This window comes from Pelophylax lessonae (genome assembly GCF_965119305.1).
Source record: "Pelophylax lessonae genome assembly, chromosome: 6".
Classification (NCBI taxonomy): Eukaryota; Metazoa; Chordata; class Amphibia; order Anura; family Ranidae; genus Pelophylax; species Pelophylax lessonae.
Window position 1 is genome coordinate 17,988,048 of NC_138773.1, and position 72,089 is coordinate 18,060,136.

At 45.2% G+C, this 72,089-nt stretch overlaps 1 protein-coding gene across 1 annotated transcript; it reads left to right on the forward strand.

The window, feature by feature from the left end:
* The first annotated feature begins 1,162 nt into the window (after positions 1-1,162).
* On the forward strand, positions 1,163-51,491 carry LOC309558965 (uncharacterized protein). The gene is made up of 4 exons (XM_082262069.1): positions 1,163-1,517; positions 16,626-16,755; positions 39,256-39,329; positions 51,088-51,491. Exons 1-4 carry the CDS (start codon positions 1,187-1,189, stop codon positions 51,459-51,461), a joined length of 909 nt encoding a protein of 302 aa, XP_082118195.1. The 5' UTR covers positions 1,163-1,186; the 3' UTR covers positions 51,462-51,491.
* The last annotated feature ends 20,598 nt before the right edge of the window (positions 51,492-72,089 follow it).

Sequence of the window (72,089 nt, forward strand, 5' to 3'; positions counted from 1 at the left end):
TGCAGACCAATTTGATGCAGTGTACGGCTTATGGTCTGAGCACTGACAGGCTGATCCCCCACCCCTTCAACCTCTGCAGCAATGCTGGCAGCACTCATACATCTATTTCCCAAAGACAACCTCTGGATATGACGCTGAGCACAAGCACTCAACTTCTTTGGTCGACCATGGCGAGGCCTGTTCTGAGTGGAACCTGTCCTGTTGAACCTCTGTATGGTCTTGGCCACTGTGCTGCAGCTCAGTTTCAGGGTCTTGGCAATGTTCTTATAGCCTATGCCATCTATTTTTGCAGAGCAACAATTCTTTTTTTCAGATCCTTGGAGAGTTCTTTGCCATGAGGTGCCAAGTTGAACTTCCAGTGACCAACATGAGAAAGTGAGAGTGAAAACACCAAATTTAACACACCTGCTCTCCATTCACACCTGAGACCTTCTAACACTAATGAGTCAAATTACACCAGGGAGAGAGAATGGCAAGTTGGGCCCAGTTTGTACATTGTCACTTAGGGGTGTACTCACTTTTGTTGCCAGCGGCTTAGACATTAATGGCTGTGTGTTGAGTTATTTTGAGGGGACAGCAAATTTACACTGTTATACAAGCTGTACACTCACTACTTTACATTGTAGCAAAGTGTCATTTCTTCAGTGTTGTCACATGAAAAGATAGAATAAAATATTTACAAAAATGTGAGGGGTGTACTCACTTTTGTGAGATACTGTATATTAAGCCATATCCTTATGTAGCTACTGTATTACCAAGATAAATTGGACTAAGTCATGTTGAATTGCTTATATGTTTCTCTTTCAAAAAACCTTTAATAAAAATCTTGACACAAAAAAAATGGAAAAGTAGCACAAACAAAATTGCACAGTTTTGCAAAAGCTTCTGGAATCTGAATCATAAACGTGACACCACACAGTACCTTTGAAAAATTCAGCCTTGCTTTATCTCCTACAAAGGTAAGAAAGCATACAGTACATGTGCCAGGTAAAAAAGCAGAGCAAGTAATGTTAATTATCACTTATCAGATACCATGCGTCCTTTCACTTTCATTTTCTGCGTTTTTATAAGCAGAACTCCACTCATCCTGTGCCATTGGTGTGTTTGAGAGAGTAAAGACAAAGACTGACTCAGACAAAGACAAAGACTCAGACTAAAGACCGAGGAGAACTCTGTAGACTCAGCTATGGCTAATGATAGTGATAGTATGAGAAAATATATCCAGAATTTCAGCCTTGATAAATGTAAACTCGGTAATCAAGGCTATAACCGGGTCCTCCTGCAGCTATTTGGTTTTGCGGGTCATGGAAAATCCTCCTTCATCAACTCCTGTAAGTATGTTATAGATGATGGTCCATACCTGACCTACGCAGATACTGCTTCAGCTGTGAGCAGTGCCGGGGGAAAGACAATGAAAAGAAGTTCATACAAGCTGACCCAAACCATAACGCTGGTTGATAATCGGGGATGTTCCAAAATGAATAAGGATGAGACCGGAGAGATATACGCTCAGCTTGGTAAGTACAAGAGATGTCACTCTATTCTTTGCAATATATGTACTTTAATCTTTGAAAAGTTTCAAGATTATTGTGGTCAGTTCAGTATGTATATTAAAAAAAGGGGGGGGGGGTGCAGCTGTACCTATGTGGGATAATATATTATTATTATTATAATTAATTAAATCAATAGTGACATAACTTGGAATGATAAATGATTATTGACTGTTTTTGCTTATATCCTGCGATTTGATATAACCAGCATTGCTTGTTGTTTCTGTAAATTCTTCGTTATGTTATGTCTTGACACGTTGAATGCATTTCTTGTATCTGCTGTTTAACCACTTTACCACCGGAGGATTTTGCTGTCTTACGTCCAGGCCACTTTTTGCGATTTGGCGCTGTACGACTTTAACTCACAATTGCGCGGTCGTGCGACGCCGTACCCAAAGGAAATTTACGTCCTTTTTTTCCCACAAACAGAGCTTTCTTTTGGTGGTATTTAGGGTTGAGCGAACACCTAGATGTCCGTGTTCGACGGGTTCGGCCGAACTTTAAAAAAAAGTCCGGGTCCGTGTCCCGGACTTTTACCGAACTTTTCCCGGACACCGAACCCCATTGAAGTCAATGGGGACCCGAACTTTAAGGCACTAAAATGGCTCTAAAACACCAAAGGAAAGGGCTAGAGTGCTGCAAATGGCAGCAAAACGTAATTAAGAGCATGGCAAGTGCTCTGCAAACAAATGTGGATAGGGAAATAACTTAAAACAACAAAAAAAAACAGAAAAATAAAACAATGTTCTTCTTCATCTCTGAAGGACGAGGCCCATATGGAGTAGGAGGGAGGTTGAGGTGGTGGTGGATGTGGCGGTGACTAGACATATGCCGGTTTTCGGTAATTCGATATATCGCGGTATTGCATAGCCACGGTATTGTTATTGTGGCATTTTTAAAATACCGAGTTTCTCTGTCAAGTCTGCCTGACTTGTGAATTGATACATTTCAGTGAGCTGGATGACTCATTCACTCACTCAGCTAACACCTTTCAGCATTAAGTCTCCTAACTATAAACAAAAATGATTACATTTGTATCTTTTCCTTCCCTCTGCCAGGGAGAAAGGAAGTTTAACCTCTTAAAGACTGGATCTTTTTCTGACACTTGCAGCTTGCAAGTTAAAATCAGTTTTTTTTTTGCTAGAAAAGTACTTAGAACCCCCAAACATTTTATATATTTTTTTAGCAGAGACCCTACAGAATAAAATGGCGATTGTTGTAATATTTTATGTCACACTGTATTTGCGCAGCAGTCTTTCAAACGCAATGATTAGACTTTAATGAATAAAAAAAAAAAAAAAAACGTAACAGTAAAGTTATCCCAATTTTTTTTTTTTTTGTTACACAGAGAATCGTGAGAGAATCGTGATCTTTATTCCAAGCTAAAAAATCGTGATTCTCATTTTGGCCAGAATCGTGCAGCTCTAATAAATATATATATACACACACACACGCCTAGCAGCCCACATTACATTATTATATAGCCATCAAGCAGTGTCTGGCCTACCTGGTGATGACTGGTCCTGGCGCTCTGATCCGATGGCCTGGTCTTTAAAGGGGCAAATCCTTGCGATCCAGAAGTGGTTAAACCTGCAGGAGGACCGGTGTTTTTATCTATTAATGACTTTACTATTGCTTTAGGCCTGGTTCACATGTATGCGGGTTGGTGGTTCACATGTATGCGGGTTGGCGGTTCACATGTATGCGGGTTGGCGGCCCACATTTGCACAGGCATAGCAGCCCATTGATTTGAACGGGCTGCTATGCCCTCATTTTCCGCAGAAAAAAGGTGCATGCAGCATTTTTTTTAAATTCAGTGGCCTTGAAATCCATCCTGCTTTTGCACCATGCGACTAACCTGCAGTTCCTGCTCTGGCAAGCTTTCTGCATTTTTTGTATACGTGGGCACGGCATTTAAAAATAAACAGTTTGCGTGTGCAGCAACGGCAGGTAAGTCGCATGGTGCAAAAGAAGGATGGATTTCATGGCCACTGCATTTTTTTAAATTCTGCATGCACCTTTTTTCAGCTGAAAACGCAGGCATAGCAGCTCAAGCCCATTCACATCAATGGGCTGCTATGCCTGTGCAAATGTGGGCCCCCAACCCGCATACATGTGAACCAGGCCTAAAGCAATAGTAAAGTCATTAATAGATAAAAACACCGGTCCTCCTGCAGGTTTAACCAATTAATGACTTTACTATTGCTTTAGGCCTGGTTCACATGTATGCGGGTTGGGGGCCCACATTTGCACAGGCATAGCAGCCCATTGATGTGAATGGGCTTGAGCTGCTATGCCTGCGTTTTCAGCTGAAAAAAGGTGCATGCAGAATTTAAAAAAATGCAGTGGCCATGAAATCCATCCTTCTTTTGCACCATGCGACTTACCTGCCGTTGCTGCACACGCAAACTGTTTATTTTTAAATGCCGTGCCCACGTATACAAAAAATGCAGAAAGCTTGCCAGAGCAGGAACTGCAGGTTAGTCGCATGGTGCAAAAGCAGGATGGATTTCAAGGCCACTGAATTTTAAAAAAATGCTGCATGCACCTTTTTTCTGCGGAAAATGAGGGCATAGCAGCCCATTCAAATCAATGGGCTGCTATGCCTGTGCAAATGTGAACCACCAACCCGCATACATGTGAACCAGGCCTAAAGCAATAGTAAAGTAATTTATAAACAACACCTCCTTCAGGTTTAACCACTTCTTGACCACAAGGATTTGCCCTCTTAATGACCAGGCCATCGGATCGGAGCCGAGCGCCAGAACCAGTTATCACCAGTTAGGCCAGACACTGCTTGATGACCTATTTTAGGCCTGGTTCACAGAGTCTGTACTGACTGACTATATAATAATGTGCATAAGTGAACCAAAGCCCCTAAATTCAGCAATGAAATTGAAGTGAGGTGGAAATTTAATAATTTAAATTTAATAATAGAATACCGTGATAATACCGTATACCGTGGCAAAACCTTAATCAATTAATCGCAGCATGAAAATCTGATACCGTCACAAGCCTAGCGGTGACATAGGCGTGCGCACAGGGTGTGCTGGGTGTGCCTGGGCACACCCTAATCACCTAGGGCACATAGCATTGCCAGTGAGGAGATGGGAAAGATCTCCCTGGGACCTGCTCTGCTCTATTTCTCCTTGCCTACAGGTACATGGCCCCGATACATTACTCTCCCTGCTGGCAAACACATGCATGTGTATTTCAACTTTGGGGTGCACACCTTAATGCAATAGGCTGCGCACACCTATGGGCGGTGTAGGTGGAAGCGGCGGTGGAGGAGGACCAGGGCCGGATTAACAGCATCATGGGCTTGGTGCTGAGGATTTTGAAGGGCCTTAAGGGCCGTGCCTTGCCATGCACCCAGAGGAGGAAGGGTGCAGCCATGCATGCCTAATTCAACATGGGATGCTGTCTCTGAAGCCCATAAACACATCCATGCATCGCCAACTGTCCCTCCTTGTCCGGCCTTCACGCTGTGTGGGGAGGTTCTGAGGGTGCTGCCTGGGGAAGCGAGCATAGAAGCCAGACTTCTGTGTTTACAAGTGACAGAAGAGCGGTAACAGTGAATATGGCCAACCCGGGGCCTATATAAAAGGTAGGGGCCTGGAGCTGCAGCTCCAATAGCCCCTACATTAATCTGGCCCTGAGGAGGAGGACGAGGTAGCCAACACTGCTTCTTTTCAAAAATTTTAAATGAGGGTACACCCCAAAAGAGTGAGAAAGAGCAAAAATGGAACAATGGGTGGGTAAGGTCGGTATCCATTGCTATTCTGCATAAGGTACGGAAAAGTCCCGTGGGATCCATGCCTGGTTCATTTTAATGAACGTGAGCTTGTCCACATTGTCTCTGGACAGGCGGCTGCGCTTGTCTGTTATAACGCCCCCAGCCGTGCTAAATACCCGTTCAGATAATACACTGGCTGCAGGGCACGCCAGCACCTCCAAGGCGTAAAGGGCAAGCTCAAGCCATGTGCCCAATTTGGAGACCCAGAAGTTGAAGGGGGCAGACCCGTCATTCACTACATGTAGGCGTGTGCACACATACTGCTCCACCATGTTGGTAAAATGCTGCCTCCTGCTAAGACGTTCCATCTGAGCTGCTGGTGCTGCTGTTTGTTGTGGCGTGCTGACAAAGCTTTTCCACATTTCGGCCATGCTAACCCTGCCTTCTGAGGTGCTGGCGGTGCCCTGGTTGCGTTGGCGACCTCCTCCTCCTCCTCCTCTGCCTTGTGCTTCCACTGTGGCCCCGCTGTCAGATGGGAATGCCAGCAGCATGGCGTCTACCAGCGTGCGCTTGTACTCGCGCATCTTGCGATCGCGCTCCAGTGAGTGAATTAAGGACGGTACGTTGTCCTTGTAACGGGGATCCAGCAGCGTGGCCACCCAGTAATCAGCACAAGTTAGAATGTGGGCAACTCGGCGGTCGTTGTGGAGACACTGCAGCATGTAATCGCTCATGTGTGCCAGGCTGCCCAGAGGCAACGAAAGGCTGTCCTCTGTGGGAGGTGTATCGTCCGTGTCCTCTGTATCCCCCCAGCCACGCACCAGTGATGGCCATGAGCTGGCCTGGGTGCCACCCTGCTGTGAACATGGTTCCATCTCCTCCTCCAGCTCCTCCTCCTCCTCATCCTCCTCATCCTCCAGAACTGTGCCCCTGCTGGACAATTGCGTCCCTGGCGTTTGCGTGTGCAGGAACCCACCCTCGGAGCCCCTTGCGAATGACTGCCCTGAAAGCCTTGGAAATGTTACCTCTTCATCCTCCTCCTCCTCCTCATCCTGTGCCACATCCTCTTCCATCATCGCCCGAATTGTTTTTTCAAGGAGGCATGGAAGTGGGATAGTTAAGCTGAGAACGGCGTCATTGCCACTGGCCATGTTGGTGGAGTACTCAAAACAGCGCAACAAGGCACACAGGTCTCGCATGGAGGCCCAGTTAAATTAAATAGCGGAATAGAAAATATGATCCAAAAAAAGTGTATGTATATCACACGTACACAACCACACTGGGCCCCAATTACTATTGTTTGTACCCCTAAAAGGCTAGATGAGGAGTAGGGGGAGTATGGAACAGGCAGCACCCTCAAACCTTCAGAAGTATGAGATGAACCCCAACAACTTGGAAAGGTGGATCTCTCTCACACGTACCGACACAGACTATCCCGCAATTCAATTGATCCTCAAAGGTTTTTATTGAATAGCGGAATAGGAAATATGATCAAAAAAAGTGTATGTATCTCGCACGTACACAACCACACTAGGCCCCAATTACTATTGTTTGTACCCCTAAAAGGCTAGATGAGGAGTAGGGGGGGTATGGAACAGGCAGCACCCTCAAACCTTCAGAAGTATGAGATGAACCCCAACAACTTGGAAAGGTGGATCTCTCTCACACGTACCGACACAGACTATCCCCCAATTTAACTGATCCCCAAAGGTTTTTGATTAAATAGCGGAATAGAAAATATGATCCAAAAAAAGTGTATGTATATCACACGTACACAACCACACTAGGCCCCAATTACTATTGTTTGTACCCCTAAAAGGCTAGATGAGGAGTAGGGGGGGTATGGAACAGGCAGCACCCTCAAACCTTCAGAAGTATGAGATGAACCCCAACAACTTGGAAAGGTGGATCTCTCTCACACGTACCGACACAGACTATCCCCCAATTTAACTGATCCCCAAAGGTTTTTGATTAAATAGCGGAATAGAAAATATGATCCCAAAAAAGTGTATGTATATCACACGTACACAACCACACTGGGCCCCAATTACTATTGTTTGTACCCCTAAAAGGCTAGATGAGGAGTAGGGGGAGTATGGAACAGGCAGCACCCTCAAACCTTCAGAAGTATGAGATGAACCCCAACAACTTGGAAAGGTGGATCTCTCTCAAACGTACCAACACAGACTATCCCCCAATTTAACTGATCCCCAAAGGTTTTTGATTAAATAGCGGAATAGAAAATATGATCCAAAAAAAGTGTATGTATATCACACGTACACAACCACACTAGGCCCCAATTACTATTGTTTGTACCCCTAAAAGGCTAGGAGTAGGGGGAGTATGGAACAGGCAGCACCCTCAAACCTTCAGAAGTATGAGATGAACCCCAACAACTTGGAAAGGTGGATCTCTCTCACACGTACCAACACAGACTATCCCCCAATTTAACTGATCCCCAGAGGTTTTTGATTAAATAGCGGAATAGAAAATATGATCCCAAAAAAGTGTATGTATATCACACGTACACAACCACACTAGGCCCCAATTACTATTGTTTGTACCCCTAAAAGGCTAGGAGTAGGGGGAGTATGGAACAGGCAGCACCCTCAAACCTTCAGAAGTATGAGATGAACCCCAACAACTTGGAAAGGTGGATCTCTCTCACACGTACCAACACAGACTATCCCCCAATTTAACTGATCCCCAAAGGTTTTTGATTAAATAGCGGAATAGAAAATATGATCCCAAAAAAGTGTATGTATATCACACGTACACAACCACACTAGGCCCCAATTACTATTGTTTGTACCCCTAAAAGGCTAGATGAGGAGTAGGGGGAGTATGGAACAGGCAGCACCCTCAAACCTTCAGTATGAGATTGTGTTCACTGTACCCCACAAAGATTGAGTTCACTGCACCCCACAATGATTGTGTTCACTGCACCCCACAAAGATTGTGTTCACTGCACCTCACAAAGATTGTGTTCACTGTACCCCCCAAAGATTGTGTTCACTGCACCCCACAAAGATTCTGTTCACTGTACCCCACAAAGATTGTGTTCACTGCACCCCAAAAAGATTGTGTTCACTGCACCCCAAAAAGGATGTTGTTCACTGCACCCCAAAAAGGATGTTGTTCACTCCACCCCAAAAAGATTGTGTTCACTGCACCCCACAAAGATTGTGTTCACTGCACCCCAAAAAGATTGTGTTCACTGCACCCCAAAAATGATTTTGTTCACTGCACCCCAAAAAGGATTTTGTTCACTGCACCCCAAAAAGGATGTTGTTCACTCCACCCCAAAAAGATTGTGTTCACTGCACCCCAAAAAGATTGTGTTCACTGCACCCCACAAAGGATTTTGTTCACTGCACCCCAAAAAGATTGTGTTCACTGCACCCCAAAAAGGATGTTGTTCACTGCACCCCAAAAAGGATTTTGTTCACTGCACCCCAAAAAGATTGTGTTCACTGCACCCCACAAAGGATTTTGTTCACTGCACCCCACAAAGATTGTGTTCACTGCACACCAAAAAGGATTGTGTTCACTGCACCCCAAAAAGATTTTGTTCACTGCACCCCAAAAAGATTGTGTTCACTGCAGCCCAAAAAGATTGTGTTCACTGCAGCCCAAAAAGATTGTGTTCACTGCAGCCCAAAAAGATTGTGTTCACTGCACCCCACAAAGGATTTTGTTCACTGCACCCCAAAAAGATTGTGTTCACTGCACCCCAAAAAGGATGTTGTTCACTGCACCCCAAAAAGGATTTTGTTCACTGCACCCCAAAAAGATTGTGTTCACTGCACCCCACAAAGGATTTTGTTCACTGCACCCCACAAAGATTGTGTTCACTGCACACCAAAAAGGATTGTGTTCACTGCACCCCAAAAAGATTTTGTTCACTGCACCCCAAAAAGATTGTGTTCACTGCAGCCCAAAAAGATTGTGTTCACTGCAGCCCAAAAAGATTGTGTTCACTGCAGCCCAAAAAGATTGTGTTCACTGCAGCCCAAAAAGATTGTGTTCACTGCAGCTCACACACAGAAAAATGGATGTGGATCACTGACACCTGCCTATCTCCAATCCCACACCACACAGCAATATCGATTGTAGTTTGTAGAACACAGTTTCCCTAAAATTCAGCAGACTCTGTCCCTAACAGGATTGAGAAGAGATCGTAGATCAGGATTGAGTGCAGACCCCACCCCCCACACAGCAATATCGATTGTAGTTTGTAGAAGACACTGACCCTATATAATTCAGCAGACTCTATCCCTAAAATGCCTACAACTCGCCCTGCCTAAACACTCCGACCTGTCCCTCAATTCTATCCGGACACAAATGGTTTTTTCCTGCCTATCTTTCCCTAATCAGCAGCCAGCACGTTGATGTGTGCTCTCTGTCCCTGAATCTAAGCAGCATAATGACGCCGCTGCGGCTGCCTCGAACTTATAAAGACTTGGTCACATGCTTCAGACGGCCAATCACAGCTACTGAGACATTTGCAGGCATGGCTGGGATGGCTTAAGGCACACCAGTTAAACGATTGTTGATTGGCTGTTGAAAGCCCGCCATGAAAAGAGCGCCAAAGCATGCAAAACCCGGAAATAAAACGACCGAACACGGATTTTTACCCGAACATACAGTAAAGTGTCCGTGTCCGTGTTCGGGTACAAAAAATCCAATTATTCGGTACGAACACGAATAATACAGTCCGTGTTCGCTCAACACTAGTGGTATTTGATCACCTGTGCAATCTTTACTTTTTGCGCTATAAACAAAAAAAAGCGTAAATTTTGAAAAAACAACAATATTTTTCACATTTTTTTATATGAAATTCCCCCCCAAAAAAATGTAAAAATCAAAATTTTTTAAAATTTTTGGCCAATTTGTTTTCTGCTACCTATGTTTGGTAAAAAAAATTCACAATAAGCGTATTTTAAATGGTTTGCGCAAAAGTTATTGCGTTTACTAACTAAGGGAAAGATTTCTGTCATTTTTGGTGTTTTTTTTTTTTAACGCGTAATGGCGGCGATCTGCGATTTTTTTTTTTTGCGGGACTGTGACATTGCGGCGGACAGATCGGACCCTTGACTGGCATTTTGTACACTTTTGGGGGTACCAGTGACATTACTGCAGTAATCAGTGCTATATATATGCACTGTTACTGTAAAAATTACACTGGCAGGGAAGGGGTTAATTTTATTGGAGAGTGAGGGGTTAATGTATGCCTGGTGCTTACTGACCTGTGTGGGGGGAGGGGACTGAGTGACACAGGGACAGATTCAGGGTTCAGCTATGCTGAATCCTGCAATCCGACCCTGCCTGTCACTTGGGAGATCCGCCCGCTTGTGTTTACACAAGCAGGCGGATCTCCACACTAGATCCCCGACGATCGGGGAAGAGCAGCGGCGATCGCCGCTGCTCCTCCCCTGGCTCGACTCCCGCTGTGACTGAATACTGCGGGAGCGAGCCTCCGGCGGCGCGCGCGCGCCACCGAGAAAGGGGAGTGTCTGACGACGTAGTACTACGTCGTCAGACGATAACGAGCCACTTTGTGGTTAAAACCAATAAAAATGTATTTGGGAAAAAAAAATAGTGACATACACCTGTGATAAATATCTCAATAATAACCTAGTAGGTTGGATATACAAAATATATGAACAAAAACCGTGTGCAAAAAAAAAAAAAATTGTAGCTTCCCTGGTACTTTTCATCCCATACTGCAAGGAATGGACCCAGGAAGAGTGCCGGCTATTGTGGCCACCATTTAAGGATCCATGCACACTAGCATTTTGTAACCTCCTGGAAGCTGTTATTAACATTTTTTCTGCTCCTAGAAGTTAACCAGTTATCCTATGTTATCCTATGTGTCCCATGCACACTACATTAGGCTATTAGCATTTTTTAAGCTTCAGCATCTAGGAGCAGAAAAAAAAATGTTTTTGTAGAGTTTTTTTAGAGCATTTTACCAGCAGAAACGCTCCTAAACGCTGCTCAGCGCTATTAAACGCTACTGATAGCATTGTTTGAGCTTAGTTTTATTTTTATTTTTTTTAAGAAACTGCAAAAGTGCTATGAAATGCCAACGCTCCTAAATGCTCTTAAACGCTCCTAAAACTATACTATTACAAAAGCTCTTACCAGCGTTTTTTATCCATCATTTTTTTTTGTTTAAAAAACACACCAGTTGAGCCCTCGTTGACCACCTGACTCCCTTCTCTCTTTCCCTTCTTTTATTCTCTGCTCCCCTTCTCTTTGCTCACTCCTTCCCTTTTTTGTTTTTGTTTTTGTCCTTTTTTCTCCCCGTTTTATCATTCTTACTCATTACAGTGCACAGCCGGAGAGTCGGTGCCCCCCCTCAGTATGGGGTGGGGGGCTGAGGCCGGGGGTCGGGGACCACCTCCCTCCTAGGGCGCAGTATGTTCCCTTGTGGGGCTCCGGGGGGGGCTCGGGCCCGCTGGCCAACCTGGCGGTCAATTCGGGGTTCTGCTTTGACCCTGACTTGGGCTGCCATTCCAAGAATTATTCTGTTTATGATGAGTTTCTTACACTGGCTATGTCTGTGTCAGTTGTGCTTCGATTTACATTTTGAGGATGTTATGCTATCTCTGTTGTATATGACCAAGCCTTATGGGCACACTTTGCACTGTTGTACATTTTGTATACTTTTTGCAAAACTTTAATAAAAAATATTGGAAAATAACTAAAAAACACACCAGTGTGCATGGAGCTGTAAGGTGTATCCCATAGAGAAAGACAGTCATGTCTAAGGCACCCCAGATGTAATTTTACCTCAACTTCCTGCAGAAAATGCGCAGACACCGTTGTTGGAGTAAAATTGGCCGAAACGGCCATTTATTAACCAGTAACAAAATATATACAGTATATAACACATTCCTTAGAACAGGAACCAAAATAATATAATAAAAGATAAACATCTTGCCGATCTTTGGAGGCCCCAAATATCAAATACCATTTTGTATCTGCGTAATTCTTAACGGTCCCCAGCCGCACCACACCGACTCGGGGACGACCTCAACACACAGCAGATACCTCCCAATTTAAACTACCAGTTAACCCATCTATTAACCGGCATTCCCCAGGTGACTCCATACCTTAGATGGGTCCCTAAGCTGATAAGCACAGCAGGTTTTACCAAAACACCTCCAAAGACCCCAACCGTCAAATCTGAAAACAATCGCAGTATAAAGAAATTCCAATGTAAGGGCAGGCGGGCGGGAACGGTCCTTCACCCACGCTTTTCTAATGCCTGGGAACTGCAGGTCCAGCAGAACTCCCCCCCCTATTCAGCCCCTTCCACAGCAACTAATAGGGGCCAATAGGGAAGAACCCCAACGGAGCTTACTCATTTTTTAATCCCTACTCTGTCAATTCCCCTGACGGCCCAGTCATGCTCGCCCTGCGCCTATTTTTTATTTTTTTTTTATTTTGCTCCGGGCTGTACTTTACAGTCATTACCTATGTTAGTCCCAAACTAAAGGGAAAAAGCACATTAGTCCTTTGGGTATTTAGGTCCACATGTGAAGGTGAGTTGCTAATGGAACCAGTGGAGGATTTGGTGAATTGAAAATCACATTTCTTGTCATTGCACAGAATTGTAGAGTACATTTTAAGGAGAACTGCATTTAAAAGGACATTTGATGTGTATATATGGAAGTAGTAAAGAAGCTACAAAGAACTGCACATTGAAACTTTGACTGTTTATTCAGAGACTTTCACTAAAGCAAATTTGGCTTTTTTTTTTTGAATGAGAGGGTGACTGTTTTATTGCTTAACAGTTATCTATGTTGTAAATAAGGATGGGCTGAACACCCCTCTGTTCGCTTTCCTCAGAGGTGAGAATTACATGGTCGCCAAACAGTGGGTGTGATTGAGGCTTAGAACTGCTTATCGAAGAAGGCGCAAGATTCAGAAGAGTGAAGCACACATTACCCCCCTCCCATTACACACAGCCCCCTCCCAGTACACATTACCCCCCCCTCCCATTACACACAGCCCCCTCCCTGTACACAATACCCCCCCTCCCATTACACACAGCCCCCTCCCAGTACACATTACCCCCCCTCCCATTACATACAGCCCCCTCCCTGTACACATTACCCCCTCCCTGTACACATTTCCCCCCACCCTGTGCATACAGCCCCATCCCTGTGCACATTACCACCCTCCCTGTACATACAGCCCCCTCCCTGTACACATTACCCCCCTCCCTGTACATACAGCCCCTCCCTGTACACATTACCCCTTCCCTGTACATACAGCCCCCTCCCTGTACACATTACCCCTTCCCTGTACATAAAGCCCCCCCCCCCCCCATACATACAGCCCCCTCCTTGTCAGTGCTGTATCTTGGCCTAGGCCAACAAGGCCCAGGCCTAGGGCAGCACTTTGCAGGGGGGCAGCAAAAAAGCTGCAACCCGCACGAAAAAAAAAATAGCCTCCTCCCAGCTCCCACACGAAAAGGGTCCCCGCCGGCTTATAAGATATTTGGATATACTTGTACTTGGATATACTTGTGTTTGCTGCCACTGATTATTTCACTTATTTGTATGACTATGGACGTCCTATTCATTATACAAATAAGTGAAATAATCCTATGATTACAAATCAGTGGCAGCAAACACAAATCCAAATATCCCAAAAGAAAGGAGTAATCCTTACTAATCCAGTGACATAAGGCTGAACTAATGGGCACCGATAAGGCTGCACTGATGAGGTGACACTGATAAGCTGCACTAATAAGGCAGCACTGATAAGCTGCACTGATGGGCACTGATATGCTGCACTGATGGGCAACTGATATGCTGCACTGATGGGCAACCAATGTGCTGCACTGATGGGTAACTGATGTGCTGCACTGATTGGCACGAGGTGGCACTGATGGGCAACTGATATGCTGCACTGATGGGCACAAGGCCGCACTGATATGCTGTCCTGATGGGCACTGATATTTTGCATTGGTGGCCACTGATGGAAACTAATGAGGCTGCACTGATGGGCACTGATGAGGCTGTATTGAAGGGCACTGATAGACTGTCGTTATGGTCTGTGATTTACAGATGACAGGGCGGGTAACAGGAAGGGGTGTGGCCTTTACAGGAAGGGGTGGGTCATATGTAAATTAGGGGGTGCCCAAGCATAGTTAGGCCTAGGGCAGCACAAAACCTAAATACACCACTGCTCCTTGTACACATTCCCCTTTCCCTGTACATACAGCCCCCTCCCTGTACACATTACCCCTTCCCTGTACATAAAGCCCCCCCGTACATACAGCCCCCTCTCTGTACACATTACCCCCTCCCATTACATACAGCCCCCTCATTGTACACATTACCCCTTCTCTGTACATACAGCCCCCTCCCTTTACACATTACCCCCTCCCTGTACATACAGTCCCCTCTCTGTACACACAGCCCCCTTCCTGTACACACAGCCCCCTTCCTTTACACATTACCCCCCCCCCCTGTATATACAGCCCCTTCCCTGTACACATTAATCCCCCTCCCTGTAAACACTGCCCCCTCTTGCACACATTACCCCCCCTCCCTGTACACATTACTCCTCCCCATATTGGTTATACACCATTCCCCCTCTTTTACATATTACTTTCTCCCTGTATATACTTACCCTCCTTCATTCATTACCCCTATACACATTGGCCCCCATCCGACTCCACATTATGCCACTTCTTCACAAAATCCCCCCCCCCCCATTCTCCTTTACAATGCCCAATCCCCTTCACTGATTATTTTTTAGCCCAGCAAGGGTCAAAGCTGATGCCGGCAGGGTGCTTTCTCCACTCGGCTCAGCACTGGGGATTCTCACTTTCAGAAAGCTGTAAATCACCAACACTGACAGTCTGCTCACATTCCTGACATCAAGGGCCGACCTGCTGACCTGTCCAGCTTCAACTTCCGAAGTACACTAATAAAAAAAAAACTTTACCACTCGGAGTGTATTCCCACCCCAACCCATACCCACCCTATGCCCTCCCCTACCACATGCCCAAAAAACCCACCTCACTCCAAATTCCCCTCCACCCTAGGTTTCACCACCCCCACACACCTTCCTTCTCCCCAACTAACCCTGTCCCCCCTCCCACTACATGGGGTCTCTAGTTATAATGGAAACCTAGATGGTATGATGAGGAATAAACCAATTGCTGCTTAACTGTACTGCATGGTCTGCCAATCTGTATTAATCTCTCTGTTGTGGTATTGGAGCTGTATGCTGTATAAATCAGTTTCCAATATCCCGAGGGTGGACACACAATTAGATAGCCGAACGATCCCCAATCTCAGCTCAAATACCCCAACAGATGTTCATCAGCTGCTAAGTGCCCAAGAGGCTGTAACTGCATGACAGATTGGACACCTCATAGTTGAGTGGGAGCAGCAACAGGAGACAGGCAAGATATCCATAAATCAGATACGCTATATTTAGCAACATCGTTGCAACAAGTAACATCTGGGGATTTCTACAATCTGGCATTATTCACAATAGTGCAGTTGAGTGACTTCACTCGAGTATACAGGATTATTAGCTCACAAACTTTGCAATGGTCATACCGATCACACCGCTACTTGTACTTGTAGCCCCACAGCCGCTCCAGGTATTCATGATTATAGTTCTGGAGGAGTGGGCTGGACACAGTGGGATTAGCAGGTGTACGGATCAGCAGACCATATAGTCCATTTAAGCAGCAATTGGTTTACGCCTCATCGTACCATATAGGTTTCCACTATAATTAGGAATCCAATGAAGACTGGACTCGCCATCTATGGGGGGGGGGGGTGTGGCAGGGTTAGGTGGGGAGAAGGAAGGTGTGTGGGGGTGATGGAACCTAGGGGGAGGGGAATTTTGAGGGTGGCTGAGTGGGGTGGGTTCTCTGGGCATGTGGTGGGGGAGGGCGGGGAGAGCATAGGGTGGGCGGGGGTTTTGGAGAAAATACACTCCGAGTGGTAACTTTTTTTTCTTTTGGGGTGGAGGGTATGCCCTGCTTTTTTTATTTTTAACAATTAATGACCAATACATTGATTATTTTTCCAATTTGGTAGCCTGTGTAGATGCTTTTGTTCCTTTTTGGTGTTTTTTGTATGGTAGAATTTTGGAAGCATCTCCCCTAATCAGGGTCTGGGCACCACTTGGAATACCACTCCCAGGATTCATATATGTGGGGTGTTTAACATGATTAATTACCAGCACCTGTTAATCTACATAATTACATAATATGCTACCCCTGCAAAGCTGAAGCTAATATAACTACATTTTTATCATCACTTTTCTGCAATTCTGTTCTTTTCTTGTTCCAGGAAACTTTTTACCACTTGATACTGAAGTTATCTGGCAGAATAGTGGGTTTGGTGCCTCTTTACAAAAGCTGCTGAATGCGGAGAGAGAAGACCATTCTGCTGATTTTATTGTGCCCCTGCTTGTCTACAGGTAATGCTTCAAATGCCTTCAAGGTGCAAAGTGACATGTACAGTATACAGTATATATCATTCAGATCAAGGACACTAACTTCATACCTGAAGTCAAGCTGTCTCTGAGATCCACTTCATAGCCTTGACTATAAGACCCCCATTCACACTAGCACATTTTCTCATGCAGTTGCTGTCCACTGCATGACAATGGAATTCTCTATGGTGTCCGTTCACATCAATGCAGCACAGCTGCAGGGCATTTTTTGGAAATGTGCAGGTCCTTGTCCTGCTACAGGATGATCTGGAAGTGCCCTGATCGTGAGTGGCTTTTGTATACAAATTTCCAGATTTAAAAAAAAATCAAAGCTTCAACCTGCCCCAGTACATCCTACAATACTGTGTAGGGACCTGCCAGCCTGCTGTGAGATGTCCTGCATATACTGTGGAACAACTTAAAGGACAGATATTCGTAAAATAAAAAGTGGAACAATGATGTTGCCTCCAGGATTCATTCATTAGATTTTTTTTTTTTTAAGGCTTTGATGCACCAAACCAAAACATTGGAACAGTCTTACAGTTGGTTTTCTCTAGCCACTTGCCGACTGCAATACATAAATATATGTTGCGGCTTTGAAGTGGTTTACCAGGGTTATGGCTGAAGTTATCAGCCATAACCCTGTTTTTTTTTTTTTTTTTTCAGCCAGCAATTCTGTTTCTCATAAAAGCCATTTAAGCGGTTCATTAGCTGCTGGATCACTTTAATAGCAGCGGAAGGGGACCCCCCCCCCCCCTACCTCGGTTACCGATGTTTCTCGGGCTTACTGCTCTTACTGTCGAAACCGGGAAATTATACAACCGTCCGCGTGGCTGGCCATAGAGGTGAACAGAGACCAGATCATCGCTGATCATCTCTATGACTTGGGAGGACTAAAGCAATGTCACAATGTTTCTTACAGTCTAGGGCCCAAGTATACATTTTTTTTTAAGCAAAAGATCACACTTTTTTTGATCATTTGCTTTCAAAAAGGTAGAGGAGAGATTTGGAGAGATCTCTCCGTAAAGAGGACCTGTCATCCTTATTCTTATTACAAGGGATGTTTACATTCCTTGTAATTGGAATAAAAGTGATAAAAAATATATATATATAAAATAAAGGGACAGTGTAAATAAATAAATAAGGAAAAAAATGTAAAGTGCTCCCATCCCTCCGTACTTGCGCACAAAAGCAAACTCATATGTAAGTTACGCACACATACTGTATGTAAACAGTGTTCGCATCACACATGTGAAGTTTTGCTGCAAACGTTAGAGCGAGAGCAATAATTCTAGCCCAAAACCTCCTCTGTAACTCTAAACAGGTAAACTGTAAAAAAATTTTAAGTATCATAGTTTGACTCTATTCCATGGGTGTGCACTCCTTTAAAGCATGACATGTTAGGTATCTATTTACTCGGCATAACATCATCTTTTAGTTTCAATAATTTTTAATAATTTCAATAACAAGCATTGACAGCAACAAAACTTTAGCTGAGTAATTCACATAAAGGTATACATTCAAAAATAGGTGCGGTGACCAAAAGGAACCAACCAGCAGAAACATATGACTACAATATAAGTATAGTTTCGTATAAAGGGACGAGGTACCGCCCCACCCCAGGCACCCCAGAGGGATCGAACTGTGCCCAGGGGGGGGGGGACCCCCATGTAATGAAGAAAACAGTAAATATTCAACATATGGTCAGCTCCTGGGGGCATAGTCCCAGATATGAGATAAGGGAGCTAAAGGTGAAACACACACAAGGGGGGAGGGAACACATAGAGTGGGAGGAAGAGTAGGGGGTAAAACAAAGTGGTAGCTCAACAAGTATATCCACAATTAAGAGTATTCAAGCAAATATTAAACAACATCAGATGGTAATAGTGCATTTGCGATGCAGTAACCAAGCATCCCATTTCCTGCGAAAGGAGTTTACGGTTAAGTAGGTGCGCGCTAGAGTGTGCTCTAGTTCGCATTGTTGATTCAGAGTGAGAATAGTTTCACTCAATGAAGGGGAGTCTGTGGATTTCCAGAGTCTCCTAATTGTAAGTTTAGGCGCTAGAGGGAGATGGACAACTATTGATCTATATTTAGGTAAAAAGGTGAGTATATGGAGATGAAGAAGAGCAAGGGTAGGTTCTGGCACTACAGGATAAGTGCAGATGTCCGAAATTAGTGAAAATATTTGGTTCCAAAAGGATCTAAGTGACATACAAGACCATATTGTGTGGTACAGGGTGCCTTGTTCGCCGCATTTCCGCCAGCACAGGGCTGAAAGAGACAGGTACATTTTGGAGAGTTTAAAAGGGATTAGGTACCAGGGGTGGGTCGTTTTGAGATATTGTTCCAAGTGGTTGACACATTTAGTGGCGGAGTATGTAGAGGAAAAGGCTTTCTGCCAGGATGACCCCGGGAAGGACGCCTGCAGAGTGTTTTCCCATTTTGTAATCATAGTCGTTTCGGTGCTCTGGTGAGTACCGGCTTGATATAACAGAGTAATACCTCTATAGGGGCTACAGGAGTCTTGAAAAAACTTTGCGGTAGGTAAGTCTCGCGGTAGGTATTTCAAGATGTGTGGGTAAAGGGCGTGCATGGAGGAAGGAACATATTTGGAGGTAAGTGTGAAGTGTTTTGAGAGGTAGGTCGAATTTACTGACCTGGTCGTCAAAGGAGGTCAACGATTGGCCCTGGTAGAGGTCATGGATGTAGATATGTGGGCAGGAGGAGTGTCTAGGTGTCCAAAGTCCAGGTTGGGAATTAAATATGTCAGGAGAGTCAGTGGAAGAGGAATCTTGTGACCCAGGTCATCAGAAGACAACTGCAATGGGAATTCCATCCACATCTTGGTGGATATTTTTGTAGGAGAAAGAGATAGCGGGGGTTTAGCTCCCAATTTAACGGCGATAAGGGCGTCTTGTAGGTTTTTGTGGGGGGCCATGTTAGCCTCAATGTTGGTCCAGAGTTTATGAGGGGTGTTTAAGTTGGTCAAGGATACATGCTTTGTAGTAAGACCTAATATCAGGCACCCCATGCTGCCCAGATTTCTATGTCTAGTCATGATGTAAAAAGGAGCATCTCGAGGCCTTTTGGTTCCAGATGAACTTGGTGATGACCTTTTGAATTGACATGAAAAAAAGACCCAGGTAAGGGCATTATCAGGGTGCAAAAGAAATATAACATTTTAGGGAGGATTAGCATTTTGAAGGTGGCTATCCTGCCTGCGATGGAAAGTTCCTGGGACTTCAGGGAAGCTAGTAGGTGGGGTAGGGAATCTAGTAGGGGTTTAAAGTTGTGGGTGTATAAGTGCGATATGTGCAGAGTCAATACCTAGATAACTCAAAGATTGCTGGGCCTTTGTAAAGGGGAACTGTTTGGATAGAGTATGTTGGAGAGTAGGAGATAAATGTAGTGCAAGAATTTGGGATTTGCTGGCATTCAATTTATAATATGAAACCTCACTGAATTCCTGCAGCAGGGCGTAGGTTGCCACAAGGGACAAAGCGGGTTGGGACAAAAGGAGCAGAACATTGTACTTGAAGAGGCCGATTTTATGCTCCAGGCCATTAATGCATATACCTCTGAAATGGGGGTTGGAGCAGACTTTTTGGGCTAGAGGTTCCATGAGGAGGGTAAAAATGATGGGCGAGGGGAGCGTGGTCTGGACGCGCTGGAAGATGGCCACTTAGGATAGGAGCTCCCGCTGCCACGAGCCGCTTCATAGCACACAAGGAGACATCCAGCACTGCCCAGTCCTGGTAAGGATGGCGTCCTCCGCCCGCTCATCATCCGCCACCCACTCCCTGAGGGACACAGGCTCCAAGATCAGCCCCAGCATCCCGGAGCTGTTCCGTACACAGGCCTCAAATATGGCCCTGACAGGCCGCAAAACCACGCCCGCCACTAATCCCCCCCCCATCTCCCCGCTCCTATGCAGCAGTCACTTCAGGGGACTCTGAGCCTGACTCCCAGCCACCCGCACCCCACAAACAGCTCTGTAAGGACGACCTAAAGTACATTTCTGCAGATATAAAAGACACATTGGGGGCGGCAAAATCTGAGCTGAGGGCGGATATACACTCCCTCACTGGCAGAGTGCAAGAGGTAGAGAATATCACAACCCACCAGGAATCAGCCATCCGCGAGTTATACTGCAAAACTGACACCCAGACCTTGCAAATGAGGGACATGCAGTGCCATTTAGAGGATCTGGACAATCGTGGCAGGAGTCATAACCTCCGAATCAGGGGCTTGCCAAAAACAGTGGAAGGAGACCACCTAGCCCCCACTGTTATTGCCCTGTTTAATTCCCTCCTTGACAGACCACCACAATCCCCCATTGACTTAAAAGCGTATCCAAAGAGCTCTAAGAGCTAGGGGCAGGGAGGGGGATCCACCTAGGGATGTGGTATGCTGTATCGTTGACTACTGCCTGAAGGAGGACATACTGCGCAAGGCCAGGAACAGACAACAGATAGAATGGGAGGGCACCCGAGTGCAGTTATACCAAGACCTTTCAGGCATTACCCTACAACGCCACAGGGAGCTTAGACCATTACTTGATCTTCTTCGGGCCAAGGGCATTACCTACAAGTGGAAGTCCCCATTCTGCCTATCCGCAACTACACAAGACCGCACGGCCCTACTTAGGGTCCCTGAGGACATCTCCCACTTCTGCTCCACATTGGGAATTCCATTCATGGCCCTGCCTAATTGGTATGCGGAATTCAGAAGCATCAATGGCCATGGGGAAGCCCCCGAAGGTGAACAAATGGACGCCTAGGAAGCTCAGACCAGACGTTACCGATCGCCCTCCGGAAGCAGACAGCCACATGGGCCTTCAGACCCCCACGGTTTCCACAGCCCAACTAAACCTCCTCAACATCGCAGACCCAGAAGAGGCAACTAGTCTGACTCACTCTTTTTTATATAGATTCTGCATATTGCATTCTGATCCTTCTCCCTTGCTGCTCCTGCTGTCTTTACTGACTTTCTTACCAACTCAGCTGTGCCTCCTGGTTCCCCGTGAAGACATCATGATGCTGCCTGCCTCGACCCCCTGGACACATTCTGCTTCCCTGTCTGTCGCACTACATTTGGAGTGGTAAAGTACTTTGTAGCTCACTACTATGCCCGTCCCGTTGCTGACCTGCTTTGTTATCTATACACCCCCCTTTTTTTTTCTTTTTTTTTTTGTCTCCCGAATGTTCCCAAGTTTGTCCCCCACTGGGGGGGGGAACAATTAATATCACGGGTAGCATAATTGAAAGCTCTTAGTTTGTCCTAACAATATAGGGTTATGCTGTTTGTGTTTATGTACGAGGCCTCCTCCTGTTCATGATGGGGCTCTACTCCATCCCCTTCTTTTGCCTTTCCCAATACTATACTCAGGAGATGTGTTTACTAAGTGCATGACCCCGAACGCTGTGCCAGCTTAGACTTATCCCCCCCTACGTTTGGATGCACAGTAGCAAAAGACTCCTAGAGTGGATACGGTTCCCTCCCATTGGCGGTAATCTCCTCAGGCGTGCAGCTATTGCATCTACCCCTGTAACACCTTGCCACAGAACTATACCCAACTTCATTGTTTGCTTCCCCTCACTCATCCTTGCAGTTTAATAGCATACTACCCAATATGTCATCTAGTCTCCTACAACTTTTGCAAGCTCCTTTAGGCTCGTGGCCGTTCTCCCTAGTCCGCTGGCTAGTCCTAGTTTCCTCTTCCGGTTCAACCTACTCCAACCCCCTATTAGTGGTACCCTTATCCCCTTGTGAAAGCACCCCTCTAATCACCTATCTATACCACTATTCCCACAAGTTCCTCTAAACCGAATTACTCAGGTCCGGCCAGCCAGACTTAGTGGTGGTTTACCCCAACACCCTACTCCCTTCCTCTTTTCCTGCACCCTTTACCTCATCCCCCTTTCCTCCCCACTTACCCTTACCCCTTCTATCCCTCCCTTATCCTCTATCCTTCCTCTCTTCACCCCCCCCCCTCTTAGAGGCTCCTAGGCTCCCGTCCTTATGCTCCCTACACTTAAATTGTACCCTCTCAATGTGAGAGGTCTAAATGTCCCCGAAAAACGCTCTAAGCTCTTTATCACCCTCCGTAAGCCAAAGGCAGATATCGTTTTTCTTCAAGAAACTCACTTTCGGACCGATAGCAGTCAAAAACTGCAAACAAAGCAATTCCCTACTGCATATCACGCAACTTCTGCCAACTCTAAATCCAAAGGAGTATCCATTCTCCTTTCCAATCATTGCCCCTTTCTTGGCTGACAAAAATGTCAGGTTTCTATTCCTCAAAGGTACACTTCACGGCCAACCACTCACGTTGGCCAACATCTACGCTCCAAACAAGCATCTCGTCCCCTTTTTCCGGTCCACACTTCGACAACTGACGGAATTCCTCTCGGGACAGCTCATTCTAGGAGGGGACTTCAACGTGGTTTTATCCCCGCTTCTAGATACGTCCGAGGGTTCTTCGTCCCTCCAATATGCTGCTCTCCATCAAGACCATGCTGACGACCCTTCTTCTACACGACTCTTGGCGCACTTTCTTTCCCAGTACCAAAGATTTTACCTTCTATTCCTCCCCTCACGGTCGCTACTCTCGCATTGACTTATTCTTTCTCTCCCAAGACCTTCTACCGACACTCTCGTCAGCTTCCATAGAGCCGATGTTCCTCTCTGACCATCACCCCATAAGCGTAACCTTCTCCCTTACGGCACATTCACACACCTCGCGCTCATGGCGGTTAGACAATTCTCTCCTATCTGACCCTGCACATGTTGCTTCCCTCACCGACCGTCTCTCCCACTATTTTGTGGAAAATGCCTCCCCAGACACCAATTACGTCACATTATGGGCAGCGCACAAGTGTGTGATTCACGGAGAACTCATAGCATTGGCATCTGAACGCAAAAAAAAAGCCCACTTAGTGCATATAGAGGAACTCACACGAAAGATAAGTGTCCTGGAATGTTCCCACAAATGGTCCCTAGCAGAGGGTACTCTCACGAAACTTACCTCAGCTCGCCAAGAACTGTTAGAGGAATTGGGAAAATCTGTTCGCCGTAAATTTGTCTTTTCCCATAGCTTGTTTTACGAACATGCCAAGAAATCCGGCAGATTGCTAGCTAGGGCTCTACAAAAGAAAAGGGCAGCGAACACAATACATACCATTACTGACCCAACGGGAAAGGCGTTTCCCTCCACACCGTATATAGCTGACCAATTTGAACGCTACTACTCCAAATTATATAACCTACCGGAGGCAGAGTCTCCTGAACTTCAGCAATCCAGATTGAACAAGATTAGGCAGTTCCTACAAAAATTCTCCCCTCCACCTTTATCAGACTACGCTCTATCAGACCTCAACGAACCCATTACATCTATGGTAGTTCTGGCGGCCCTTAAACAATCTAAACCGGGCAAGTCCCCCGGTCCAGACGGTCCTCCTGTAGGATACTACAAAACTTTTTCAGACGTATTGTTGCCACATATGGTCGACACTTTAACGCATTTCCAGACACCTTGGGTCCAGACACGAAAGTCTTAGCTAATCGCCTCCTCCCCATCATTCCCAGTGTGATTTCTCTTGATCAGGTAGGATTTGTCCCCAGTCGTGAAGCAAGGGATAACACTATTAAAGCCCTCCACCTTCACCACTGGCTCTCCTCATCCCAAACACCTGGATTTTTCTTGACCCTCGACGCGGAGAAGGCGTTTGACAGGGTGGCTTGGGACTTTATGTCCGAAGCGCTCAAGGCACTTGGTATGTCGGACCGATTTCTACAGTATGTCTTGGTCCTGTATTCAGCCCCCACGGCTAGGGTCCGGATTAATGGCTCCTTGTCGGACACCTTCTCTGTGTCGAATGGTACAAGACAGGGTTGCCCTCTGTCACCACTAATTTATATCCTCACGCTAGAACCATTGCTCCGTCAAATCCAGGATAATTCGGACATTAAGGGAATCTCTCTAGCAGGCAAGACCTATAAATTGGCAGCATATGCCGATGATATTCTCCTGTTCCTCACCAACCCACTGCTTACTATACCGAACCTCCTTTCAGTTCTAAAAAACATTCCAGGAGCTCTCCAATCTAAAAATCAACTATGCCAATTCACGAACCCTTAACATTTCCCTCCCCTCTTCGTTATCGCTACTATGCAGCTCCAATTTCCCCTTTCAATGGGAGCCCCAGGCCATTACGTACTTGGGAATTCAGTTGCCCAGTAAGCTTTCTGACCTATATACGAAAAACCACCTAGCAATATTGCACACAGTTAAATCAGATTTACGGACATGGTCACAGGGTCCATTCTCCAGGTTTGGCAGAATTGCCATTATCAAGATGAATATTCTCCCTAGGCTGCTGTATATTCTCCAAGCCATCCCTATTCAAATACCGCCCGCTTTTTTCCAATCTTACCAGCGTTTATGCTCAGAGTTCATATAGCACTCTGAGAAACCCAGACTTAGCTGGGACACCACCTATCCAGAATAGTGGATTGGCACGCCCATGCAAGCTCCAAGGATTGGGTGAATCTCGAAAATGCCACATCCCCGTTTTCAACCCACCACCTACCCTGGATGACTTCATCCACAACGCCAAAGCACACCATCTCACACCCTTTAATGGGGGCCACTTTGCGCATATTCCGTGCAATTTGTAAGAAGTTGGACCTCTCCCCAAAATGTAGCCCACTTTCGACCTTACACTCCACTACTCACTTTCCCCCAGGTCTCCCATACTTACCCCCAGAAGGCCCTTCACCTGACTTGCCGTTTAGGGCCACTCACTTTTTTGTCCGATCTCGCCTGCTATCTTATTGGGTTTCTCCTTATTAAATACCCAACTGTTACAATACCCTTCTATAATTTCCTGCAAATCTAACACTTACTGACCCACACACAGGCCTTGGCAGATTGGTCCAGGACCCTTACACCCTTTGAAAAGATCTGCGATACCCCGGGCCCACACCACTATCTGATATCACTACTATACTCCATGCTCTTCCCATCAGCACACGCACAAACCAATGCACTCCGCTCAAGATGGGAGGGAGAACTGGGCTTGGACCTCTCGGAGGATGATTGGACCCATATTTACCACCATATCCACAAGGGATCATTGAATGTGTTTCCTCAAGAAACCGGCTTCAAATTGTACACCAAATGGTACAGAACCCCCGATTTATTGCACAAATTCTTGGCGACTAATTCTCCCAACTGCTGGAGATGTTCCCACAATAGGGGTTCCTTGTTACACATATGGTGGGAATGCCCCATCATTCAGCCGTTCTGGAGAGAAGTTCATTCCCTAATTTCTCGCATCACCACCTTCACGCCTGATTTTACTCCAGCCCAATATCTCCTGTAGAGATGGACGAACATCGGCCGGGGCGGTTCGCAAAAGTTAGCCGCAAATTTTTTCAAAAGTCCGCGAACTGTGAGTTCGCGGCGGGCCCCATTGACTTTAATGGGAGGCGAACTTTAAAAACCTTTAGGTCATATTTGCAGCCACAAAATACTTACTAGCTGTGCACAATTAGTCCCAGCACATGGACAATGTCTTAACAGAAGTATTGCAATTAGAAAAGTTTCCTTAAATTTTTTTTTTTTTTACAGCAATAAAATTATTATTTTTTTTTTTTTTATAAATGAGCCAGAACTGACAGCAGCCGGTAAATACATGTCAAAATCTGAAAAATGAGGCATTCACTGGATACAGAAGCAAGTGTCGGCCATAGAAAGCCCCAAAAATTAGCCCACATGGGTTTACCTGACAGCTAAGAATGTGGTATTCTGTGGCTGAAGGTTCATTAGGCATTCACAGGATACACAAGTAAGTGTCAGATACTATAGGCCCCAAAAATTAGCCCACATGGTTTTACCTGACAGCTAAGAATGTAGTATTTGGTGGCTGAAGACTCATTAGGCATTCACAGGATAAAGTAGTAAGTGTCGGCCATAAAAGGCCCCAATAATTTGCCCACATGGGTTTCCCTGACAGCTAAGAATGTAGTATTCTGTGGCTGAAGGTACATTAGGCATTCACAGGATACACAAGTAAGTGTCAGCCACTATAGGCCCCAAAAATTTGCCATTCAATGGACATGAAATGCCTTTTCTGCCGCTGTATGTAGCGAAGACAAGGACCAGGAATTGCTGTGGGTGGAGGGCGGTCTGGCGGATATTTGTGGCCTGTCATGAGGAATTTCAATGGAACATGGTCTACTGGTCACGTGTTGAATTCCTCAGAGATCCATGCCTCATTCAGTTTTATAAATGTGAGGTAGTCTACACTGTCATGAGCTAGGCGAGTGCGCTTATCGATCACGATCACCCCTGCTGCGCTGAACGTCCTTTCGGACAGGACACTGGACGGGGGGCAAGCCAAGAGTTCCATTGCAAATTGTGCAAGCTCTGGCCAGAGGTAAAGCCTGCCCACCCAGTAGTCCAGGGGTTCATCACTCCTCAGAGCGTCCACATCGGCCGTTAACCCGATGTAGTCGGACACCTGTCGGTCTAGGTGTTCCCTGATGCTGGATCCGGAGTACAGCTGTCGATGGGTCGGCTGAAAGAAGGATCTCATATCTGAACTGACCTATACATCTTCAAACCGCCCTCTTCTTGCAGGCGATGTTGGACTGCTACCCGCAACTGTCTCTCTGTGACTTGAAATTCCTCTGCCAGTGCACGCAAAAGCAGAATGCAGCATTTCTCGCAGCAAGGCTTGGAAGTACTGCATTCTGACTGCCCTCTGTGATGCTGGTAACATTTCTGCCATTTTTTGTTTTTACCGGGGGTCTAAGTACTTTGCCACCCAGTACTGGTCCTTGGCCTTTATGCTTTTTATACAGGGGTCCCCCTTAAAACACTGGAGCATGAATGCCCCCATTCGCACTAAACTGGAAGCGGTGTAGTGACCTGCTTCCAGCTCATCATCCAGGATAATGTCATCCCCGTTCTCCTCCCCCCATCCACGAATAACTCCAGGGATCCCAGAAAGGTTTAAAGCATGCTCTTCTTGCTCCTCCTGATCCGCCCCGGCACCATCCTCCTCTGACTCCTCTTCAGACTCTTGTTGTTGACTTGTCTCAGATGGAGTAGCACCCACTGGGAATTCATCCAACATTGCGACTTCCTCATCTTCCTGCTCCTGCTCCTCGACAGCTTGATCAATGACACAACGCAATGCACGCTCCAGAAAAAAGGTGTAAGGTACGATGTCACTGATGGCGCCCTGGCTGTGACTGACCAGTTTGGTGATCTCACCGAATGGCTGCAGAAGTCTGCATGCATCCCGCATGAGCAGCCAATGGCGAGGTGAAAAAAACCCAAGCTCCCCAGAACCTGTCCTGCCGCAGAGTTTGTACAGGTAGTCATTAACTGCACATTTCTGCTGGAGCAGCCTATCAAGCATATGCAATGTCGAGTTCCATCACGTTGGGCAGTCACAAATAAGACGCCTGATGGGCAGGTTGTGTCACAGCTGAATGTCAGCAAGGCGAGCCATGGCTGTGTAAGATCTTCTGAAATGGCCCGAGATTTTCCTGGCCTGCCGCAAGACGTCCTGGACCCCAGGGTATTTGGCAACGAATCGCTGCACGACCAAGTTCAGGACGTGTGCCATGCATGGCACGTGTGTTATTTTGCCCTGTTTCAGCGCGCTCAGCAAATTGGCACCGTTGTCCCACACCACTTTACCAACTGTCAAATTGAGCAGTGTCAGCCACTAATCTGCCTGTGAACGCAAAGCTGAAAGGAGTGCAGGACCAGTGTGGGTCTTGGCTTCCAGGCACAATAGACGCAGCACAGCATGGCAACGTCTCACCTGGCATGTGGAATAGGTTCTGGGGGTCTTGGGCGGCGCAGTGGAAGAGACGGTAGCAGTGGAAAAGGAGGACTCAGCCGAGGAGGAGAGGGAGGATGGAGGAGGAGGAGGAGAAGAAGAGGCAGGCCTGCATGCAATCCGTGGTGGTACAACCAAATCTACACGGGTGCCACGGGTTACATGCTTGACGGCCTTAAGTAGGTTCACCCAGTGGGCAGTAAAAGTGATATACCTTCCCTGCCCGTGTTTGCTAGACCATGTGTCTGTGGTTGGATGTATCTTGGCACCAACACTGTGTTCCAGAGATACATTCACTTGCCGCTGAACATGGCCATACAACTCTGGAATGCCCTTCTGCGAGAAATATTTTCTGCTTGGGACCTTCCATTGTGGTGTTCCGATGGCTAGAAATTTATGAGAGTCCACCAGTTGATATGGCAGTAGTTGGCGGGCTATCAGTTCCGACAAGTCAGCAGTCAAACGTTGGGCAAGAGGGTTATCCGGCGTCATCATTTTTTTCCGCTCCAACATTTGGGACACAGAAGCCTGCCTTTTTCCAGAACGACCTGACAACGGCATCATGGAAGGGAAGGTGGAGTGGAGGACAATTGGGAGGAGAGAGGAGAAGGAGAAAAGGCTGGACGGTGAGAGCCTGGAGTGTGGCTTTGTGGGTTCTGACGGTGTTGCTCCCACTTGGCTCGGTGATGGGAGTTTAGGTGCTTTCTTAAGGTGGTCGCCCTAGGTGAGTGTTGGGCTTACCGCGACTTATGCGTTGACTGCAAAGACTGCAGATGGCAACACTGTTGTCAGCAACGGACACATTGAAAAAAGCCCACACCGCGGAGCCATGTGCCGGCATCCTGGGAGCACCAGATGTGACAGTACATGGTTGATGGCTCGCTCTTGATACTTTTGCAGTCTGCTTTGTATCTCTTGTGCAATGCAAGTTCTGCCTGCCTCTCCTCCCTATCTGCTGGTCCGTCTCTCCATCTGAACTCCCCTCCTCTTCCTCTCTTGTGGGCACCCACGTGACGTCCATAGACACGTCATCATCCACGTCACCTTCCCCGCCACTTACATTCCAGATCTCGGAGTAGGCAGCAACAGCGGGGACCAACCTCCTTGGGCTGATCTGGGTACTGTCGTCAGACTGCTGAGTGGCGGCTGTTGCTACCTCCTCTTCCTGATCCGATGCCAACAATGCCTGCGCATCACAAATGTCTTGTGATGGATCGGAAAATAATTCCAGTGACTCAAGCAGAGGGTATGTGGCGGTGGCGGTGGTTGTTGTGTTGTTTGTGGTATTGTCTTTGGGGGTGCACACAGCAGAGAGTGAAGAGGGTGCAGATAGAGAGGAGGAGGAGGGTGCAGAAGAGGAAGGCTGAGTGATCCACTCAACCAAGTCTGGTGCGTCCTTTGACGTAATCGCACACGCCTTCTGAAACTTCACACTTTGGCTCCGGCCTGCTGCTCCTGCCCTACCCCTACCAACCCTGCGTAAGTGTCTGCCTCTTCCTCTGCCTGTTATATTTTTAAATTACCCTGTGACAAAAGTTTCTAGAGAATCACAGTATATCTGGAAAAAGGTATATAACACTCCGCTTCAATCTGTGGTATTGGGGGCAAGAGGTTTATTACACCAGTTCTACAAATAATTGGCCAGTAACTGTTGTCACTGTGTGTAGCACAGTTAACACAGCAAGAGAGGCCAAATGTTTGCAGGACTAAAAAACAATCTTAGAAAAGTATACTGTTAAATAACTCCCCACTTCAATATGTGGTATAGGGGGGCCACTGGTCTATCACACCAGTGGTTCAAAAAATTGGTCAGTGAGTTTGGCACTGTGTGTACCAGACTTAACTCGGCAAAAGAGACAATATTGTTGCAGGACACAAATACACTTGTAAAAGTATACTCAGATAACACCCCACTTCAATATGTGGTATTGGGGGGCCACTGGTCTATCACACCAGTTGTTCCAAAAATTGGTCAGGGAGTTTGGCACGGTGTGTACCAGACTTAACTCAGAAAAAGAGGCAATATTGTTGCAGGACACAAATACACTTGTAAAAGTATACTCAGATAACACCCCACTTCAATCTGTGGTATTGGGGGGGGGGGGGCACATGTTTATTACACCAGTTCTACAAATAATTGGCCAGTAACTGTTGTCACTGTGTGTAGCATAGTTAACACAGCAAGAGAGGCCACATTTTTGCAGGACTAAAATACAATCTTAGAAAAGTATACTGTTAAATAACACCCCACTTCAATCTGTGGTATTGGGGGGCCACTGGTCTATCACACCAGTTATAATACATTAAAAGTGCTTTTGTCACTGTTTGTAGTATTGCTGCAGCAACGCTCAGTCACCACAACTGTCGCAGTGCTGCACAGTGCACAATAATGCTACTAATCCACTATAATATGCTTTCTACAAAGTATATTATACCGTGGATTACCCCCCCCCCCCCCCCCCCACCATATAGTGCACTACACACCAATATCAAAAAAATTGCAGCCCTTTAAATGACTTTTGTGGACATTGACAGAGCGATTTGTGTCACTGCTACCGATCTCTAACTGCCCCTAAAGCACCGACTGGATACCTGTCCCTAAAATAAAGACTGTAGTAGACCTATACTGAAATACCAGCCCTGAAAAGAACTGTTGTGGACATTCACAGAGCGATTTGTGTCACTGCTGCCAATCTCAAACTGCCCCTAAAGCACCGACTGGATACCTGCCCCTAAACAGAAAAGAGACTGTAGTAGACCTATACCGAATTACCAGCCCTGAAAAGGACTTTTTTGGACATTAACAGAGCTATTTGTGTCTGGCAATCTCTCCCTGATGCATACAGCAGACCTCTCCCTATGCTGGCAAAAAGCAGAATGTAAAATGGCCGCCTGCTCTGGTCTATTTATGAGGTAGGGGGACTGTCCATGTGCTTCAATGTTTCAATTGGCTGTCCCGTTCCACCTGACGGCTGTGTCACGGGTCAAAGTTCTCCCCAATGTAAACAAATATGGCCGCCGCGAACTACGCCATGTGTCCGAAAATTTGGCGGGTAGCGAACAAGCAAAATTTGCCGTGAACCGACCGCCGGGCGAACCGCAAGGCCAACTCTCATCTCCTGCATCACACCTCCCTATCCTTTGCCAACTATAAAAAATCTCTTACCCTGCACCTCATTAATGCAGCTAAAATGTTTGTCCCATGCCACTGGTTGTCCACCTCCCCTCCTACCATTGCAGAATGGTTTCGGAGGGTGAATCAGGTTGCTGAGATGGAGGACCTAATTGCCCAGGCCAAGGACTCCAACCATAAACATTACCTGACTTGGGCCCTGTGAGGAAGGGAAGGGGTTAATCACAAACTTTTTACCTCATAAAATACCCTAAATTCACTTTGTAGAAAATAGTGCATTTATCTCATTTCAAAAGTTAATGATAATTTTGCAAGGCTTAAGTCAATATGCCAATGTTGACTTTAAGGGTCAAACTAACCTCAGAATGCTGAGTTTTGGCTCAAAGCATGTTAATGATTAATATTCTGTATCATGCGATATTTGGAAATATATTTTATAGCCAGCTTTTTGCTGTAATGATATTATTGGTTAAGATTCTTCTACTGATGTTTTTTGATTACTGTGATTTGCTAGAAGATTTTATCCCACGACGTCATTGCCTCTATAAAAGAGAAAATTACGCAGAATAAAAATCGGACATGTTTGTGACAACTTGCTGTGTGAGCTTCGTTTCTTGTCACTTCGTGTTCCCAGCGCTGACTGAGGCCCTCTACTGGTCATCTAGTAAAAACCCAATTACTAACAGGCCCTCTGGATACACTTCTGGTCCCTACCCGAATTTCAGACATTAAGCACTTGATCACCAGGTGTTCTCCTTTGACTATACCTAGCTTGAGGCCAAGTTCACCCTAACGTGCAATCGTCTATGGGGCCGATTTCTGTCCCCCCCCCCTCCCCGCCCTTCCTTCTCTCTCTGCCTCCTTCCCCCCTCCTCCCCCTCTTTCCCTCCCCCTCTCCCCCCCCCCTCTCCCCACCTCCTTCTGGACACACCAGCCACCATCCGAAGGTCACTGCCCTTCCCTGTTCGATCCCCCGCGTATCACCAGTACAAGTTATTCCTGACTGAAGGTTGTTTATGTATGGTGTCTGCCTTCTGTTCCTCGAAAACAGCAAGTTCCCCATTGGGGGTGTCGGGGTCCAGGGGGCCTCACCACGATACATCCTCTACTCCTAAACCCCAGATCTCAACGTTGGCAAAGAAGCTTCCAAATATGTGACCCCACAATCGAGATGAGCCTCATATTAGAGCCTCCATGATGCCTTACCCCCTCCCAGTGTTTACAGTTGCATTGTACATTACAATTGTGTTTATCGCATGGGTTCTTTCTATTTCTTGTTACATTTGAATGTACATGTCATGATTTTCACACTTGTTAGGATTGCTGTGTACTTCATTTTAATAAATTGTTTTGGAAAAAAAATAAAAAATGATGGGCGAGAGAGGGCATTCCTGACGGGTTCCATTCGTAATATGTATGGAGTTTGATTTGATGCCGGATGTAAGGACCGAAGCGGATGGGTTGGAGTATAAGGACATAACGGCAGATTGCAACCAGTCACGACTGCCAAATGTGTCAAGCACTTTTTGGAGATGGCCCCAGTGGACCCTGTCGAACGCCTTCTCCGCGTCCAAGGACAGGAGCAGGGAAGGCATCCGAGAGGGCCCAATATGGGAGATCAGATTAAGGAGATGGCTGGTGTCGTCAAGGGTCTACCGGCTCGGGACAAAACCCACTTGGTCTGGGTGTACTAGGAAGGGGAGGACCGCCTGTAGTCTGAGGGTTAGGGAGCGATGGGTCTTTGTTTGGTTTAGGGATAGTGACAATCACAGCTTGTAACATGTCAGGGGGAAACAAAGCAGTGGAGGAGGCGAGAGCGAATACGGATTATAGGTGGGGTGCCAATTCTGTGGAAAACATTTATAGTATTCATTGGGAAACCCGTCTTCCCCCGGGGATTTGTTATTCGGGAGCTTAGCAATAACAGAGCAGATCTCCTGAGAAGTAATGGGTTGGGAGATTGATTTTAGTTGATCAGATGACAGGGCCAGTAATTTAACATCAGATAAGAATTTAGTGATATGCTCAGGGTCGGTTGGGGCGTGGTTATATCATTACGGAGGTCATACAGTGACTGATAGTATTTTTCTAAGGCATTTGCTATGTTCCTCGGGTTGGACAGGAGGTAAGCCGGAATAGGGTATTTCAAGGCTAGGATTCTTTGTTTGAGTTGTTTAGATTTAACCTTCTTGGCCAGCCAAGCTCCTGCTCTGTTGTGAAGGGCATAGAAACGTGCCTTTATATATTTAAGTTGAGTTTCATATTTGTACAATTGGAGGGAGAGAAGGGTTTGTCTCTCAGATGCTATCACTTTGGTTAGGTGAGGGGATGGGTTATTTTGTTTTCCCTTTCTTTAGCTGTAATAGAGTTCAGCACCTCCTCGATTCACCTCCTCCTCTGCTTACTAAGCGTAGAGGCCAGCTTGATGAGGATACCACGCATATAAACTTTATATTCATTTCACAGCATAAATTTGCCAACATCCTGGTTGTCATTATACATAAAAAAGTTGCGGTGCTCTTGCAGACTCGTTTGGCGCAAATTCTCATCTTCCAGCAATGCAGAATCAAATATCTAGAGGAGGTTATCAACAAGTTTAACATTATAGGGGCGTGGTCTGACCAAGAAATTACGCCAATCTTAGCCGCAAGCTCGTTTTGCAGAGTACCCTTGTTGGTCAAAAAGAGATCTATGCGAAAGTAAGAGGAATGAGCAGCGGATATAAAAGTGAAGTCCCTCTCTGTGCCATTAAAGCATCGCCAAATGGTGACCATCAGGAGGTAGCAGGCGCCACTGCTTGAAGAGGTGAATGCCTTTATCCACACTGTATATCGGATGGGTCTTTCCATTCCACATAACCAGAAGCTTCATGGGAAAGCCCCACTTGTAGATCACATTGTGGTTGCACAGAATCTTGGTGAGCGGAGGCAGCTTTTTCCTATTTAGAGCCGTTTGCTGAGAGATGTCAGTGTAGAGCAAGATGGCCATAAACTCATGAGGTACCGCTGGGCTTTGCTTGGCTGCTCGCATAACTGCACAACTCGCTCCTTGACGTGGTAATAATGTATACGTGCCAGGGTATCCCTGGGAGCTGTATCAGGAAGGAATTTAGGTTTGGGAATACGATGAGCTCTATCAACACATAATTCAATATCACTCATCGATGGAATCAGGGCTTTCATCAGGCATGTGCACAAAGTTAGTGAGGTCACTGTGTTGCACCGATTTGGGGATACCCCTATATTTTTTATTATTTTGCCTTGAGCAATCTTCTAAATCTGCTATTTTGATGTGAAGGCGCTGTATTTCGCTGTCTTGGTCTGTATAGGCATCTACCAGGTCGTTATGAGCAGTATACAGGTCCGCCATGTTATTCTCTATATGCTGAATTTTGTCGGCATGTGTCAAACATGGCTGAGAAATCCGCATACATGGTGCTGTGTAGTGAGAGCAACATATTCTTCATGGTAGTTTCCGAAATAGCCTGGTCAGTGGCCGGGAACAGTTCTGTTGTGGCATTACATGGGTTTTGCGGCCTAAAGGCCTGGGCTATCACATGCTATGTGGAGGGGGGATCCCCTCCCTGCGCTGTCTAGATTTAGCTGGGCTGCGTGTAGTGGGGTAGTAGGGTGGGGAGCACCCCTCCAGGTCTGCGATGGCCCCCAGATCCCCCCCCTGTCTGTTTCACTATCTCCCCCTGGTTGAAGAGGGCCATGCTCCACGCTGAGATTGGCGCCATCTTGCCTACCTCTCTGCGGGCCGGCCGTGAAGAAGTCGGTGAGGCACTGGGGAGGTTTGGCTGCCTTACGCCGCTTGGACATCCTCGTAGGAGCAACACCGTCAGAACCCACAAAGCCACACTCCAGCCTCTCACTGTCCAGCCTCTTCTCCTTCTCCTCTCTCCTCCCAATTGTCCTCAACTCCACCTTCCATGATGCCGTGCCGTCGTCAAGTTGTTCTTGAAAAAGGCAGGCTTCTGTGTCCCAAATGTTGGAGCGGAAAAAAATGATGACGCCGGATAACCCTCTTGCCCAAAGTTTGACTGCTGGCTTGTCGGAACTGATAGCCCGCCAACTGCTGCCATATCAACTGGTGGACTCGGAGGCCTTTCGTAATTTTGTGGCCATTGGAAAACCACAATGGAAGGTCCCAGGCAGAAAATATTTCTTGCAGAAGGGCATTCCAGAGCTGTATGGCCATGTTCAGCGGCAAGTGAATATATCTCTGGCACACAGTGTTGGTGCCAAGATACATCTGACCACAGACACATGGTCTAACAAACACAGGCAGGGAAGGTATATCACTTTTACTGCCCACTGGGTGAACCTTCTGACGGCCGTCAAGCATGTAACCCGTGGCACCCGTGTAGATTTGGGTGTACTGCCACGGATTGCATGCAGGCCTTCCTCCTCCTCCTCCTCCTCCTCCCTATTCCACATGCCAGGTGAGGCGTTGCCATGCTGTGCTGCGTCTGTTGTGCCTGGAAGACAAGACCCACACTGGTCCTGCACTCCTTTCAGCTTTGCGTTCAGAGGCAGATCAGTGGCTCACACCACTCAATTTGACAGTTGGTAAAGTGGTGTGCGACAACAGTGGCAATCTGCTGAGCGCGCTGAAACAGGGCAAAATAACACACGTGCCATGCATGGCACACGTCCTGAACTTGGTCGTGCAGCAATTAGTTGCCAAATACCCTGGGGTCCAGGACGTCTTGCGGCAGGCCAGAAAAATCTCAAGCCATTTCAGAAGATCTTACACAGCCATGGCTCGCCTTGCTGACATTCAGTGGCGACACAACCTGCCCGTCAGGCGTTTTATTTGTGACTGCCCGACGCAATGGAACTGGGTGGCAACGTACTTAGACTCCCGGTACAAACAAAAAATGGCAGAAATGTTTCCAGCATCACAGAGGGCGGTCAGAATGCAGCACTTCCAGGCCTTGCTGCAAGAAATGCTGCATTCTGCTTTTGCGTGCGCTGGCAGAGGAATTTCAAGTAAGAGAGACAGTTGCGGGTAGCAATCCAACAGCGCCTGCAAGAAGAGGGCGGTTTGAAGATGTATTGGTCAGTTCAGCCGACCCATCGACAGCTGTACTCCGGATCCAGCATCAGGGAACGCCTAGACCGACAGGTGTCCGACTACATCGGGTTAACGGCCGATGTGGACGCTCTGAGGAGTGATGAACCCCTGGACTACTGGATGGGCAGGCTTGACCTCTGGCCAGAGCTTGCACAATTTGCAATGGAACTGTTGGCTTGAACCTCCCCGTCCAGTGTCCTGTCCGAAAGGACGTTCAGCACAGCAGGGGGATCGTGACCGATAAGCGCACTCACCTAGCTCATGACAGTGTAGACTACCTCACATTTATAAAAATGAATGAGGCATGGATCTCTGAGGAATTCAACACATCTGATCAGTAGACCATGTTTCATTGAAATTCCTCATGACAGGCCACAAATATCCGTCAGACCGCCATCCACCCACAACAATTCCTGGTCCTCGTCTTCGCTAAATACAGCGGCATAGAAGGCATTTCATGTCCATGGAATGCCAAATTTTGGGGGCCTTTCATGGCCGACAATTATTTTTTCTGTGAATGCCTAATGAACCTTCAGTTACAGAATACTACGTTCTTAGCTGTCAGGTAAACCCATGTGGGCTAATTTTTGGGGCCTTTTATGGCCGACACTTACTTCTGTATCCAGTGAATGCCTAGTTTTTTCAGACTGGAATTGAAAATCAATGGGTCTTTAACCACTTTAGCCCCGCTCACTTTGCTGCTACTGCAGCAAAGTGGCTCGTTCCCGTCCAGCGATGTAGACCTACGTCGCTGGACTCCGCCCCTTGTGGGCAGCGCGCGCCCGCCGCCGGTTCGCTCCTGCTGTTTTCAGTCACAGCGGGAGTCGGGCCAGGAGAGGAGCAGCGGCGATCGCCGCTGCTCTTACCCGATCGTCGGGGATCGAGTCTGGAGATCCGCCCGCTGTGTGTAAACACAGCGGGCGGATCTCTGAAGTGACAGGCAGGGTCAGATTGCAGGGTTCAGCATAGCTGAACCCTGGATCTGTCCCTGTGTCACTCAGTCACCTCCCCCCCCACACGTCAGTAAGCACCAGGCATACATTAACCCCTCCCTCTCCAATAAAATTAACCCCTTCCCTGCCAGTGTCATTTTTACAGTAACAGTGCATATTGATAGCACTGATTACTGCAGTAATGTCACTGGTACCCCCAAAAGTGTCAAAAATGTCAGTCAAGGGTCCGATCTGTCCGCCGCAATGTCGCAGTCCCGCAAAAAAAAAAAATCGCAGATCACCGCCATTAAGCGTTAAAAAAAAAAACACCAAAAATGACAGAAATCTTTCCCTTTGTTACTAAACGCAATAACTTTTGCGCAAACCAATAAAAATACGCTTATTGTGATTTTTTTTTACCAAAAATATGTAGCAAAAAACAAATTGGCCGAAAATGTTAAAAAATTGTGATTTTTACATTTTTTTGGGGGGGAATTTCATATAAAAAGATGTGAAAAATATTGTTATTTTTTCAAAATTTACGCTCTTTTTTTGTTTATAGCGCAAAAAGTAAAAATCGCACAGGTGATCAAATTGTCAGTTAAAGTCGCACAGTGCCGAATCACAAAAAGTGGCCTGGACGGAAGACAGCAAAATCCTCCGGTGGTAAAGTGGTTAAACGTTACACCAAATTGTGGACTGGATGTGGACCCATTTTACAGATATGTGAATGGACCCTATATGTATTTGACATGTATTTACCGGCTGTTGACAGTTCTGGCTGATTTATGAAAAAAAAAAAAATTTGCTGTAAAAAAAAAAAATTAACATTTTTGGGCAACTTTTCCAATTGCAATACTTCTGTTAAGACATTGTCCATGTGCTGGGACTATTTGTGCACAGCTAGTAAGTATTTTGTGGCTGCAAATATGACCTAAAGGTTTTTAAAGTTCGCCTCCCATTAAAGTCAATGGGGCCCACCGCAAACTTTTGAGAAAATTTGCGGCTGACGTTCGTGAACCGCCCCGGCCGATGTTCGTCCATCACTATTTCTGGGGTGCTCAATTTCACTATGCCAACACCAAGGGCAGCTCTAACAGGCAGAAGCGAAGTCCCGCTGGCAGACAGAAGAGAGAATAGGCGGCACCTATTCTCTCTTCTTGCTAAGGATTGGTAAGTAATGATCTGGGAAGGAGAATTGCTGATTTAGCTTTTTTCCTCTCCTGAATCCTTTTCAGTAAATGTCTCTGATCTAAGCAGAATTATGCAAATCTGAATCCAGGCAAGCATTGTTAATGTAATGTATGATTCTCTGAATACTGAACAAAACTGATTCAATATTCTGCAAGATATAATGCAAATCAACAATGTATCTGTTTTTCACCAATATCTTCCATTATTTATTTTACTTGTTTGTTTATTTATTTTTTTGTATTTTACAGTTGTGATTTTGACAAATATATGGTTTATTTTGCAGTGCTGCAAATGGTATTTCATATAGTCAAGAACCGGAACTGAAAGACCTACTCAACACTGCCAAATGTATAACAGGTACAGAATTTCCTGCATTTTAAAAGTACAAATTTGTTGGCAGTATTTTGTAAAGAAAAACGATTAACACAAGCAATGACGTGCAAAAAAAAAAAAAAAAAAATGCCACACAATAATTAATATAGTTTACCCACCTTTCACCTTTTTAGCGCTGTCACACTTTGAATGACAACTGCACGGTCATGCAACACTGTATCCATATGAAATGTATTTATCATTTTGTTGACACAACCAGAGCTTTCATTTGGTGGTATTTTTGTTACTACTGGGGTTTTTTTTTTTTTTTTTTTTCTTTCTTTATAAATTTAAATCAACATGTATTCTGCTACATTTCTTTGGTAAAAAATAATCCAAATCAGTGTATATTATTTAGTCCGTAGTAAGGTTATATACTATATAAAGAATTGATCATTCCCAATGTACTGATGGCCTATCTGAAAAAGGCAGGAAAGTACAAAATACCCCCCAAATTACCTTTTTTTTTTTTTAAACGGAAAATTTATTATCAAATACTTACCGTAATTTTCCTTTCCTGATGGACTCCATGGCAGCACATGTATGGGTAGCTCTGCCTCCTCTCCTACCCTATAGGACTCCACTTCCATAAATTTTTGCTCCAAGCCAGGAGCCATGTTCCATAAATAGACTACTCCAGCAGATGGGAGGGAACTCCTGCTGCCATGGAGTCCATCAGGAAAGGAAAATTGCGGTAAGTATTTGATAATACATTTTCCGTTTTCCTGACAGACTCCATGGCAGCACACGTATGGGAAATAACTAGCCATACACACCCGGGTGGGCAACTGCTGGTCAAACAGAAAATAGGTTTAATTTGCACCATCAACAGACAACATTTTTAAACCAAAATTGACCGAAGACAAAGAAGTCGGTTCAACACAATAATGCATCATGAAGGTATTAATCGAGGACCATGAGGCCACTCTGCAAATGACTTCAGGTGCAACATGCAGGGAAGCCACCCAAGACGTGGATATCCCTCTGGTTGAATGTGCAGTCACCACTTCCGGAGGAGCCAGTCCCTTAGCTCTATATGCCCACTGGATGGTCTGAACTATCCAACTTGCTATTGATCTTGAAGATGCCCGCTTGCCCTTGTTTTTCCCATAGAAGAGCACGAATAGGTGGTCCGACTGGCGAAAAGGGGCCGTTGCTCCCAGATATGAATGTAAGGTATCACCCACATCTAATGAATGGGTATTAAGATCATCTTGAGATCTGAATGTGGATAAAACGATTTCCTGGTTAACGTGAAAAACCGATGTTAACTTCGGATTAGAACCCAGCATCGGAATTAACAGTACTCGATCATGAAAGAAGGTTAGGAACGGTTCCTTGTACCCCAAGGCGCTAATTTCATATACACATATGGCTGATGTGATAGCCACCAGAAAAACCGTCTTCATGGAAAGGTTTTTGAGGAAAAAAGGATCTTCATGCATGAAACTGGTTGAGGAAAGAAAATCCAGGACTAGCAGAAGGTCCCATTTGGGAAACCTGCGCTTCCTAGGAGGTCTCAGCCTAGTAGCACCTCTGAAAAACTGGCGACCCAGAGGATGTTTAGCCCATGCAGTCCCTGCGAAAGCAGAGATGGCTGAGATTTGGACTCGGAGAGAGCCAACCGCTAAGGATAGATCCAGTCCTGTCTGTAGAAAACCCAGGATATCATGGATTTTTGGATCAGTAATAGTGCCAGAGACACTAACCATGTAATCCTTGAATTTGGACCAAATTTTCTCATAAACCCTGTTGGTACCCGGTCTTCTAGCACTCATCATTGTGGGAATTGCCACATTTGGACAACCAAGAGCCTTCAGTCTTTCCCTTTCAAGAACCAGACCATGAGATGAAGCTGTGCCGGGCAGGGATGAAGTATAGGACCCTGAGACAGAAGATCCGGCCTGATTGGCAGAGGAACAGGATCCCAACAGCTTAGTTGCAGCAACAGAGGAAACCATGGTCTCCTCTGCCAAAATGGAAGAATTGCAACGATCTCTACTCTATCCCTCTTGAGTCTCAGCAAGAACTTGAATATGACTGGTACTGGGGGAAAGGCATATGCTTTGTGGAAACTCCAGAGATCTGTCAGAGCATCTACTCCGTAAGCCTGGGGATAACGCCATCTTGTGTAAAACTTCTTCAGTTTGGCATTGTTTGGTGAGGCGAACAGGTCTACTTCCGGAAGAAATCCCAGAGAGATGACCCACCTGAAGACCTCTGGATGAAGGGACCACTCCTTGTTTTCCAGGTCGGTCCTTGACAGAAAATTTGCCTGGACGTTCGGGACTCCAGGAAGGTAAACAGCTGACAAATCGGCAAGATTCCGTTGAGCCCATGTCATAATTGGTTTTACCTCCTTCAGGAGGGAAGAGCTGCGGGTACCCCCTTGCCTCATGATGTATGCAACAGCTGTCGTATTGTCCAGTCTTAGGAGGACAGATGCTCCGGACACCAGATGATGAAAGGCCCTGAGAGCACAGAATTATGTCTGAAGCTCCAGAACATTCAAGACCACCCTGAGAGCAGGGATGTCCCATCTGCCCTGGGCCACCTCTGACAGGCAGTGCGCACCCCAAACTGACCTGCTGGCGCCCGATGTCACGACTACCCAAGGAGCAGGAGCAATCGAGTGGCAATTCAGGAGATTCTCCCATTGGAGCCACCAAGTCAGGCCCTCCTTCATGGAGGATTTTATCCAGATAAGAGCATCTGGACTCCTCGGACTCCACTGTTGTAGGAAACCCATCTAGCAGGGCCTCATCTTCCACTGAGCCCACTTGACCATGGGGGCTATGGACACCATAGTCCCGATTATTCGCAGTCACTGGGAGGCCCAAAGATGGGACACTGACAATGCTAGACATATCCTGTCGCAAATTGTCGGAATCTTCTCCAATGGCAGGGAGATGGTGCCTCTGGATGTGTCGACGAGAGCCCCCTCAGGGATCTCGTGGGATCTAGATGGCTCTTTTCCAGGTTTAGAAGCCAACCGAACTCCTGAAGGATGGAGATCACTTGACACCTGTGATGAAGAATATGATCTTGATGTTGCAATAAAAGAAGCAGATCGTCCAGGTAATGATAAAGTTGAATCCCTTTTGCTCTGATAAGGGCTACTACAACCAGTAAGATCTTTGAAATGATTTGAGGTGATGTGGTAAGCCTGAAACGGGGACAGGTAAACTGAAGATGCACTTGACCTACTGCAAAGCGCAGAAACTTCTGCAGCTCTTTGGCCACTGGCACCACCTGGCGAATGGTGAAATGTGTTTCCATCTTGAACCTTTCTTTCTTGATAAGAGTTTAGATGAGTCAAATCTATGACTGGTCTAAAGGAGCCGTTTTTCTTCAATACCATGAAGAGAGGAGAATAAAGGCCTTGAAACCTTTGCCCGGTTGGGACAGGAACTACTGCACCCTGATCAACCAGAGAATCTACATACGAAAGAAGGATTAGCTTTCTGTCTTCTGAACGAGGTAGAGTTGTGGGAACAAAATGAAGAACAGGAGGTCTGTCGAAGGTCCAGACAAGGCCGTTTGACACGGTTTTGATGGTCCAGCGATCTTTGACTGAGGCTGCCCAAAATGAAGCAAGCGAGCGCCTACCCGCACTGTCTGGACGGGCTTGATGTCAAAAAGTCTTTGTGTCCCTCATAGGGGATCCTGCACCAAGCTTGCTTGGATGCAGGATCAGCCAACCAAGGGCGCAGCCACAGAGCGCGCTTAGCTGAGACAGAGGACACTATGATCCGCGCCACCAGGCATATAATATCCATGGAAGCCTCCCCCAGAAAAGCCATCGCCAGTCTCAGTTCCTGAACTGCCAAGCTTCTAGCCACTTCTTTGGAGACACTGCAGTGTGGCCTCCACATTATCCACCCAGGCCTCCATGGCCTTAGACGTGGCTGCCAAAGCTGGTTTACAGGCCAAGCCGGCTGACAAATAGATCTTCTTAAGATCTGTGTCAATACGCCTATCGAATCCGTCCTTAAAGGAAACCAAATCTTCCAGCGGTAAGGTGACGTGCTTTCTTAACCTCATTAAGGCCGCTTCCACTGTAGGGGCAGAGTCAAGATGCTTAACCTTCTCACTTTTGAAGGTATACATCCTGGAAACTTTGGACGACAGAGAGTTCTTCCTTTCCACTCTTTCCCACTCATCCGTGATGATTTCTCCCAGCTCACCCAAAAAGGGGAAATGAGAACGCTCTTTTTTGAGGTGTTAAAAGTACTTCCTCTGCTTCACTGGGGATTCCGCTGGGTCTTCCCATTTTAGTGCCTCCTTCACTAGCGGTGGAACCATGGCAAAAATCAAAACCTGAGGCCTGGTCCTCTAGGTCATCTTCGCTTACCGAGGAATCCACTGAAAAGCGACTTGGCTGGGAACTTGCCGGCTCTAAATCTTCCCTTGGGGGGAAGAGCTGGTGCCTCTGATGAGTGACCAGACAAACAGCTAGGAACCCAATTCCTGAGGGACTCTTGGACGATCCGTCTGACCAGGGATTCCACTGGCTGGTCCGTGCCTTTCTTCTCCTTAAGTGCCCGAGAATAGCAGGCATCACACAAGGACCTGTCCTCAGGGACATGGGCCTGATAGCCCCAACAAGATTTTTATTGTGGGACAACCAGAAAGGCAGGAAGGCTGAAGATTAACTGAGCCTGGAGTATCCTCATGATGCCTGGCCCTGGACCTATGGCGTCGAGATCTAGAAGATGAGTGACGGTGAGTTGAAGGTGAATGATCGCTTGTTCCAGTAACAGGGCCTTGCTCAGACCTAAGTGGGCTGAAAAGAAAAAGAAAAGTAGGAAAGAAGATCAGGCTACCAAGACCAGCTGGCAGACAGGTAAGGGTTAAAAATAACTAACTCACCTGTTGCGCAGGGACTGGCCACCAGGGGGCAGTGAAGCATCCATTGCAGACAACCTAAGGAAGCCGGCAAAGGGAGAGAGTAATCAAACCGTCCCCCCCCCCTTTTCTCCCCATCCAGGACTGCCCCAATGCAGGACTTACCAGACACAGGCAGAGACACCGCACGGGGAAGCCGCCTCAAAGCCCGCAGACATCCCAAATCCAACAGCTATGATAGCTGTTTAAATTTCCCGGGAGCTGCTAAAACCACGCCCACATGACGCATCACGCCGTAGAGGGACGGATTGTGGTGCGCGCGCATGCGCACACCGCTGTGAGGGCCAAGCCTCATCCTGAGCACCCAATGGGAGCCAGGAGAAGCGGGGGAGGAGCTGAGAGCGGCGGTCTGGAGTGCAGGAGCGCTCCAGCCACCATAGACAGCATAGCAGGAAGTAAAATGAAGCAAATGGAAAATGAAGCAAAATAATACATTACCACCCACAGATAGCTCAGGACCTGGAGTGTTCAACAGGAATCTGGCGCGTGTATTAGGGCCTCCCGCTAATAGCAGTGACGTTTGGCCAAACATGCAGCCCACCTCTCCTTCAGGATTTATGGCGTTTTTCAAGCATTAATACCGCCCGGGTCCACCCAGTTAATACCGGGATTGCTGGACTGTCACAGAAAAGGCACCGTCAGGAAACGTCAAGCCATGCGCCGCCAGGTCCATAGAAGCTGACATATCCTATAAGGTAAGACTTCTCTTGCAAGAGGAGGACAAAAAAGGAACACGGCTCCTGGCTTGGAGCAAAAATTTATGGGAGTGAGGTCCTATAGGGTAGGAGAGGAGGCAGGGGTTTCCCATACATGTGCTGCCATGGAGTCTGTCAGGAAAATAATTTATTAAGAAGCATGGCAAGTTTTTTGAAGTTGTAATTTTTTTGTAATTTTTTATTTTTTTTTGGATCATTCAGAGATCCTCACTGAACTTCTGGAGAGAGTTTGCTGCTCTGAAAGTAAAGGGGCTGAATAATTTTGCACGCCCAATTTTTCAGTTTTTTTATTTAACAAAGTTTGAAATATCCAATAAATTTCCTTCCACTTCATGATTGTGTCCCACTTGTTGTTGATTCTTCATAAAAAATTACAGTTTTATATCTTTATGTTTGAAGCCTGAAATGTGGCAAAAGGTCGCAAAGTTCAAGGGGGCTGAATATTTTGCAAGGCAATCTATCTATCTATCTATCTATCTATCTATCTATCTATCTATCTATCTATCTATCTATCTATCTATCTATCTATCTGTCTGTCTGTCTGTCTGTCTGTCTGTCTGTCTGTCTGTCTGTCTGTCTGTCTGTCTGTCTGTCTGTCTGTCTGTCTGTCTGTCTGTCTATCTGTCTATCTATCTGTCTGTCTATCTTTTACTCATACAAAAAATGCATTCAAATATTAAACAAGAATAAAACATGCTCGACTTAGCATTGCATGTGCACATGTATCCATACAAGTCAATATAAACTTCCTGCAGAAACTGTCAACAGAGAAAAGGACAGAGATACCAACGCATTTCGAACAGCAACTTTGTTCTTCCTCAGGGGTAGATAGAGGCAGAATAACGATGCTCTATGAAAGTAACAGATCATTACGTACAATATGAATTAACCATATAGATGTATTCATTATAAAGATGGATTCTTGCCTACCTGGATTGCAAGATAAAACCTATTTTGTTCCAAACACATACCTGAAGTCTATATTTTAAAATTGAAAATATTGGGAACAATTGGGCATATGGGAAAGTGAGGGTGTTTGGGTAATATGAAGGTTTGGTTTAAGTGTTTTTTTTTTGTTTTATTTTTGTTTTTGGATGTTCCAATATTATAAACCTTTGCTGAATCGGGTCCTTTTCATTTTGGATGTTCACAACCATAATTAGTAGCTGGTACATTTTTTGGGGGTGATTATCCCATATACATTTTTTTTTACCAAGGGGTTCGGCTTCTTCAGGGGATATTTATTATCACACAACAACATAACATTGAAAATGTAGTCATCCAAGAGGTTTTTTTTTTAAATAAAATGTATGGTCCTAAGATCACCATTATTTTCAAGGAGGCAGAAAAAGAAAGCTACACCCAGATGCCTGAAGAGTGGGGTAATTCCCCGTACACACGTACCGATTGTCAGCCGAACGATTGGCCGTCTTTTGTCCAATGCTGTTGTGTTGGTTGGTTGTCGGTTGAAATGTGCTCTAGACTGCACTTGACTTTTGTTGGCCGACAACAACCAACTTCAGAAGTGATGTCATGTTCTGGTTAACTTTCCGCGTGTTTTTTCTTCTCTGAGCATGCCCAGTCTTGCTCAACTGATTTTTGTCGGCCGAAATCTGTACTGACTGACGAACAATCGGCCGTTCTGCTGTCAGCCAACAAAAATTTTGTTGCATGCACACCAGATTTTGTTCGGCCGAAAAGTCGCAGTCGGTTGTCGGAAGCATCATACTAACAAGCCGACAATCGGCCGATCGGACGTTGGCCGAATATTTACGGCCGACAATCGGTACGTGTGTACGAGGCTTAAGTCAGGTCTCTGTCTGCTGCTGGAAACTGGGTGTCTTTGATGGAGTCTGCAGTTCATAGAAACATAGAAACATAGAATGTGTCGGCAGATAAGAACCATTTGGCCCATCTAGTCTGCCCAATATATCTGAATCCTATGAATAGTCCCTGGCCCTATCTTATATGAAGGATAGCCTTATGCCTATCCCATGCATGCTTAAACTCCTTCACTGTATTTGCAGCTACCACTTCTGCAGGAAGGTTATTCCATGCATCCACTACTCTCTCAGTAAAGTAATACTTCCTCATATTACTTTTAAACCTTTGCCCCTCTAATTTAAAACGGTGTCCTCTTGTGGTAGTTTTTCTTCTTTTAAATATGCTCTCCTCCTTTGCCGAGTTGATTCCCTTTATGTATTTAAACGTTTCTATCATATCCCCTCTGTCTCTTCTTTCTTCCAAGCTATACATGTTAAGGTCCTTTAACCTTTCCTGGTAAGTTTTTTCCTGCAATCCATGTACTAGTTTAGTAGCTCTTCTCTGAACTCTCTCTAGAGTATCTATATCCTTCTGGAGATATGGCCTCCAGTACTGCGCACAATACTCCAAGTGAGGTCTCACCAGTGTTCTGTACAGCGGCATAAGCACTTCTCTCTTTCTACTGCTTATACCTCTCCCTATACATCCAAGCATTCTGCTGGCATTTCGTGCTGCTCTATTACATTGTCTTCCCACCTTTAAGTCTTCTGAAATAATTACTCCTAAATCCCTTTCCTCAGATACTGAGGTCAGGACTGTGTCAAATATTCTATATTCTGCCCTTGGGTTTTTTCGTCCCAGGTGCATTATCTTGCACTTATCCACATTAAATTTCAGTTGCCAGAGTTCTGACCATTCTTCTAGTTTTCCTAAATCCTTTTCCATTTGGCGTTTCCCTCCAGGAACATCAACCCTGTTACATATCTTTGTGTCATCAGCAAAAAGACAAACCTTACCATCGAGGCCTTTTGCAATATCACTTATGAAGATATTAAACAAAATTGGTCCCAGTACAGATCCCTGAGGTACCCCACTGGTAACATGACCTTGTTCTGAATGTTCTCCATTGACTACAACCCTCTGTTGTCTGTCACTCAGCCACTGCCTAATCCACTCAACAATATGGGAGTCCATGCTCAATGACTGCAGTTTATTGATAAGTCTTCTATGTGGGACAGTGTCAAAAGCCTTACTAAAATCTAGATATGCAATGTCTACTGCACCTCCACCGTCTATTATTTTAGTCACCCAGTCAAAAAAATCTATAAGATTTGTTTGACATGATCTCCCTGAAGTAAACCCATGTTGTTTTTCATCTTGCAATCCATGGGATTTAAGATGTTCCACAATCCTATCCTTTAATAGGGTTTCCATTAATTTGCCTACTATTGATGTCAGACTCACTGGTCTATAGTTGCTCGATTCCTCCCTACTACCTTTCTTGTGAATGGGCATGACATTTGCCAATTTCCTATCTTCCGGGACGACTCCTGTTACTAATGATTGGTTAAATAAATCTGTTAATGGTTTTGCCAGCTCACCACTAAGCTCTTTTAATAATTTTGGGTGTATCTCATCAGGACCCTGTGACTTATTTGTCTTCACTTTAGACAGCAATCTTAGAACGTCTTCCTCTGTAAAGACACATGCATCAAACGATTCATTAGTCATCCTTTCAAGTGGAGGTCCTTCTCCTTCTTTTTCTTCTGTAAAAACTGAACAGAAGTATTCATTAAGGCAGTCGGCTAGCCCTTTATTCTCTTCTACATACCTTCCGTCCTTTGTTTTTAATTCCTTGTTTTAATTTCCTTTTTTCATTTATATATCTGAAGAATGTCTTATTGTAACGCTCCTGCGTTTTTTATATGGTGTGGATTTTCAGCTGCAGAAATAATATCCACGTCAGTAGTCATGTAAGAGATATGCTGAGATACCATTCCCAACCTCAATGACTCATCATGTGTGGAAGGTCTTATTTCAGCCAGTAAATACACACAGTTAGCAAGCTGGTTCCTAGAATGACTCTATGCATGTGGTAACACAATAATGAAGGTCTGAGGGATAGGTAGAGTGGAGGTGATAGATGATAGACACTTGTAGGTGAGACAGTAGCAGATGGATGCAGGAAGGTTTAGCAATGTTGTAAGATAGCAGATGATAGCATAGCAGGTGGACATACAAAAGAGATTAAACCCAGTGCAGAAAGTAGCAGTAGTCTCAAGAGCTAGCAATCCAGTTTATGCAGATGTAATAAACAGTCCTTACTATGCAGAGCTAAACAGTGTAAGCTTAGTATAAGTTTATAGAGAATTCCCTTGCGGGATACTTAGCACTATTAGCGATAGCCGAAGGGTGGTTCAGGAGATGCGGATAATCCAGTAGCAGGACAAAGGGATCAGCGCAGAGAGGTTCTGTCAGCGAAGTAAGCTTGCAAGCATGGAAGCTTCAAGCAAGGTTTGCATCGAAGTAAGGGTGTTTGAACGAACACATGTGAGTGAGAGCCGACGCCTTAAATAGCCATCTAGTCCGGCGCTGAGTGATGACAGCTCCAGTCTTAAAGGTGTATGCGCACCTTTCCAAAAGTAAATGGTAGGTCGCATACACTTGTGGAAAGTGTAATTTAGGGTACCAAGGTACCGGAACATTACACTTATCCCCCTTTTTCATAGACTGAGCTAGTTTTTCTTCTGCCTGCGCTTTAGAAGTTCTTATAACTTGCTTGGCCTTTTTCTGCCTAATCTTGTAGATTTCCTTATCTTCATTGCTCTGGGTTTTTTTATAATTACAAAATGCTAGCTTTTTATTTTTAATGATTTGGGCCACTTCTGCTGAGTACCACAGTGGTCTCTTCCTTTTTTTGCTTTTACTGACAAGTCTAATGCAATTTATAGGGCTAATCAACAATAAGGGTAATTACCCACTAAATCAAAAGATTCATGCCCATGTGGGAATTGATTCTCAGCTTCCCTGCTGAGGAAGCTGAGATTTTTGCAGATTTTTACTCCATGATGTCCTTTTTACATTGCAAGCTTGTTGAAATAGAGCTCATTCTAATATTCAGTTATTAACCACTTGCCGACTGCCTAACGCCGATCTACGTCGGCAGTCAGCCCCTCACAGGCAAAGTGACGTAGGGCTACGTCACTAGCTTGTGAGGGTCTAGGGAGCGAGCGCGCGCCCCCGGAGGCGCGCTCCCGCGTGGTCACGGACCCCCCCCTCGCGTGTGACCAGCGGACCCGATGTCCGCCGGTCACTCGGCGATCGGCGGGGGAGAGGGAGAATGTCAGGCAGCTTGTGTAAACAAGCCACCTGTCATTCTCCTTGCTGTTAAGACACTGATCACTCGGATCTAGTATGTAGATCCGTTGATCAGTGTCCATACAGCTCAAGCCACAGCCAATCACAGTAGAAAGCACGCCCCTAGGGATACACACAGCCCCTCCCTCCCAAATAAAGTTAACCCCTTCACTACCAGTGTATTTTTACAGTAACAGTGCATATATATAGCACTGATTACTGTAGAAATGTCACTGGTAGCCCCAAAAGTGTCAAAAATGTCAGTCAAGGGTCCGATCTGTCCGCCCCAATGTCGCAGTACCGCAAAAAAAAATTGCAGATCGCCGACATTACACGTTAAAAAAAAAAAACAACAAAAATGACAAAAATCTTTCCCTTTGTTAGTAAACGCGATAACTTTTGCGCAAACCAATCAAAATACGCTTTTTGCAATTTTTTTTACCAAACATAGGTAGCATAAAACAAATTGGCCGAAAAAGTAAAAAAATTTTGATTTTTACATTTTTTTTGGGGGGAATTTCATATAAAAAAATGTGAAAAATATTGCTATTTTTGCAAAATTGACGCTCTATTTTTGTTTATAGCGCATGATCAAAAAATCGCACAGGTGATCAAATACCACCAAAAGAAAGCTCTGTTTGTGGGAAAAAAAAGGACGCAAAATTTGTTTAGGTACAGCGTCGCACGACCGCGCAATTGTCCGTTAAAGTCACGCAGTGCCGAATCGCAAAATACCCCCTGGTCGGAATGGGGGTAAAATCTTCCGGGGCTTAAGTGGTTAAATGATATCATTTTATTAGCTACTCTGGCATTACTGTGGCAGTAACTCTGTACAGCATTACAGGAGATGGTGGAGCTGCAGCATATAACTCAGAAATAATAAAAAATAGAGGAATATACAGTCCTTTGTTTAGGGCATAAAGCTTCCAGGATTGTGTGTGTAAGTAATATTGTAATAAAAAAAAGAAATTCACACTTTGCTTTTTTCATGTTTTAAGGACTCATGCCCATCGTGGTCATCACTCGTGAGCTCAACAGAAATCTGCCAGACGTGAAGGAAAAATTCAGGCAGATGGGGGTGAAGAATATGTTTCCCTTGGAGAATTACACTAGTGAGGATCATCTGAAAACTCGCGGTAAACACGAGACCATACTGCAGTGCCTTTATGAACTCATTAAAGATGTGGAGTTCCGAATGGGAGTGAAAAGAGACCTTATTGCTGAGAAGATTGACAGAAAAAACATTTTATTCAATTTTTTTCATGAGAGAGAAAAAGAGAAAGCAGTGATGGAAGCTGAACGTAGAGCAAAATCAGAACTCCTACAAGCTCAGGAAGCCGCTAAAGAGGACAGTTCTTGTATTATACAGTAGAGGGCATCAAGCCTGATTTAAGCCCAACCTTAAAAAAGCTAACATTTTGTCATTTAAAGTGATTGCAAAGACTAAAGGTTTTTCACCTCAATGCATTCCTCTGTATTAAGAGAAAAAACCTTATATGTGCAGCTCCCCCCCCCCCCCAAAATAATTACCTGGGCTGATCTTGATCCACTGTGCCCAAGAGCAGCGGCTTTCTCCTCTCTTCACCCTCACTGGACCTCATGAAAGCAGCGGGAGGCAATGGCTCTTGCTTCTGTCATCAAATATAGCGATGAGGGTGTAGGGGGCAGGGCTGAGCCTCACCGTGTGTGTCAATAGATGCGCATAGTGCAGCTCTGGATGGACCCCGCATGAGTGCCCCCATTTGTTTGTAAACTTTTTTTTTTTTTAAATAATAAGGCTGCATTCACATGTCAGCGTATGGATCGCGGGCAGAATCGCCGCGATTCCGCCCGCGATCCGGAGATTATTGCAAATCGCGGGATGCCTGTGCGTTGCCCGTGATTTGCAATAGCCCCCCAAACACTGAGCGATGTTGCCGCGATTTCCGCCTGCCGAATCGTGGTAACATCACGCAAAAAAAAATCGCGGGACGCAATACGCTCCAAAGAAGCTCTTGTACTTTTTTGGGCGTAATGCGTCCCGCGATTCGGCAGGCGGAAATCGCGGCAACATCGCTCAGCGTTTGGGGGGCTATTGCAAATCACGGGCAACGCACAGGCATCCCGCGATTTGCAATAATCCCCGGATCGCGGGCGGAATCCCGCCGCGATCCATACGCTGACATGTGAACGGAGCCTAATCACTTAACCACTTTACCACCGGAGGATTTTGCTGTCTTACGTCCAGGCCACTTTTTGCGATTCGGCACTGTGCAAGTTTAACTGACAATTGCGCGGTCATGCGACGCTGTACCCAAACAAAATTTACGTCCTTTTTTTCCCACAAACAGCGCTTTCTTTTAGTGGTATTTGATCACCTGTGCGATTTTTAGTTTTTGCGCTATAAACAAAAAAAATAGCGACAATTTTGAAAAAATAACAATATTTTTCACATTTTTTTATATGAAATTCCCCCCCAAAAAATTTTAAAAATCACAATTTCAAATATCATTTTAGGCCAATTTGTTTTCTGCTACATATTTTTGGTAAAAAAAAATTGCAATAAGCGTATTTTGATTGGTTTGTGCAAAAGTTATTGCGTTTACTAACTAAGGGATTTTTGTCGTTTTTGGTGTTTTTTTTTAACGAGTAATGGCGGCGATCTGCGTTTTTTTTTTTTTTTTGCGGGACTGCGACATTGCGGCGGACAGATCGGACCCTTGACTGACATTTTTGACACTTTTGGGGGTTCCAGTGACATTACTGCAGTAATCAGTGCTATAAATATGCACTGTTACTGTAAAAAAGACACTGGCAGGGAAGGGGTTCATTTTATTGGAGAGGGAGGGGTTAATGTATGCCTGGTGCTTACCGACGTGTGTGGGGGGAGGTGACTGAGTGACACAGGGACAGATCGCAGGTTCAGCTATGCTGAACCCTGCAATCTGTCCCTTCCTGTCACTTCGGAGATCCGCCCGCTCTGTTTACACAGGCGGGCGGATCTCCAGACTCGATTCCCTGACGATCGGGTAAGAGAAGCGGCGATCGCCGCTGCTCCTCCCCTGGCCCGACTCCCGCTGTGACTGGATACAGCGGGAGCGAGGCTCCGGTGGCGCGCGCGCGCCGCCGAGAAGGGGGAGTGTCTGGCAACGTAGGTCTACGTTGTCAGACCTACAAGAGCCACTTTGCCGCAGTAGAGCTCTAGTGAGCAGCGGCAAAGTGGTTAAATACCCCTAACTGTGCAAAAAAAATCAGCTCCCTGGTTACAATATACACCTTTATTCCAGAGCTGTCCCACACAGGATCTCTTCTTCTCCACAGGATATCCTCAGTCTTCCAGCATCACAAAACTCAAAAGTCGGAAAGCAGTAAGAGAATGCAGGATTACCTGGCCCCCAACTTCTAAAGGGGGCATCACTAAAGGGCCCTTCCAAGGCTGAGAACCTAGCGATCAAACACCGCAAGTCACTCGGTTCTCAGAGCTCCCTGAGCAGAGACCCGGTGAAAGTCTGCTCTGCTCCCAACACTCACTGAAGCTCTGGACTGTAGAAGGGGTGGGAGCAGCCAGCTCAGGCTCTCAGCGGTGGTGTGCCGGCCCAGGCATGTGGGCGGATCTGTGACGTAAGCCGATAGTGGGCTTTACCCCGCTGTCTGCTGAAAATGGGTCACAGAACGAACAAGCTTTGGCTGTACTTTTCCTTTAATGCTTTGGAGAGCAGCACTGATGTCCTCAAGTTAATGCCATTCTCTGCATCATTGAGGACTGTCTAGCTCAGAGAAGAGGCAAAGAAGAGTAGAGCCTGTGGCCTCATGTAACAGCCTTTAGACATTTGGAAAAGTTAAAAAATAGCAACCTAAGACTTTAACCACTTAAGCACTTAAGAAGATTTTACCCCCTTCCTGACCAGGGCCTATTTTGCGATTCGGCACTGCATGACTTTAACGGACAATTGCACGGTCGTGCGATGCTGTACCTAAACATATTTGGCATCCTTTTTTTCCCACAAACAGAGCTTTCTTTTGGAGGTATTCGATCACCTCTGCAATTATTTGATCATGCGATATAAACAAAAAAAGAGCGTCAATTTTGCAAAAATAACAATATTTTTCACATTTTTTTTATATGAAATTCCCCCACCCAAAAAAATGTAAAAATCAAAATTTTTTAACATTTCCGGCCAATTTGTTTTCTGCTACATATGTTTGGTAAAAAAAATCGCAAAAAGCGTATTTTGATTGGTTTGCACAAAAGTTATCGCGTTTACTAACAAAGGGAAAGATTTTTGTCATTTTTGTTGTTTTTTTTTTTTAACACGTAATGCCGGCGTTCTGCGATTTTTTTTTTCGGTACTGCGACATTGCGGAGGACAGATCGGACCCTTGACTGACATTTTTGACACTTTTTGGGTTACCAGTGACATTTCTACAGTAATCAGTGCTATACATATGCACTGTTACTGTAAAATTACACTGGCAGTGAAGGGGTTAACTTTTTTTGAGAGGGAGGGGCTATGTGTGTCCCCAGGGGCGTGATTCTAACTGTGATTGGCTGTGGCTTGTGATGTATGAACAGTGATCAACGGTCCTACATTGTAGAACCGTATGATCATCATTCTTACACAGGGGAGAATGACAGGCGGCTTGTTTACATTAGCCGCCTGCCTTTCTCCCTCTCCATCGACGATCGCGAGACGAGGCTTTAATGCTTCCAGGTTTTATTGCTACAGCTTAAAATGAACAAGCTGAAGTTAGAAGCTGATTGGCTACAGCCTCGTACACACGTACCGATTGTTGGCCGTAAATATTCGGCCGACGACCGATCGGCCGATTGTTGGCTTGTTAGTATGATGCTTCCGACAGCCGACAGCGCATTTTCGGCCGAACAGAATCTGTCGTGCAGGCATTAAAATTTTTGTTGGCCAACACCAGAACGGCCGATTGTTCGCCAGTCAGTACAGATTTCGGCCAGGAGACAGCCGATTAGCAAGACTGGGCATGCTCAGAAAAGAAAATGACAAGGAAAGTTAACCATCACATGACATCACTTCTGCAGTCGGCTGTTGTTGGCCGACAAAATTCGTGTGCAGTCTTTTGCAGTTTTCAACAGACACGACAGCCCTGGACAAAAGACGGCCGATCGTTCGGCCGACGATCGGTACGTGTGTACGGGGCTTACCGCGCACAGCTGTACCAGATTTAGAGTGCTCCAGTTTTAGTAGATCCCCCCCACAGTGTCTATATATGTTTGCCTTTCATTTGTAAAAATATGCTTTGATCAAGGCTTTGTGCCGAAACATGTAAGCTGTTTTTATCCACCTATATGTAGCAATAAAAATGCTTTAATTTCATTGGCTTCTGGAGCTGCCGGCTATCTTTTCTTCTGAATATAATAGAAAATAGAAAAAAGTGGTTGTAAACTCTTCCCTATACCTGGGGCCGTCTTTATTATTGATTGGACCCTGGGCAAGGATTTTCTTGGGCCCCCCCCCCCCCCCTGAATCCACTTATCAACTATTTGCAATCAGTGCAGTCTCAAGGGGAAGCTGCTTTGGGCCCTACAACAATGAATGGGCCTGGGGCAGCTGCCCCTTTTGCCCTGTATTAAAGACGGCCCTGCGCTATACCCAGTAAAGTGACTGGCATCAGGTGCTACACACAGACAGACAAAGAACCTCCTGTGCTTGAAAGTGCTACAGGTAATTCATTTATTGGTTCTATCTTGACTCTCAAGGAAATGCCTCGCTTCTCTACCCTCCTAAGACTGAGTTCCTCTGGACAAACCATAAAAGAAACTTGGAGGGTGCACCAGCCTAGTGCATATTATCCTCAGATATCCTTTATTAACCACTTGCCAACCAGCTGCCGTACCTGTGAATCGCCGTACCTGTAGGGTGGTTCATGGGAGCGATCCTGGGGGGAGCGCAGGAGTGATCGCAAGTGGGGAAGCCGATGCACGGGGCCGGCGGCAGGGATCACTTACTGTTGTAAACACAGCAGACCGTTGTTCTCTCAGGAATCAATGCAGAGCTCCTGTGTTCTTTTTTAGAAACACAAGTCTCTATATTGATTTTGCAAGCCCACCCCCCCACGCAGTTAGAAAACACCCTCTTGGCTCACATTTAACAATTTGATTGCCCCTGGTGTTTTTTTCTTTTTTTTCACAAAAAGATGCTTTATTGAAAATTCAACACAAGTTACAGTTAGCAGTACATTCGTACTAACATGAAATTAGCATATAGATCAAAAACCCTGGTGTTAACCCCTTCCCTGCCAGTGTCATCAGTACAGTAACCAGGGCCGTCTTTACCACAGGGCAAAAGGGGCAGCTGCCCTGGGCCCAGTCATTGTTGTGGAGCCCAAGGCAGCTTCCCCTTGAGCCTACCCTGCCTGCAAATAGTTCATAAGTGGATTCGGGAGGGCCCAAGAAAATGTTTGCCCAGGGTCCAATCAATAATAAAGATGGCCCTGACAGTAACAGTACATTTTTTTTTTTTCTTTCCATAAATGCATATTTTCAGCACTGATTACTGTAGTAATGTCACTGGTTCCCCCCCCCCCCCCAAAAGTGTCAAAAAATGTCAGTTAGGTCAGGTGTCCGATTTGTTCGCTGCAATGTCGCAGTCCCGCTAAAAGGAAATAAAAAACGACCAATCTTTTCCCTAGTTTGAAGACGCGATAACTTATGTGCAAACCAATCAAAATCCACTTATTTACTTTATTTTTTTTTTTTTTTACCAAAAATATGTAGCAGAAAACAAATTGCCCTAAAATGATAAATGTTTGATTTATTTATTTATTTATTTTTATTGCGAATGTTCTACAGCAGAATGCGAGAACGTTTTTTTGTTTTTTTTCAGAATTGTCACTTTTTTTTTATAGCGCAAAAAATAAAATCGCACAGGCGATCAATGACTACCAAAAGAAAGCTCTATTTGTGGGGGAAAAAAAAAAGGACATCAATTGTATTTAGGTACAGCGTTGCACGACCGCGCAATTGTCCGTTAACCACTTTACGACTGCCCACATTGACACTACTGCGGCAATGTGGCACGATCCCGTCCAGCAACGTAGACCTACGTCGCTGGACTCCTCCCCCTGTAGGCGGCGCTCGCGCGCCGCCGGAGGCGCGCTCCCGCTGTATTCAGTCACAGCGGGAGTCGGGCCAGGGGAGGAGCGGCGGCGATCGCCGCTGCTATTCCCCGATCGTCGGGGAATCTAGTTTGGAGATCCGCCCACTTGTGTAAACAGAGCGGGCGGATCTCCTAAGTGACAGACAGTGACAGATTGCAGTGTTCAGCATAGCTCAACATGCGATCTGTCCCTGTGTCACTCAGTCACCTCCCCCCACACATGTCAGTAAGCACCAGGCATAAATTAACCCCTCCCTCTCCAATAAAATTAACCCCTTCCCTGCCAGTGTCATTTTTACAGTAACAGTGCATATTTATAGCACTGATTACTGTAGTAATGTCACTGGTACCCCCAAAAGGGTCAAAAATGTCAGTCAAGGGTCCGATCTGTCCGCCGCAATGTCGCAGTCCCGCAAAAAAAAAAACACAGATCGCCGCCATTACTCATTAAAAAAAAAAACACCAAAAATGACAGAAATCTTTCCCTTAGTTAGTAAACGCGATAACCAACGCAAACCAATCAAAATACGCTTATTGTGATTTTTTTACCAAACATGGGTAGCAGAAAACAATTTGGCCAAAAATTTAAAAAAATTTTGATTTTTAAATTTTTTGGGGGGGAATTTCATATAAAAAAATGTGAAAAATATTGTTATTTTTTCAAAATAAACGCTCTTTTTTTGTTTATAGCGCAAAAAGTAAAAATCGCACAGGTGATCAAATACCACCAAAAGAAAGCTCTGTTTGTAGGAAAAAAAGGACGTAAATTTTGTTTGGGTACGGCGTCGCATGACCGCGCAATTGCCAAATAAATTTACACGGCGCCGAATCACGAAAAGTGGCCCAGACGTAAGACAGCAAAATCCTCCGGTGGTAAAATGGTTAAACTAACGCGGTGCTGAATTCGCAACATATGGGCTGGTCATTAAGGGGGGAAAAAAAAATCTTCCAGTCCAGAAGTGGTTAATAAAAATCAAGAAATTTATTTTATACTCACAATTCAACAAGTGTACAGACTCGCCATAACAAATCCACGTACGGGCCGCCAAAATTCCAGTATACAGTAAGTCTCCTACATACAAGCCTTTGAGTTGTGAACATGTGTTTGCACATTTTTATTTTGTATATGAAAAAAAAAACAAGCAATGTTGGTGCAGCGATCTTACCAGCTATGCTATTGTGTTCTGACAGGGGGACTCCCCTCCAGCGCTACCCCCCCACCCCCCACCCGCCGCCAGGACACACTGATCTGTGCTCACAGCCTGTGTCTGCAAGCGTTGATCTTTGTTGGACTTACCAAAAAAAAAATTGGACTTACAAACGCGCTCCCGGAATGGAACTCGTTCATAAGTAGGGGGCTTATTGTATCTTTACAGCAAATCACATCACACTGGGGACCTATACACTTCTGGAAGGCTAACGCATTTCGAGGGACTTATCTTCTTCCTCAGAGCCCCTTGCCACATAAGTTGTACCTGTTTATTTGCAGCCAATTGTCCAGTACATCCTTGTAAACTCAGAGATGAAAATCATTTTTTACAAAGCAGGGGGGGGGGGGCAGGGAGCTGCAGCTACACACTGTACAAGAGCTCTGAGAGCTGATTGGAGGGACAGGACAACCCCCCCCCCTCCCCTCCCCTTTTACACAGCACACAGGAACAGAGCTGAGGCTGTCAATCAAAGGTTGTTGATGAAGCTCCCTCCCCTGTCACTTTTTTAGCTCTTGGTGTCAGGAAAGTAGGTCAGAAGTCACTCATGCTGATAGTATCAGAACAAGGCAGCAGAGAGAAATGGCACTTGGTGCTTTTGGAGAGAGGCAAGTAAACATTATATAAATATGTGCTTTGATCAGATATTGTGTCTGAGGTTTACAGCCACTTTAAAGGTCCAACCATAAGAACCCGTTCACACGGGGGCGACCTGTCAGGTGACCTGGTCGCCTGACAGGTCGCCTGCCATAGAGAAGCTGCGGACCCGTTCTAATAGGAGCGACACAAGTCACTCGGACTTAGAAAAAGGGTCCGGAGCTTCTTTGGGGCGACCTGGAGCGACCTGCATAGACTTCAATGTTATGAAGTCCGTGCCGGCCGCTCCGAGGTTGCGGTGCGAGCTGCGCGCCGCGACCTGTGAGGTCGCCCCAGCAAGTCGGATCGCCCCAGTGTGAACGGGGTCTAAACGTAATCACTGAAAATTACCAATGCCCCAAATGTAAATAATAAAGTGAGATATGCCCTCCTAAGCTATCATTTAAAAACTATATAAAGGATTTGTATTTTTATTTTTTTTGGGAGGGGAGGGCTGCAATAATATTATATTATGCTTTTTATTTAATTTCCAAATTGTAAAACTTTATAACATTCAAATATATCCCTGAATGACTTTTATAAAGCGATCTGTTTCATTGCCCTACAGCAGCATCTAGATGTATAGAACATGCAATTAACGACTTCCGAGCCGCCTGCCGCAGTTTTACGCCACTACTTTTTCGTTAAATACTGATAGAGATACTGATACAGATAGCTGCCATAACCCCGACATTTTTTTTTTTTACTGGGCGGATGGTCTTCTCTCTCATAAAAGTGGTCAGAGTGGCGGATTCACCACGGGATCACCTTTATGGGTGGCGGGAGAGGTGCGCCCCTCCTGCCGCTTCCTGGTAATTTACCGCACTTACCCAGGGTAAACAATCCGGTCCTTTCCCTTCCTAGGCAGGAAGTCCAGTGCGGGGAAGCTGGCCCCCACTCCACTCTATGGCCTTGGAGGACCAGAGAGACATCATACGTTACTTCCTCCCAACGGCCTTAAAGGGCCCATTTTTTTTTGTCCTTAACTCCCTTTGCGGTAACCCCGAGCGTGGTTTGGGGTGGTTTTGTCATGCTAGGATCGGTATCCCAGAGTCACGCTTGGGGTAGATGTGCAGAGCCTGCAGTGGGGTTCCTTACCTTCTCCTGGCGATCCAGCGATTACCTCCCATTGCTGTGATCGCCGCCGAGATCCCTGCCGCGCCGGCCTTCATTCTGATGACTTCCTGGTTCCGTTCCCTGCAGCAGCAATGGTGCATGGGAGCGGAACTGGGAGGGAAATTCAAATGTTGCACAAAACATAAAACACATAAAAAGGAGGTGATACAGTGTAATCTGAGAGGATTACACTGTATCACCTTAGTATCAGAAAAATATCAAATATTGTAAATTATAAATTATATTATTAATATATATTTTATATATATATATATATATATATATATATATATATATATTATAAATTATAAGTATCAAAAAATTGTACCGCTTTTGGTACATAATTCCTGACATAATCATACCGCCAGGGAGGTTAATGATGTAAAAAAAAAAAAAGCCTTTTTTTCTTTTTGCTTTTTGTAGTAGATGTGAGGTATTTTTGACCCCAGATCTCACATTAAAGAGGACCTGTCCTGCTTATTTTTTTATTTTTTATTTTTTCAAGGGTTGTTTATATTCCTTGTAATAGGAATGAAAGTATTCAAAAAAAAAATAATTAAAGGGACAGTGTAAAAATAAAAAAGGTAAAATATATAAGAAAAAAAAAATTAAAGCACCCATCCCTCCGAGCTTGCGCACAGAAGTGAACACATACACAAGTCGCGCCCACATACGTAAACCGTGTTCAAACCACACATGTGAGATATCGCTGTGATCGTTGGAGTGAGAGCAATAATTCTAGCAAAAAAGGAAAGAACCAGAGTAACGGGACTTTAAATGAGGCATGAAATAAAGAAAGGAAATATTTATTCTATGAGACATACAGTAATACAGTTCATATATTTTAGTAGACAATTAATGTTAAACAGTGTACAATTCATATTGGGAATATAAATACAATAAAATAGGATCTCATATAGGGTCTTTAAAAATTTATTTCAATATGGAAACACTGTATATATCAATTCATAAATAATTAGAATAAGAGAATAAATAAATATTTAAAATATTAGAATAAATTATTGCATCTGAGTTTTTGTGTAATCTCGACACGTTTCTTGGACCACCATCCATTCATCAGGAGTATTGGATGCTTACCAGTATCTTAAGAAGAGGAAAGGGATTTAGACATTATTGCACCAGAACATATGTAATGAAAATATTATTTTAGGAATCTGTACAAAACCTTATACCTTAATCATCTCAAGGTCAGTGAGGCACAAGAGAAATGAAACCCATCCTAGGAGGGGAAGTGACGGCATCAGAGGCATGATTTCCCCTGGGGCTGAGGTGCAGAGAAAGCCAAGCACGAACGGGGATGATGGAACCACAGTCCAGGCAGAAATAACTCTTCTCCAAAGTCTGGTGTAGATAGTACCAATGGGGTACCTTTGGATCAGTGATAATCTAAAAAAGGACATAACTATAATCAAATAAATATAATAGGTGTAGGTCCAGTGGACTATCAATGTATTAGAATACCGTTGAAGACAAATAGACTGATCCAAGGAGAAGCACCCAGGAAAAGTGTGTTGGGCAAATCATATACGGAGTGACAATAAAAAATGGAGCAAGAAGAGACTATATGGAAACCAGATAGCCAGTGTGAAAACTGGTGCATCAGCAAGGTGCTTAAACTAGAATATGGTTGAAAACATACCATAGAAAAAAGTGCCTGTAGGAAAAAAGAAGAATCCCCCTGTGAAACGAAGTGGTAGAAGGGAGAGCTAATGACAACCCAGCCGAATGCCCCGAGGCGCAGGCAGAATCTGCACCAACGCCATGTGAGACCGCCAATAAAGGACGGAAATCCACCCTCCCACATCTGGTCAATTAGACTGGAAGTGGGTGGCGTCAGACCATCCAAGGCGGAGATGGAAAGGGAGGTGAAAAAATCACGGCGGTGACGCACCAATTGGCCGTCACAAGCCCGACAGCCCTACATGTCACCGATGGATATGGAGACACCCGACCCCCAAATTGGATCAGGCTCAGGGGGGTCAGGCTCAGTCCTGGGACCAACTTTGTTCAATGTTTTCATAAATAGCATTGAGGACGGGATCAGTAGCTCAATATCAGTTTTTGCAGATGACACAAAATTGGGCAGGGCAATAACTTCACAACATGAGGCAGATATATCACAGAATGACCTGAACAAAATAACAGAGTGGGCAACTACATGGAAAATTAGGTTTAATGTGGAGAAGTGTAAGGTTTTGCACTTGGGGACTAAAAACATGTAAGCACAATACACTTTAGGGGTAAAACCTTTGGGGGAATCAAAAATGGAGAAAGATATGGCAGTCTTAGAGGATAAACTAGGCAATAGCATGCAATATCAAGCTGCAAAGCCGGCAGAATATTAGCATGCATAAAGAAAGGGATGTATTCCAGAGATAAGACTATAATCCTTCCACTTTATAAAACTCTGGTCCGACCACATCTGGAGTATTCTGTCCAGTTCTGGTCGCCAGTCCTCAGGAGGGATGTGTTGGAGCTGAAGAGAGTCCAAAGAAGGGCAACTAAACGAATTAGGGGATTGGAGGACCTTAATTATGAAGAGCGTTTACAAATTGCTTGATTTATTCTCCCTGGAGAAGAGACGCCTGAGAGGGGACATCATTTACAAATACCTCAATGGTGATCTCAGCATAGAAAAAGAAAACTATTCAGTCGCAAGGATTGCATGAGGATGCGAGGACATACAATGCGATTAGAGGAGAAGCATTTCAACCTCAGGCAACGCAGGGGGTTCTTTACTGTTAGGGCTACAAGATTGTGGAATTCTCTGCCCCAAGAGGTGGTTTCTGCGGGAAGTATGGTGGCTTTCAAAAGACTCTTGGAAGTACATCTCAAGGATCAGAACATTAAGGGGTATGAGAAATGATTACGGCCACACACACCTACACAGGTTGAACTGGGTGGACTATTGTCTTTATTCAACATCAACTACTATGTAACATGGTGCCTCATAATAAAACTCTGAGGATCTGAAAAAATAATTGTTGCTCTACATAAAGATGGCCTAGCCTATAAGAAGATTGCCAAGACCCTGAAACTGAGCTGCAGCACGGTGGCCAGTACCATACAGCGTTTAACAGGACAGGTTCCACACAGAACAGGCTGTGCCATGGTTGACCAAAGCAGTTGAGTGCACATATTGAGCACCATATCCAGAGTTGATCTTTGAGAAATAGTCGTATGAGTGCTGCCAGCATTGCTGCAGAGGTTGAAGGGGAGGGGGGGGTCAGCCTGTCAGTGCTCAGACCATACGCCACACACTGCATCAAATTAGTCTGCATGGCTGTCATCCCAGAAGGAAGCCTCTTCTAAAGATGATGCACAAGAAATCCCACAAACAGTTTGCTGAAGACAAGCAGACTAAGGACATGAATTACTGGAACCATGTCCTGGGGTCTGATGAGACCAAGATAAACAATTGGTTCAGATGGTGTCAATCGTGGTTGGCAGCAACCAGGTAAGGAGTACAAAGACAAGTGTGTCTTGCCTACAGTCAAGCATGGTGGTGGGAGTGTCATGGTCTGGGGCTGCATGAGTGCTGCCGGCACTGGGGAGCTACAGTTCATTGAGGGAACCATGAATGCCAACATGTACTGTGACATACTGAAGCAGAGCATGATCCCCTCCCTTCAGAGACTGGGCCACAGGGCAGTATTCCAACATGATAACAACCCCACACACACCTCCAAGATGACCACTGCCTTGCTAAAGAAGCTGAGGGTAAAGGTGATGGACTGGCCAAGCATGTCTCCAGACCTAAACCCTATTGAGCATCTGTGGGGAATCCTCAAACAGAAGGTGGAGGAGCGCAAGGTCTCTGTTCTGGAAATTTTATAGATAGGCAACTCCTATCCTCATATTGATTAGTGGTTCCACATCAATAATAACTACTGCAGAAGGGAACAGACACAAAAAGATACACTCCACATCTTTCCAAAATAACTGTTCTGCTTTATTTGATGCAATTGAAGGTCTTTGTACACATGATTACATAGGTATCACATTAGCACTACAATTCTACTTTTATGGTGACAAGAGGCGTTAGATAGGCAGGCTCATTCTAATCAGGATTGGAAAGAATGCAAACATGTAAGGAAAACATTATTAGTGCCATGTGAAGAATGAGTGCAGTGCGCAACACATACAAAATATAATAAAAAATATACAGGATGTACAAATTTCCTTTACAATCTCCTCTTTTGATCAATATTTTGATCACTAACCATATCTGCTATCACCTTTAACCTTGAACCTCCACACGCTTAGCTAGAGGTAATCCCGGCCAAAGAGGCAAACTCCATTGTGGAGAATATAATATCTAAAAGCATCTTTTTCATTACAAAATTACTTTTCAGTGTAAAAAAACAATTGATAAAAAATATTTACAAAGTAACTGGCTGTACACTCCCGTGGCCAGAATGGCCTCCTAGCTTAACTGTGGACATGCTAATTTATTAGCATAGGTAAACACAGACAATTCTACATTCTACAATTCTACCCTTGCTAGCCTGTGAGGGTCTAGGGAGCGAGCGCGCACCGCCAGAGGTGCGCTCCCGCTCCCCCACGGTCACGGACCCCCCGTGCGTGTGCCCGGCAGACCCGATGTCCGCCGGTCAATCGCGATCGTCCGTTAGAGCAGGAGAAATGTAGGCGGCTAATGTAAACAAGCCACCTGTCATTCTCCCCTGTGTATGAATAGTGATCATACGGTTCTACTATGTAGGACCGTTGATCACTGTTCCTACACCTCAAGCCACATCCAATCACAGTTAGAATCACGCCCCTAGGGACACACTTAACCCCTCCCTCTCAAAAAAAAGTTAACACCTTCACTGCCAGTGTCATTTTACAGTAACAGTGCATATGTATAGCACTGATTACTGCAGTAATGTCACTGGTAACCCCAAAAGTGTCAAAAATGTCAGTCAAGGGTCCGATCTGTCCGCCGCAATGTTGCAGAACTGCAAAAAATATCACAGATCGCCGCCATTACGCGTTAAAAAAAACAACAAAAATGCCAAAAATCTTTCCCTTAGCTAGTAAACGCAATAACTTTTGCACAAACCAATCAAAATACGCTTTTTGCGATTTTTTTTACCAAACATATGTAGCATAAAACAAATTGGCCTAAAATGTTAAAAAATTTAGATTCTTACATTTTTTGGGGGGAATTTCATATAAAAAAATGTGAAAAATATTGTTATTTTTGTGAAATTGACGCTCTTTTTTGGTTATAGCACAAAAAGTAAAAATCACACCGTGATCAAATAGCACCAAAAGAAAGCTCTGTTTGTGGGAAAAAAAGGACGTCAAATTTGTTTAGGTACAGCGTCGCACGACCGCACAATTGTCCGTTAAAATCACGCAGTGCCGAATCGCAAAATAGGCCCTGGTCAGGAAGGGGGTAAAATCTTCCGGGGCTTAAGTGGTTAATGCAGAGAATGCATTAAGGTAAAAAAACAGACTTTGCAACCACTTTAAGGCCTCTTGCACACGATACTCCTGTTTGAGCATTTATGTTTTTAGACTTTTTTTTTTAATGCACAAAAATGTATTCTCTCGCTCTTGTCCTGCATTATATGTAAATGAACATTTGTGCGCAATTGCATGTATTTGAGCTCACGAGGTGTAAATTACTGACCATGATTCCACGCAGCGTGGAGGCCTCAAGAAGATTTTCATTATGGAATTTAGAAACTACTTGGTAATCAGCAGCTGTTAGGGTAATGAACACTTTGGTCAGTATGTTATGTACAGCATTCAGCTCTTTTGTAATGCACAACACAATTTATAGAGTACAGGAGTAAGGATCGAGTTTGTGTCGAGGCTAGGTTCAACTCAAACATCGGTCGTTCGATCCTTTGTCGAATGACGAACAAATGTACTTCTTCGCGGGAAATTCAAGTTTCCCATAATGCACTGCACACGCACTGAGCGTGATAACAAAATACTTTCAAAATAGTGCATTTGGGTACTGCAGAAATTTTGCTTTTTTTGCTACGTTATTAACTCTGCTACACACAGTGACACACGTTGCTGGACAATTTTTGATTTGTCACTGGTGTGATAGACCAGTGGCCCCCAAAACCACAGATTGAAGCGGGGTGACATATAAGAATATACTTTCATGATAGTGCATTTGGGTACTGCAGAAATTTTGCTTCTTTTGCTACGTTAACTCTGCTACACACAGTGACACAAGTTACTGGACATTTTTTGATTTGTCACTGGTGTGATAGACCAGTGGCCCCCCAAAACCACAGATTGAAGCGGGGTGCTATATACCTTCTTCCACATATACTGCGCTGCTCTAGACACTTTTGTCACAGGGTCATTAAAAAAATGACAGGCGGAGGAAGAGGCAGGCCCTTCCGCAGGGGTGGTAGGGGTAGGGCAGGAGCACTAGGTCGGAGCCAAAGTGTGAAGTTTCAGAAGGTGCATTAGATTACGTCAAATGGCGCACCAGACTTGGTTGAGTGGCTTATTCAGCCTTCCTCTTCTGCACCCTCCTCATCCTCTCTATCTGCACCCTCTTCACTCTCTGCTGTGTGCACCCCCAAAGACACCACCACTGTCAGGACTCTGGAGGCGAGCCTGACGTGCAGAGGGTAGCCTCTAGCTCACCGAGGGATGGAGCACAGAGGAGTCACCCAGACAGTAGACGCAGGCTAACCCAAGGTGCATAATCTAAGTGCCAACCGGTCTTCACCAGAGCCTCTGATGGTGAGGATGGATTTCGCTGCATGTATAGCACCAGGTAGCGGCCCTCGGGGTTGCCCTGCCAGGAGGTGAACAGGTCCGGATCCGGTGGCAGATAAACAGACAAGGATAAGGCAGAAGAGTGGTCACAAACAAGCTGAGTTCAGAGCTGGCAGCAGACAAGCAATGTGAGAGACAAGCCAGGAGGTCAAACAGGAATCAAGCTGGATACAACAGGTTTCAGGTTCAAGAACACAGGAAAAGCCTGTTTCCAATTACTGCAATTAGTCTGCACTAAGTTAACCTTAGGTGGCAGACTCATGACAGCACTTCAGTGTACACAGGGAGTGTTCCTGACTTTGCCACCCCCCCCTTAAGGGCAACCTCCGGGTGCCCAAAAAGTTTCTCTTTTGTGGGTGACTGCGAAAGAAAGCCTGAATAAGTTCCATAGCGTGAACGTTTCTTTCAGGCTCCCAAGAGTTTTCTTCTGGACCATAATCCTTCCATTTGACAAGGTACTGTAACAGGTTTCCTCTCTTCCGGCAGTCCACAATAGCTTCTACTTCATATTCCACATCTCCATCAACAATTACAGGTTCGGGTGGCTCTGAACTCCTTCCAGGGAAGGTATTGGGAAGTGTAGGCTTTAACAAGGAGACGTGAAATACTGGGTGAATGCGGAGTGAATTGGGTAAAGACAATTCATAGGAAACTTCATCAAGGGGAAAGGGTCCAATAAACCTGGGAGCCAATTTCTTAGATGGACAGGCTAAACAGCCTGTTCGCTGTAGACAACCAAACCTGGTTGAAGAATCAATTCTCCCCTTCTTCTTCTATCAAAGATCTTCTTTGATGCCGCTTGTGCCTTAACCACTTACCCACTGGGCACTTAAATCCCCTTCCTAACCAGGCCAATTTTTAGCTTTCAGTGCTCTCACATTTTGAATAATTACTCAATCATGCAACACTGTACATATATGAAATTTGTGTCCTTTTTTCACACAAATAAAGCTTTATTTTTGTGGTATTTAATCATCACTGGGTTCTTTATTTTTTGTGCTATAAATGTAAAAATCTGATATTTTTGTAAAAAAAATGCATTTTTCTTGGTTTCTGTTATAAAATTTTGCAAATTAGTAATTTTTCTTCATAAATTTTGGCCAAAATTTATACTGCTATATATCTTTGGTTAAAAAAAAACCAAAATAAATGTATAGCTTTTGATCTTTATGAAGTTTATAGAGTCTACAAGCTTTGGTGTAAATCAATGAAAATTGATCACACCTAATCACACCTCATGTACTGACGGCCTATCCCATTTCTTGAGACACTAACATGCCAGGAAAGTACAAATACCCCCCAAATGACCCCTTTTTGGAAAGTAGACATTCCAAGGTATTTAGTAAGAGGCATAGTGAGTTTTTTGAAGTTGTAATTTTTTCCCATAATTCTTTGCAAAATGAAAATTTTTTTTTCTTTTTTTGTTTTTTTCACAAATGTATCATATTAAAGGGTTATTTCTCTCACCTGGCATGTGCATACCACACATTTCACCCCAAAATACATTCTGCTACTCCTCCTGAGTATGACGATGCCACATGTGTGAGACTTTTACACAGCCTGGCCACATACAGAGGCCCAACATGCAAGGAGCACCTCCAGGCGTTCTAGGAGCATAATTTACACATATAATTTCCTGACAACCTATCACACTTTTGAAGGCCATGGAGCACCAGGACAATGGAAACACCCACAAAATGACCCCATTTTGGAAAGCAAACACCCCAACGTATAATCTCTTGGGCATAATGAGTCTTTGGAACATAACATTTTTGTCCATACATTTTTGGTAAACAGGGAAAGAAAATGAAAACACATTTTTTTTTACACATAGTGGTCCATTTATAAGATATTTCCAAGACACAGCATGTACATACCACACATTTCACCCCAAAATACATTCTGCTACTCCTCCTGAGTATGGCGAAACCACATGTGTGAGACTTTTACACTGCCTGGCCACATACAGAGGCCCAACATGCAAGGAGCACCTCCAGGCGTTCTAGGAGCACAATTTACACATATAATTTCCTGACAACCTATCACACTTTTGAAGGCCCTGGAGCACCGGGACAATGGAAATGCCCACAAAATGACCCCATTTTGGAAAGCAAACACTCCAACTTATATTTTATGAGGCATAATGAGTCTTTTGAACATGTAATTTTTTTCTGCAAGTTTGTGGAAAATGTGGAAAGAAAAGGAAAACGCAATATTTTTACACAAAGTTGTCAGTTTATAAGATATTTCTAAGACGCAGCATGTGCATACCACAAATTGCACCCCAAAATGCAATCTGATACTCCTCCTGAGTACGGCAATACCACATGTGTGAGACTTTTACACAACCTGGCTACATACAGAGGCCCAAAATCAAAGTAGCACCTCACATTGTTAAAGGCCCTTTATATTTCTAACACCTAGCATGTACATATCAATATTTACACCCCAAAAATACATTCTGCTGAGCAAAAGGGTAAAGAAAATATTACCTGTGGTTTTAGTAGTGCAGTTGTCCACAGGAGAATATTGGTCCAGGCAACAGGCAGGGACGTGGTCCGCCACAGCGAACTGAATTGTCCAGGCAGCAGGCAAATATTGTCCATAGCCGGTACAGGCAGGGATACTGTCCATATACAGTCCAGGGTCAGTGCAGGTAGATATATTGCCAGCAGTGCCTTGTATTCCTGGTATTAGTCCTGGTAGTAGGCAGGAACATGGTTCATACTACAGGTAGCAGGCCAGGAAAGAATGGGGACAGGGGTAGAGGCTTCTCCCACCCAAATCTTTTTGAAGCCTCTGGACTCCAGACCCTAATTCGGAATGAGAAAACTAAATAATTTGTTTTCTTCATTTAGAAAAACATTTCTGTAGCCCCTCACATATGTGAGACCCCTGTGTTATAAATCCCACTACTCCAGTAGCAGGATAAAAGATCGGTCCAAGAGGCAGGCATAAAACGTGGTCAATAAACAGTCCAGGGTCAGTTCCAGAGCAGGCAGAGATGTAAAGTTTAGCGATAGGCAGAAGCGTGGTAAAATAACAAGCCGGGGTCAGTTCCAGAGCAGGCAGAGATGTACAGTTAAGTGTTAGGCAGAAGCATGGTTGTATAACAGGCCAGGGTCAGTTCCAGAGCAGGCAGAGATGTACAGTTTAGCGTTAGGCAGAAGTGTGGTCAAATAACAAGCCAGGGTCAGTTCCGGAGAAGGCAGAGGCATATACAATTTAGTGCAGTGGCATAAGGGGTGTGGAGGTAAATGACAAGATTTAAAAATTACATTTACCATACTTCACTAATACTGTAGAGAAGTATGGTAACGGCGGAAACACTGACCTATACAGAGGCCAGGTTGGGAAGGACACTCGGGACAATAAAATGATGTGTCCCTTCTAAATCCTCTTCTGGAGCAGACTCTGCATCTCTTCTGAGATGTTCGGCCTGTTTCACTGCGGGGGACTCGTTCAGGAAAATGCCGCTCATAGAGTCTGCTCACTGAATCCGAGCGAATGCTTTCTGGTGGGCCTTCAGGGTACACAAGTGTGGTGATAATTTCTTCCTGGTATTGAAGATAGGGTATGGGGGTCTCAGTAGATTTGCGGTAAATAACATAAGTATTATACATGGCTAAACTGAAAAAAATAAATGGAGACTTTTTTTATACCAATGGTGGGTTCTTTATGTGGGAAGGTAGGGTTCAATCATTTGATCATTGAAGTCTACTTCTCCCATGAATAATTTATAGTCGTGGACACATGCTGGTTTCTTGATTGGGCCGTTTCTTTTTCTGGGGATTTCCACATAGGTGTCGTTATGAATAGTTGAGAGCATGTAGACATTTCTTCTGTCCCTCCTCCTGATAGCCAATAGCTCATCGTTCCGCAAACTTGTTGTCTCCCCTCGTCGTAGTTTTTGATCAACAAGCTTTTGCGGGAAGCCCTTCCTATTGGCTCTCACTGTACCACATGCTGGAGTCTTCCTCCTGTGAAGATTGCGGAAGAGGGGCAAGCTTGTATAATAATTATCCACATATAGATGGTAACCCTTTTCAAGGAGTGGATATACAAGCTCCCAAACAATTTTTCCGCTGACTCCAATGTACTCTGGGCATTCACGGGGATGCAGCTGGGTGTCCTTCCCTTCGTACACCCGGAAGGAGTAGATGTAACCTGTGGCTCTGTCGCACAACTTATAGAGTTTAACCCCATATCGGGCCCTTTTGCTGGGCATAAACTGCTTGAAGCCCAGCCGTCCTGTGAAATGGACAAGTGACTCATCCACAGATATATTTTTGTCGGGGGTAAATAACTGGGGGAATTTCTCAGAGAAAAAATTTAGAAGCGGCTGAATTTTAAATAATTTGTCGAATGCTGGGTCATTTCGGGGAGGGCACTGGGTGTTGTCATTGTAATGCAGGAACCGCATAATCATTAGGTATCTTGATCTTGGCATAACGGATGAGAAGATTGGCATGTGGTGAATAGGCTTGGTTGACCAGTAGGAGTATAATTTGTTTTTTTTTGTGAGTCCCATATTGAAAGTGAGTCCTAAAAATATTTTAAATTCCTCCACTGTTACTTCTCTCCACACATAGGGACGGGCGTAACTTGAACTTGGGTTGCTTGAATTTAACTGTTGTGCATAGAGGTTGCACTGGGCCACAATGGTAGATAGAAGGTCTTGGGTAAAAAGTAAATTAAAAAAATCAATAGGGGCAAAATTTTCTGTGTTCACCTGGGCGGTAAAAGGGGGGATGTTTGCTGCGCCTGAATTAGGGGGACGCCACAGAGGGTTTTGAAGGGCATAGGGAAGGCTGGCATGGGTGCTAACCCTTTGGGGCTGATATGACACCCCACTAGTGCCTGGCATTTCTTGCAGTGATACTCCAATTCCTGTGGATGCCACTATGCTACTAGTGGATGCCACTGCGCTAATGGTGGATGGCACTGAGCTGCTGGTTGATGCCACTGCTCTATCTGTGGTAGCCTGCTCCTAGTGAAAATGCCTTTGTTTCTTAGGCACACTTTCTTCATCCTCCGATGCTGTAGCAGACCTACTGCTTACAACTGGTTCAAATTCAGAATCAGACTCCGAGAGCTCCTCGCAGCTATCGTCGGTCAAAGAAAGAAGCTGGCATACCTCTTCAGCGGAAT

Coding starts and splice junctions, on each gene's coding strand:
- LOC309558965 (XM_082262069.1), top strand. CDS start 1,187: ATGGCTAATGATAGTGATAGTATGAGAAAATATATCCAGAATTTCAGC. Junction 1,518..16,625: donor AGAGATATACGCTCAGCTTG/GTAAGTACAAGA, acceptor TTCTTGTTCCAG/GAAACTTTTTACCACTTGAT. Junction 39,330..51,087: donor CACTGCCAAATGTATAACAG/GTACAGAATTTC, acceptor TCATGTTTTAAG/GACTCATGCCCATCGTGGTC.